Genomic DNA, 64,093 nt, shown 5'->3' on the forward strand with positions numbered 1-64,093 from the left:
TCCTGCAGGACGCCCAAAAGGAGGAGGAAGCAGAGGGGGAGGAGCAGAAAGCAGGATGAGGAAGGCAGATGCTCCACAGGCAAAGGGGGGCCGAGCAGGAGTCCCTGGCAAGCGGAGGAAAAGTGAAAACAAGAAGAAAGCCTGGGGCGCAGCGGCAGGGGCGGGGGGATGGCTGGAGGGGAGTCAAGCAGGCTGGGCTTAAGGGTCCAGCTCCGTGAATTTTTACCACCAGGATCAAGATGGAGATCGTTTCCAGCACCCCATAAGGGTCCCTCGCGTCGCTTCCCACTACACACCCTGGGTGTGGGGAGGTTGAAGGGGTGATGTATCATAAGCGGAACCCCGGCTGAGGGCTAAAAAAGCACATCTCACGACAGCCCCGTGCAATCTGGGTCAGTGCTGCAGCAAGCCCAGGTCTGCCTCCTTCTCCAAGTGGTAAGAATAGCAGACTTCATTCCCTGAGGAGCGGTGGGGGGACACGATTCCCATCGTGCACGTACATACTGGTAGCTCCCAAATAAGGAATGCAAGAAAGATCGCACTTATTTGACTTTCTTTCAATCAAGTTAAATCCTGTGCCAGTTATCCCACCAGCTGCCCAGAAATCTGACCTTGGATGTGACAGGGCCTCCAGTGATCCCCAGGATTCCCTCTAGGTCACGGGGTTCTCTGTAGCACCAGAGCTACAGGGAGGCTGCTTGGACCGGCTCAGCCATCTGCCTTGGTTACCATGGAGATGCCTATTTCCCCAGAGGATGTGATCTTTTCCTGGTGAGAGATTCTGCTGCTTCCATGCCAGGTTCAGAGCCCTGGGGAATCTTAATCAAGGCTGAAGGTCCTCAGGAGTCCCACACAGCCATGCCCTTGCCATGTCCCAAGCTCACCCTGGAGAGGTGCCCACCTCTGTCCTCCCATTCTCAGGGACTTGCTCCTGTCCCCTGCGGCTCTGAGCTCTCTCTCCTTCCCTTCTCCGCTGAGAATCTGGCATTATCTACTTAGTGATTTAATAACATTACATTTTTATCCTGTCACACTTATTTTTCTCTTTAAATCTCCTCAAAAGCTTAAGAGAGAAAGTATTCGTATCCCTTTGTGCAGATGAAAAATATGGAGGCTGGGAGACTAAGTCACCCAGGCAGGAAGAGGTGGAGGTGATACTCAGATTCAGGTACTCCAGAGCCCGTGCTCTGGGGTCAGTAGAGTGCGGTAACGAACAGGACAGTATTATCAGCAGGCACAGATGTCACTTTCAGACAAATTTGTCCTGACTCCATCATTACTCTACAAGCTCCCCGGGCTGGGACAACCTCTGCACTAGGTGGCGGACTCTTTTTTTTTTTTAAATAAGATTTTTTTTTTTTTTGACGTGGACCATTTTCAGTCTTTATTGAATTTGTTACAATACTGCTTCTGTTCTATGCTTTGGCTTTTTGGCCCCAAGGCGCGTGGGATCTTAGCTCCCCTACCAGGGATCCAACTCGCTCCCCCTGCGTTGGAAGGCGAAGTCTTAACCACTGGGCCACTAGGGAAGTCCCTGGATAGTGGACTCTTATAGACCCTCCTTGGAAATGTCCCCAACGGGAACACAGAGCTACAGACTTTAGGCCTGGAAAAGGCCTTAGAAATCACTGAGTCCTCCTTCTAGGGGATAAAATGGAAGCCCTGAGAGGCGAACAGGGTCCGCCCAGGAAGCTGGTGGTAACCAAGAACTGGGTGTCCCACTTTCCTAGCCACCTGTCCCCGGCCTGGCCTCTGAACAGCAGACTGGCCAAAGCAAAGCCTGTGTGTGTTTGTGGCAGTAACTGTTTACCGTGCACTGAGGTCAGGTCTGGCACCGGACACCAGGTCCCTGTAAGAGGAGCTGGGGAACATGCTTACCTAGGGCCGCCCTCCCTGCCCCGCACCAGGAAGCCAGGTCCAGGAGCTCCCTTTAGAGCCCAGAGTCGGACCTCTGCAAAGGACCTTTTCTCAGTGCTTCACCCCAGGGCTCTCAGGCAGAGGTTGCAGCCTGGAGCCAGGGGTTGGCCATTCCTAGTAACTGAGCAGCTATGAGACAAGTTGGGACATGGGACTCTTTGCTGCAGTGCTTGCACCTGAACAAACATCTCCTAGAGCAACAAAATGCAAAGAAAAGCTATAAGGGACTGAAAATAACCGTGTGCATGCACAGTTGGGGCAAATTACGGACAACAGGATACACAAAAAGACCAAAAACCCAACTGCCGCTTCTGAAGACCCAGGAGCAAAAGCAGGGTACTGCACATGCCCCCTGCACTCAATTCCACCAAAGCGGTGGGCAGACCTCCTGAGCCGCCCCTCTGGCCCGACCCCCGGACACACCCCTACCTCACCCCATATAGGGAACCAGCTCGCCCCTCCTCAGAAGCAATCAAGGGAACCGGTTGCTTGTGTTTGCTCCCCGCTGCTGCAGCAGGGCCCCCAGTGAAGCCTTGCCTCAATTTCTTGTCTGGCCTCTTAGCAATTTCTATCGATGAAGGAAGGCCAAGAACCCTAACCGGTAGCACCTACAATGCCTGTTCATTCCACAGGCGTTGAGCACCCACTGTGTGCAGGCACCTGCGTATACACAGCAGAGGAGAGAGGCACGTACCCTATTCTTTTGAGCTCACGGTCTAACAGGGAGATAAATAAGGGAACTGGCAGAGCCAGACCACAGGCATGCCACCTGTGCCATCACACAGGGCCCCACGCTTAGGAGGGCCCTGTGCTCGGCTTAATGTTCTGCTGTCGCTGTCTTCAAATTCTGAATCGTTTTTGAACAAAGAGCCTCACGCTGTCATCTTGTACCAGGCCCAGCAATTTATGTAGCCGGTTCAAGGAACAGGCAAGCAAAATGCAGTGTGATTAATGCCAGAGAGAGGAAGCGGGGGCACAGAGATGACTCCCAGCTGAGTCCTGGAGGATGAGTGGGAGATATCAAACAGGGAAGAGGAGGGAAGAAAAGGGACAGCACGTATGGACCCGGCAATGAGAGAGATCGGGTGCTTCATAGAACGTTGTAGAACGTGCGGAGCGGTGATACACCATGAGGTGAAGGGGAACTAAGACCAAGAAAAGCCAAGATAATCCTGAACAAAACAGAGGAGCTCACGCTATTGGGCACAGAGACTCTCTATAAAATTCCTATAATCGAGAGATTATGGCTCTGGAATAAATAGAGCAGTGGAACAGAACAGAGCGTCCGAAAACGAACCCACGCATAAATGGAAATACGATTATGATAGAGAAGGCAGGACAAATCAGGTACTAGTCAATAAATGGTGCTGGGACAACTGGCTATCCACATAGGAAAAAGAATTAGACCCCTCTCTCACATCTCACACACACACACACACACACACACACACACACAATTCCAGGTGGTTTAAAGACCTAAATGTGATTGGGAGATTGGGATTGACATATATACACTAATATGTACAAAATAGATAACTAATGAGAACCTGCTGTATAGCACAGGGAGCTCCACTTCGCTGTACAGGAGAAACTAACACAACATTGTAAAACAGCTATACCCCAATTTTTTAAAAAAGACCTAAATGTGAAAAAGCAAAGCTTTAAAACTTTCGGGAAAAAAACAGGGTATCTTTATAAACTGGAGGCAGAGAAAAGACTTCTTCAATATGACATAGAAAGGATCTTTTCCTAAAAGGAAAAGATAAGCTGGACCACATTGCTATTTTAAATTTTCTTATAACGAAATATGTGTGCACACTGGGGGAGCCAGCTCTGACTCATTCACTCTCTCTCCCCAAACCCCTTTCAAGCACAGCCATGTCTGTGAGTGTAGAGGTTTCCAGGTGGAGGAAGGTTGTGTCCTTAGCTTCTTCTGGGATGGGTGTGAGACTGGGACGCCCATGCCTTCTAGCCATGGTTCCCCAATTCCTGATATCAAGGAAGCCAAATGATTATTCAAAAGACTACTTAGTAAATACGGAATCAAAAAAACTATCAAGAAAAATGGTATAGATGATCTTACTTGCAAAACAGAAATAGAGAGACACAGACATAGAGAACAAACATAGGGAAACCAAGGGGAGAAGGGGGGGTGGGGGGATGAACTGGGAGACTGGGATTGACATATATACACTATTGATACTATGTATAACACTGGTAACTGGGCTTCCCTGGTGGCGCGGTGGTTGAGAGTCCGCCTGCCGATGCAGGGAACACGGGTTCGTGCCCTGGTCCGGGAAGATCCCACATGCCGCGGGATGGCTGGGCCCGTGAGCCATGGCCGCTGAGCCTGCGCGTCCGGAGCCTGTGCTCCGCAACGGGAGAGGCCACAACAGTGAGAGGCCCGCGTACCGCAAAAAAACACAAAAAAACAAAACTGATAACTAATGGGAACCCACTGTATAGCTCAGGGAACTCTACTCAGTGCTCTGTGGTGACCTAAATGGGAAGGAAATCCAAAAAAGAGGGGATATATGTATACATATAGCTGATTCACTTTGCTGTATAGTAGAAACAAACACAACATTGTAAAGCAACTATACTCCAATAAAACTTAATTTAAAAACTTAACTTAAATTTAAAAATAAATAAAATTTATACTCCAATAAAACTTAATTTAAAAAAAAAACTATCAAGTACACCCAGTTTTTCCTCCTTTGGGGTTTTCCATGTTACGGGCTCTTTCTCTTTAAGCATCAACTGGGAAGTCACCTCCTCAGAGACCTCCTGAAGCCCTTGTTGTGATGTGCTCCAAGGACAAAGAACAAGATAAACTCAAAGGGCCAACATCACCAGAACAGTTACCAGACCCTTATCACTCTGTCACAATGAGACCATTGCAACATCTCTGAGCTTTCCCAAGCAGCATGCCTTGCTCCTTCCCCATCCCATATAAAGGGAGGTATTCATCCCACTGGAAACATGTGGACCCTACCCAATTGGCAGGTAACTCACAAGTCCCTGGCTATAAAAACGGACAAGCAACCCACGCGCATCGTCGACTCTCCCTGGCTACCAGGAAATCGGCCCACTGTTCTTGCAGCGACCCTTCTCTTTAATCAGCTCTTCCTTACATTCTGCCTTGTGTCTGGAAATTCTTTTCCAACCCGTGCTCAGGCCATGACACTTGTCACTCTCTCGTGTCACCTTATTTACTTCTTTCTTGGCACCTGTCACAATCTGTCATCTTATTGTCTCTCCCTCCCATTAGACTCCACTGGTGCCAGTGACCCTGACCATCAAGATACATAAACCCACAGTCCTTGGGGCCAGCATACATTTTTCTGTTTGCCTCGCACAGTGTTTTTCCAAAATTAAATTTATTGGCAATGATTAGAAATCAAAAGATTTTATAGAAACATCTGAATTTCAGGGTTCTCTTGAAAAAGAAGATCCAGCACAATGGGCTGGAGCCGCTGCAGCCTCTGATTTTCACCCCGGCGCTCACCACACCCCGTTACACCACCCTTGGCTGTCTGCACTCCTTTACCTTACCTCTCTGGTCCCTGGAAGCCTTTGGAGTCTAAAACCACACTAGGTACCTCTGCAACTATGAGCATTTCAATTAATAAATTGAAAGTGCAAGAAAGGTTGACTGTTTTGAAGGAAATAGTTCAAACTGGGAAGGCTCAACCCCACACAATTTGTATGATAGAAGTGCAGGAATTCTTCTTGACCCCCAGAACAAGCGTTACTCTCCCTTGAACTTGTGCTAATGATCTGGGGATTCTTTCCTTAGACGATCTAAACGATACGTTTAAAGTAGATTAATACATTTTCAGATTAGATTCATCTAAATGATAAATTAATCTAAATGATAAAGTTAAGGTTTTGGTTCTACTATTGTACGTTGAAAAAGTGCCGCCCTAAATCTGTTACGGAGCAAATCTGTAAAGTAGGGAGTAAGTGGGTGGTTGGGTGGGTATGAGACAGTGGGAATTTGTCGTGTTTGGGCGGGTCAGCATCTAAATCCTCTCTAAGGAGTGCCAATCTACCCCAGGAAAAAACCCTTCCCTGCAACAGGGTCAAGAAGGCGGAACAAGCCAGACAACATAGGGTGCAGGCGCAGAAACCTCCGCCAGTTGTCTGCACCGGCCACCTTCCTCCAGCACTGCGCAAGCGCCTAGACGAACCAACCCTTCCCTCCCCCTTCCATCTCTCCCCTAGTCGAGAGGACGCCCTCCCGCAGCACACAGTTCCTGCGCAAGCGCCGTCCCGCGTCCCCGCCTCCGGACCAATTGGAAGCGGCGGCGCCCGAGCGCAGGGGGCACAACGCCGTGGGTGGGGCCTGGACGTGAGGGCAGCGCGCTGGCGTCACAGGGCGGCTACATAAGTGAATACAGGCACCGCCCCTCCGCCCCAGTCACTGAGCCGCCGCCGAGGACTCAGCAGCCTCCCCCTCGAGCCCCCTAGCTTCCCGACGCTCCGTCCCCCCCGCCCGCCTTCTCCAGCCGCCGCCTTCCGCAGGCCGTTTCCACCGAGGAAAAGGAATCGTATCGTATGTCCGCTATCCAGAACCTCCACTCTTTCGGTAAGTCCCGGAAAGGTCCCAAGAGGAGGAAGGCCCGGGCGGGGCGCTCCGGGTCCGCAGCTAGGGCCCGGAAAGCTGCTAAGCGTTCCGTACCTTAGTGAACTTGGGTACAGGAGAGATGTCTGGGCTCGCAGGCAGTGGGGCCGCGGCCTGGGCCCTGGGGTTGGCCCCTGAGCGCGACCGGAAGGAGCGGGCGGGAGGTCAGCCATTGGGCGGGTCCGGCGTCTCGGGTGGCGCATTTACTAATGGCTCCCTGGCCTTTCCGGCCCACACCCGCCCCTCCCGCCATCCTTTCGTCACATCCCGTACGTCACCGCCCTTGTCACAGAGCCGGGAGGGAGAGGCGGTGCCAGCCATAAGTGACAGCTGCGCGCGCCAATGGGGCGGGAAGCGGGGCCCCGCCTCGGATCTTGAGTTCCGGCCGGTTGCATCAGCTGGGTGGGGCGCCGCCGGCCAACCCTGGCTCCCCCGACATGTGATCGGCTTTCGAGGGCGGGCCTGGGGCAGGAAGCCCAGACTTTCTCCCGGACTGGGGAAGCCGGCCGTCCCGGACTGACCTGTTCGAGGAGAGCCAACAAAGAACATATCTGATCTGACCAGGCCCTGACGATTTCAGTATCAGTTTCTGCACACGGAAGAGATCCAGTGGGAGGGTGGCAGTGGGATCTGAGCACAATAGAACTAAACGAGCTTGACCTTTCTTCCCAGACCCCTTTGCTGATGCAAGTAAGGGTGATGATCTGCTTCCTGCTGGCACTGAGGATTATATCCATATAAGAATTCAACAGAGAAACGGCAGGAAGACCCTTACTACTGTCCAAGGGATCGCTGATGATTACGATAAAAAGAAACTAGTGAAGGCGTTTAAGAAGGTAGGTTTTCGATGAGATTGTAGGGAAATCGTATTTACCTTGCGTACATGGGGCTGCTGTCCTGTATTACTTTCTGGAAAGGGTTATTAGTGGCATTCAGGCCGTTCCGCTGCCTAACTTGTTTGCTTGCATTGTCCTTGCAGAAATTTGCCTGCAATGGAACTGTGATTGAGCATCCAGAATATGGAGAAGTAATCCAGCTACAGGGTGACCAGCGCAAGAACATATGCCAGTTCCTCGTAGAGGTGAGTTGTCACTTCCTGTTAGTGCATTTGTGCCTCTGCCCTGGCTAACTAATCTGAGATCTGCCTAGTCTAGTCCGTCTCTGCTGGGGACGTAGTTTGCTTTCTAAGGCTAAGCCAAACAGTTTCAGTTCTTGAAGTTCATAGACAAAATGTATTTCTGAAAGCAAGGGATTTGTCTGCCTTAAGTTTACTGTTTACATGGATCTGCTTTAAGGGTGCAGTTGCATGCAGACAGATACTAAAACAAACAGGATGTCTGGTTGGCTGTTCCTAAGTGCTAAAATCCTATTGCACCATTGGTGGTTAACTGAGTGTACCCTGAGTTGAGAGCATCTGGGCTCTGGGACTTCTCTTGACCAGTGTAGAAGCAGGAAGACAGGATTGTTGTCATCAGAAATGGAGACTTTAACTCTATTTCCTCTCTAAAACTGCCCTTTTTTCCTTTGCAGATTGGACTGGCTAAGGACGACCAGCTGAAGGTTCATGGGTTCTAAGTGCTCCTGGCTCACTGAAGCTTAAGTGAGGATTTCCTTGCAATGAGTAGAATGTTCCTCCTGTCCCTTGTCACAAGTTTAAAAACCTCACAGCTTGTGTAATGTAACCATTTGGGGTCTGCTTTTAACTTGGACTAGTGTAACTCCTTCATGCAATAAACTGAAAAGAGCCATGCTGTCTAGTCTTGAAGTCCCTCATTTAAACAGAGGTCAAGCAGTAGGCACCTGGCACTGTCCCGCCTGAAACAAAGCAATAACGGCGATGTTTCAGCCAAGTCCAGAGCCCCAAGATCACAGGCGGCTATGTCTGGCCAGAAGCTCCTCAGCAATCCCTCTACAGAGTTCCCTGCCCTAAGAGAATGTCGCCACCTGAACAGCCCTCGGTGAAGCTGAGAGTGGAGGATGGGGTGAGGCAGCGACGGCAGCTGTACCGCTAGAGGGAGTCTTTGATCATCAGGGGAAAGATCCTGTGGTATCTCCAACGTGACCAGGTGGGCAGAGCTTAGAGCAGCCACCTTCCTTCTATCGAGGTGACAGGACATCTGGCTTGCCACCAACGTCTTTTTGACCAGACATATCCTAGCTGATCGATGTCCAAACTAGAATGTGAGGCCAACCTTCTATCAGAGTTAAACTTTTGACAAGGGAACAAATTTCAAACCGATGTATCAGTCATGTAGCTGTAGAGCTCGCAACTTACTAGCAACAGCTGCCCAATGCCATGTGAAGTAACAAACTGGTTTTTGGTTTTTGGGGGGTTTTTTCCCCCTTCAGTTTTAATGTTATGTAATGTATTTAAACCCTTATTTAAATAAAACTTGTTTTCAGAAACATCTGACTTGCAGATTTCTGTTTAATATATAGTCACAGTCAATCTTGTATGTGTGGAGGAACCACAGAAATGGCAGTAGAGGTTACATCTGCAGCCGCAGCTCCTCAAATGGGGCCTCAACCTCTTAATGAAAAACTAGTGAGCTTGTCCCTCCAAGTGCCCCCCATGTCAGCTGTCCTGTAAGCATTCAGCCACAGCTGTGCTGTCCCATTGATCTGTCCTGAAAGAAGGTGCTGCTTGGCTGACAGACACCTGGTCAACGGCCTGAGTGGTTTAGTGGTTGTGGAGGGACTTGCCTTGTGAGATGACAGAGCAGGGTTGTTTGGAAATCCTTGACTTCCCTTGTTAACAGGTCTTAAGGACTGTGACAAAATGATAAATACGGTGTGCGGCTTGATGTAATCCACAAACCCTAGAAAAGGCACAACGAAAGTAATTTTTCTAGAGAATAGGTTTGTAGTATTAAAAACGTACTTACTAAAATGTTGGAGAAGCTGATACTTAATGTTGGGAGGCCATCCTTTGACAAAGGGCAATGAGTAGTGAAGTGTATCAAAGTCTGCTCTTAGGGCCATTCTGTTAAACACAAAATCTTCCGTTTGTGGATTATGAACTGGTCAGACTTCAAACTCAGAATGGTGGTTAGGAGTCAACCCTGCCCTTCTTGGTTGCCGGCCCATTTTGTAAATAAAGGTTAGCATCCCACATAGAGGCCAGCCTGGAGCCAGGGAGGTGTTTGTGGAAGAGGAGGACCAATGAGATGCAGGGCTGAGCCAGTGGTAATGGCCCTGAAAACAAAATTCTAACCCCAGAGGCAGAGGCTTGTAACCCAAGATCCTACAAAACTGATTGTGTTTAATAAACAACTTACCACTTGGCTCCAAATGTAGTGGCATTGTTCAAATTATTTGGATGATACTTCTAAAAATCAGAAAGATCTGACTGTTAACCAAAAGGGCTTATAGGGGCTTCTATTATAGAACAACCTAGAGGCCAAACCCACAGAAGACCACAATCAGAATATGGGATGAGGGGCTTCCCTGGTGGCACAGTGGTTACGAATCCACCTGCCAGTGCAGGGGACACAGGTTCGAGCCCTGGTCCGGGAAGATCCCACGTGCCTCGGAGTAAGTAAGCCCGTGTACCACAACTACTGAGCCTGCGTGCCTAGAGCCCATGCTCCTCAACAAGAGAAGCCACTGCAATGAGAAGCCCACGCACCACAATGAAGAGTAGCCCCCGCTCGCTGCAACTAGAAAAGCCCGCATGCAGCAGCAAAGATCCAATGTAGCCAAAAATAAATAAATTTTTTTTTTAATCTGTTTGAAAAAAAAGAAGGTGGGATGAAACAGTAAGAGAATCCTGTGCCGTTGATGTGCTGGTCCTGTGCTAGGTTGTTAACATCTCTTGTGGCTATTAAAGCCCTCCAGTTCTCCAGAATGGGACTATTCTTTGGAAAACTGGCAACATCAGTATTCAATCAGCTGTCTGGAACCAACCAAAACAAGTATCTGAACATAATGGCAAGAGGTTTGTGAACGTTATTTATTTTGGCCTCACCAAATGGCATGAGAGATCTTAGTTCCCCCCCGACCAGGGATCAAACCTGTACCCCCCTAGTGGAAGCTTGGAGTCTTAACCACTGGACCACCAGGGAAGTCCTGGTTTGTGAACATTCTAATCAAATTGATGTGACTTGGGTGTATCTCAGGGAATGAAATAATTAAGAAAGGCTAGGGACTTCCCTGGCAGTCCAGTGGTTAAAAATCCATGCTTCCACTGCGGAGGGCACAGGCTCAATTCCTGGTCGGGGAACTAGAATCCCACATGCCACGTGGTGTGGACAAAAAATAAATACACAGGCTTCCCTGGTGGCTCAGTGGTTGAGAGTCCGCCTGCCGATGCAGGGGACAGGGGTTCGTGCCCCAGTCCGGGAAGATCCCAGGTGCCGCGGAGTGGCTGGACCCATGAGCCATGGCCGCTGAGCCTGCGCATCCGGAGCCTGTGCTCTGCAACGGGAGAGGCCACAACAGTGAGAGGCCCACATACCAAATAAATAAACACAAATGGGCGTGCCCCCCCCCAAAAAAAGCCTAATTGTCTCCATTTGATAGTTAAAAAATATGAAATGTGGAAATTCCCAAGGCTAATAGGTGGTTGCACATTTTCTAGAACCCAGGACTCTCCACTGCTCTTCCCACCAGATGACCTAAATGCTTTATTTTACAGAGGTTGCATGCTTGGTATATGCAGTGCAGTATGCAAGGAATCGTGGGCCTCAAAAAGGCTAGTCAGATACCCTGTGCTTGGGATGCTGACCCCAGATAGGGGTGTGAGACTGGTACACAGCCGTGACACAAGGCAGAGAGGGGTCAAGGCCACCAGTGGCTTTACCAAAGAGCTGCAGGATCTCTGAGGATTAGGAAATGTTCCCCACTTCCATAGGACCTCCCATAGGACCAGGGAAGGCTTCATAAAGGAGGTGCCATCAGAAGCAGGGCATTCCAGGCAAAGAGAAGGAATCAAGACCCAGGGGTGGAAGCACCTAGTGTGTGTGAGGAAGCCATGGCTGGAACAAAGGCTCTGCATGGAGCAGAAATAATTCAGTACTGCCTCTCACTATATGCCAGGCCGGTGCCAAACGACTCATTTCACAGTACGGACTCAGTCCCATGGTAGACAGATTCAGAGGGAATATAACTTAACCAGCAAGTAGATGGGGAGGAGGGGGTGGAGGAGAATAAGGGCTGGGGGAAGATTGGTGTGAGGTCAGTGGGCTGAGCCACGCTAAGATGTTTTGATGTTAATATGCAAAAGAATCACAGTAGAGGATGTCCCCCAGGGACTTCCCTGGTGGTCCGGTGGTTAAGGGTCCCCGTTCCCACTGCAGGGGGCACAGATTGGCTCCCCGGTTGGGGAACTAAGATCCTGCATGCCGTGCAGCTCGGCCAAAAAAGTAAAGACTGATTAGGAAAATGATGAATAAAATTTACGGCCAAAAAAAAGGTCTCCCAGCTCTCTGCTCCTTAGTTCCTTTCTCCCACCCCCAGTTTTTTCTCTCTGCCTCATCCTTCCCCTCTCTTCCTTCAGTCTCCCTGCCCAGCCCAATGCTCACCCTCGGCAACGGGGACAAGCAGGACCAAAGGCAAAATGCAGACGGGTGAGCTAAAACTACTTTAAAACCTATTCAATTTTTAATCTATAAATAGGTCAAAGAAACCCAGTATATTCGTGAACGAGCATTGTACCAGGAGGCTCTAGAATTGACTCCCTTCCTCGTTTACCAGCCTGGGTGGTATGTGGCAGCAGTGTCAAAACACTTCACTATTAATCTGAAAAAGAATGAATATATGTATATGTATAACTGAATCACTATGCTGTACACTTGAAACTTAACAATGTAAATCAACTATACTCCAATAAAGTTTTTTAAAAAAAGAATTAAATTTTAAAATCTATATGGGAGGGACTTCCCTGGTGGTCTGGTGGGTAAGATTCTGCACTCCCAGTGCAGAGGGCCTGGGTTCGATCCCTGGTCAGGGAACTAGAGCCCACATGCATGCCGCAACTAAGAGTTCACCTGCCGCAACTAAGAGCCCACATGCCACAACTAACACCTGGAGCAGCCAAAATAAATAAATAAATATTTTTTTAATAAAAAGTAAAATGTATATGGGAAAAGAATCTAAAAAAGGTTGAATATATGTATATGTATAACTAACTGAATCACTATGCTGTACATCTGAAACTAACACAACATTGTAAATCAACTATACTCCAGTAAAATTTTTTAAAAAGAATTAAGAAAACAAAACAAAACAAAAAACTACTATTCACGGTCACAATTACTTTGAAATTAAGAGCTCCTTGACTAATTTTTAACTTTTAAGGAGATAAGACATTATTTCAAAATTAGCTCCTAATCTGAGGCTTTGGTAATTTCTTCTCTTGCACTCAACTCCAATTAAAATATTCATAAAATGCACTGTTCTTGGGGGAACCTGTTAAAAATTCAGATTCTAGGCCTCCCCCAGGACAGTTTGGCTGTACTGGGTATTAGCTAACCAGTGCCCGGGTCCCAGCTACTTTTCAAGGGCCTGCAAAAATGTCTAAGGACTGAAGAAAAATGCATCATTTCCAAAATCTGACTCAAACACTGCAAAATCAGCATAATTGTTCAACACTACAAAAGCTAACATTGTCCATAGCTGCAATATAATTCTTATATAACTATATGTAAACGTAATAAAGGTTCTGGAGAAAGAATAGTATTATTTTTAACAAAACTCAGATTTGTAAAATTTATCAATATGTTTTCAAAAATGTTACAGAATTGCTTCCTCCCTCCTCAAAAAAAAAAAAAAAAAGTTACAGAAAATGTATGTCTATATGGCCTGTGAGTACATTTTATTCATTTGGTATGAGGTGTGACGTAGCCTCGGAGGATATTACAGAGGCCTACAAACTCCAGGAAATGGCCCTGCCTTTGGGGCCAGAGATTCTGATCCAGAAGCTCTGAAATGGGACCCAGGAACCTGCCCTTTAACCAGCATCAGCCAGTTCCTATGGGAGGGCCACAAACCCCATGTGGGAAAACACTGCTGTGGCTAATGGGGAGATATTGAAGAAACTTGAGCAGGAGAGAAGCATCAGCAGAGCTAAACTTCAGGGCAGATAATCAAGAGTATTTTATCTAAGGGACTTCCCTGGTGGTCCAGTGGTTAAGACTTCGCCTCCCAAGGCAGGGGGTGCGGGTTCAATCCCTGGTCGGGGACCTAAGGTCCCACATTCCTTGCAGCCAAAAAAACAAAACATAAAACAGAAGCAATATTGTAACAAGTTCAGTAAAGACTTTAAAAATGGTCCACGTCAAAAAAAACTTTAAACAAACAGCATTTTATTTATTTAAGATGGTAGAAAAAGGGGTGACCGAGGGTTACCAGCATCTGAGAAACCAACCCCCGAGACTGTGAGAGTTCATGTATAACCTTCCATAGCTTTAATCAGATTCTTAAAGGAAGCCAGTACCCAAAACAGTTAAGAATCTCTGGCCCATGATTTCCTCCCAAGACTTGCGAAGCCCCGGGGATTATCCAAGGTTTTCCAGGCACATCACTACAAGCAGTAAAAGTGCCTATTTCAGTGTCGATTTTTCAAATTAATAGCTATTTAAAATATTTAAAAAGAACTCTGAAACAGAGTGTGTGTTGAGCAGAAGGCGCACACAGTGGCCAGACTCCAAGGCGCTCAGAAGCCCGCTCACTCGCTGCACGGCCACTATCGCCAACCGTCATCCAGCTGCAGCCATCCAGATCGTTGCGAGGTTCAAATTACCTTTAATCTTAGACCTTTATGGTTAATTTATACCCAGAATGGACAACTCGTTGAAAACAGGAAGCATAGGGAACGCAGAGGTTGGAAAATGTTAATGTGGAAGCATAAACATGACAGTCATTCTGTGCGTGTGTCAGGTCATTGATTCTCACTCCATTTCTGTGAAACAGTAGAAAACAAACACAGGACCAAATCAGGTAGGTGCAGGGAGATTGCGACTTACTTAGGTTCCATTGTCCCATCATGGAAACAGAGCTAAAGACCTGCTGCTCAGCAGCACCTGGGAGCTTGTTAGATGTGCAGAATTTCAAGCCCCACAGTAGACTTAGTAAATCAATCTCTTTTTTTTTTTTTTTTTTTTGGCCGCGCTGGGCTTTCATTGCTGCGCGCAGGCTCTCTCTAGTTGCGGCAAGCGGGGGGCTACTCTTTGTTTCGGTGCACGGGCTTCCCAGTGCAGTGGCTTCTCTTGTTGCAGAGCCCCGGCTCTAGGCGTGCAGGCTTCAGTAGTTGCAACGCGTGGGCTCAGTAGTTGTGGCGCACGGGCTTAGTTGTTCCAGGATATGTGGGATCTTGCTGGACCAGGGATCGAACCCGTGTCCCCTAGCATTGGCAGACGGATTCTTAACCACTGCGCCACCAGGGAAGTCCCTCAATCTTCACTTTAACAATCTTCATTAACAAAGTTTAAGAAGCACCAGCTTGGACCATAAAATTAGCAGACCTCATGGAGCGATCTGCAAGCTGGTTAAAGAAAGACAGTAACGTTATGAGTTTAAATTTTTTATAAATGCATTTCCCATTACAGTTTCAGATATGCATTGAAATGCACAAAAACAGACCGTTGAAGAATGGAAAGCAACAGTTATGAGCTAAATATGAACTGATTGGTTAGTACCATGCATCTCCAGATTATTCAAGCAGACAGCACCTGAAAATTATTTTTCTCCTAACATGCTGTTTTCATTTATGACACAGCAGCTCCTTTGTAAGTACCAGGTCACATCCATCCCTTGGTACATATCTCTATTTGCTTTTAGACCATTTATTTTGTTTAAAAATAATAATAATAAAGCTGATTCTATTGAAACGCAAAAAATAAATAAATAAATAACGTGGCAGCGGCTGAGAGGTGCAGAAACCTGGCTGTCACAGCAGTCAGCTGGGGTGCTTTTTACTGGTACCAAGCCTGAGCTCAGCCCTCAGAGCCTCAGGCCAGAACCCCTGGAGTGGCCCATGAGTGATCTCTCCATTCACCACTAGCGAACCCTACCAGATCTGCAGGTCCTGTTCATCTGATTAAGGATGTCAAAAACAATGTTGGAGGAGAAAATACAAGGATGGCTACATCAAATGTGGCTTTTCATTTACTGGGACCAAAGACAACGCCCGTCTCTCACGTGCTATCTGTAATGTGCTTGCATAAGTAGCCTGAAACTCTCTTATATCACCCTCCAGGAAAAATAATACAAAGTTTATTAAAAAATATAAGGGGATCCGTATGGACTACAGCTTTAAAAGAAATACATAATGAACTTTAAATCTGCATTTTAACATGTATTTGTTCTCAGAACCAAGCATGATGTAATATCACTTTTTAATTTGTCTAAAATCGTGCTTTTTCTTCTAATTAAATATAAACAAGGTTCTGTCACTGTTTAATGGGAAACTCAAATTTTATCTTCAAATGGTAGGATTATTACAGATATTTTATTTCATTTTTATTTTTTATTGAAGTATAGTTGATTTTCATCGTTGTGTAAATTTCTGCTGTAAGGCAAAGTGATTCAGTTTTACATATATAAATACATTCTTCTTTATATCCTTTTCCATTATGGTTTATCACAGGATATCGAATATAGTTCCCTGGGCTATACAGTAGGACCTTGTTGTTTATCTATTCTATATGTAATACTTTGCAACTGATAACCCCCAACTCCCACTCCATCCCTCCCCCATCCCCCATCCCCCTTGGCAACCACAATCCGTTTTCTACGTCTGTGAGTTACGGATTATATTTTAAGTTAAGCTTTAAAGAAGAACCTGTCATTACCAACCTCAAATAAATTATCTTTTACTTAAAATGCCTGGCGTATACCTGTCATATGATGAAAATGATCTAAAATTCCCAAGCTGGTGCTCTAGGTTCTTGTGGTGGCTTGTGGTGGCTTATGGAATCTTAGTTCCCCACACACTCAGCAGTGGAAGTGGGGAGTCCTAACCACTGGACCGCCAGGGAATTCCTCTCTAGATTCTTTTTTTTTTTTTAATTTATTTTTATTTATTTATTTTATTTATTTTTGGCTGCATTGGGTCTTAGTCGAGGCATGTGGGATCTTTTATTGTGGCGCGAGGGCTTCTCTCTAGTTGTGGCCTGCGGGTTTTCTCTCTCTAGTTGAGGCATGGGAGCTCAGTAGTTGTGGCACGTGGGCTTAGTTGCCCCGCAGCATGCGGGATCTTAGTTCCCTGACCAGGGATCAAACGCACATCCCTTGCATTGTAAGGCAAATTCTTTACCACTGGACCACCAGGAAAGTCCCTCTAGATTTTTCGTATGAGAGTATAAAGGATCATTGATACAAAAAATTGAGACTCACAGAGAGAGATCTCAGATGCTTTGCTGCTGGAGGCGGGACAGAAGACACGGTGTGGGTGACTCTGAAAAGCTTTCCCGGGTTTATGACAGTGCCCAGTGGGCTCATGTAACCCAGGGTTTCTCAGCCTCAGCACTATTGATATTTGGCGCCAGGTAGTTATTGAGGGGAGGGAGAGGAGGTGGTCTGTCCCGTGTATCATAGAACGTTTAGCAGTATCTCTGACCTCTACGAATTAGATGCCAATAGCACTCCTTCCCCTACCCCACCTCCCCAGACAACCAGAACTGTCTCTAGACATTGCCAAATTGCCCCTGGAGGCAAAATCATACCTCCCTTTTGAGACCCACTGATTTCTCCCATCCTTTCCCTCCTGCTCCACCAGATACGCTAACCCTGCTCACTCCAGTGGGGGAAGATGGACAAAACCAAACAAATGAATTAGATCCTTGTCCAGAAGGTGATAAGTGCTATGGAGAAAAAGAGAGCAGGAAAAGAGTGCCTCTCCCTGTCACACACTGAATGTGACCCCTTGCCTAAACACAGTGGGCAAACTTAGCTATTTGTACAGTGGTTGGCTTAGCATCTGACTCCCCAACTAGAATAGAAACTCCATGAGAAAAAGGTGTGGTTTGACTTGTTCGTTGCTGAACCCCCGCGTGGTACAGCACCTGCACCAAGTAAGTACTCCGTAAATGTGAATGAATGAGCGAATGAATGAATGAACACAGCCAAGAGTTGGCAATGGGGTCTGGACATGAAGAGAAGGTGTGTGTGGAAACAGCTTTAAGATCATGAGCCCTGAAGTCATGACAGGGTGAGACCATCAAGGGAGAGAGAGGAAGGGTCCATACGATCCCCTGTGGAACTCCTATATTTGGAAGGAATGGAAGGTTCAGGCAGGTAGAGAGGTTGAATGGTGCCTAGCAGGAGACCTTAAAGAAGCCCAGAGGGCTGGACTACAATGCCAAACGCTGCAGGAAACAATTGTAGGCAACTAGGAGACACCCAAGGCCAATGAGTTGGTGACCTTGAGAAGGGTCAGAAGCCCCTTTTCAAGGAGCAGTGTAGGGGGGTGGTGAAGAGGTGAGTGCATTGGATATACACTACTCCTCCTTAAAAATATATATTTTATTTGACTGTGAAAACGATATGCACTCACTGAAAAATTGGAAAACAGCAAAAAGTAGGAAAAAGAAAACAGAAATCTATGTAATCCACTATGTGAAAATCTCCCTGTGTCCTTAACTGTTTTTCAGAAACACCATTATTGGGCTTCCCTTGTGGCGCAGTGGTTGAGAGTCCGCCTGCCGATGCAGGGGACGCGGGTTCATGCCCCGGTCTGGGAAGATCCCACATGCCGCGGAGCGGCTGGGCCCGTGAGCCATGGCCGCTGAGCCTGCGCGTCCGGAGCCTGTGCTCCGCAACGGGAGAGGCCACAGCAGTGAGAGGCCCGCGTACCGCAAAAACAAAAACAAAAACCCAGTGAGATGACACTCTACTCAGTAGGATGGCTATAGTCAAAAAGACAAAAAATAACCATTTTTGGTGGAGGATGTGGAGAAATGGGAACCCTCATCCATTGTTGGTGGGAATGTAAAATGGTACAGCCTCTGAAGAAAACGGTCTGTCAGTTCCTCAAAAAGTTGAACATAGACTTACTCTGTGATCCAGCCCTTCCACTCCTAGGTTTATACCCAAGAGAGCTGAAGACATATGTTCACATAATACCTTGTACATAAATGTTCCTAGCAATCATTGTTCATAATAGCCAAAAAGTGGAAACAACCCAAATGTCCATCTGATCACGTTAATTGATGAATGATTAAATAAAATGTAGTATATCCATGCAATGCGATATAATTGGGCAAAAAAAGGAACGAGTACTGGTACATGCTGTAACATGAGTAAATCTTGAAAACAATGCTAAGTGAAAGAAGCCAGACACAGAAGGCCACGGTTTGTGTGATTCCATTTATGTGAAATGTCCAGACATATCCAGAGACAGAAAGTTGATGAGTGGTTGCCAGGGGAAAGGAGGAATGAGGAGGGACAGCAAAGGGGAACAGGGTTTCCTCTTGGGGTGATGAAAATGGTATTAAATAACGGTAATATTTGGGTAACTTTGTGAACATCCTGAAAGCCCCTGGATTGTATACTTTAAAAGAGTGAATGGTGTGATATGTGAAATATATCTCAAGAAACAGGTTATATGTATTTTTTTAATTGCATCCTTTCAAAGCTGGCTCAAATTATGAGCAGGGAGTTTTGCTCTTGCCACATGGCATCACTTTGGCTGGTGAACACAAATGTCCTCTACCCTCTGCCAGGGATAGTGTAGAATGAGATGGGTTTATAAATGCAGGAGAACTTCAGTAAAGCCTGGAGAAATACACTGCCCCCTCTCCCTTCCCTGAAATAGCTTTTCACAATAGCCAAGTGAGGTCGCAGGTACAACCAGCCATCAAAACCTCCTCCCATTTCTCCTGAGCCCCACTGTCCCTCCAACCAACCTCACTCAAAGACTGCCATACAGGGAGCAGGAAAGCAGCAAGGAAAGACTTTTATTTAATGCTTGTGAAATCAAACTGCCTAAGTTCAGATCTCAGTGGATGAGCCCTGTGTCCTGGGCAAATCACTGTGTTGACTCTGGGATTGATTTGATTGATTTGATTTGATCCTAGTTAGGAGCTGATAAGTTATTCTTTGATCGATGCCAGCAGAAGACAAAAGACTCCTGGGTCAGAGACAAATAACCTTATTACTTACAACCCAGCTAACAGCATGATTTGCATCGATTCCCCTCGCCCCTCAAACTCCACAGTTGGTGACACAATATGGACCCAGATGGATGCTTTGTGGGCAGTAGTTGCAGCTGAGGAACGCTGAGCTTGGGGAATCTCCCTACTCCCATCGGGAGATCAAGAACCTCATCCTTCAAGGTTACTCACTCCAAAGACATCTCCGAGACGTGGCCCAGGTGGAGAGTGGTCATAACCTTGCATTCTTGGCCTCCTCAGCAAGAACATTCAGGGATGCTCAAGGTCCATAGTGGACCTTCATTGCTTCATTGCTTCTCCCAACAATCACCAGCTCTTTCTGTGCGTTCGTTTCTTCAGCTATAAACTAGGGAGAAGAGTGTTACCCTCCTTGTGGGATTGTGGTAGGGATTAGAAGACATAATGCATGTAAAGTGCTTACCGTGGAGGTCTGGTCATAGAAATGCTCCCTAAATTTTAATCACCATCATTCTGGGAAGAGGGAGGGGAAACGTGTTATAGATGTCAGGAGGCTTTCATGGAGGAGAGCTTCGAGGTCCAGGGAAATAGACAAGGTTCCCCAGCTTACATCGCCCCCAACCACCTGTGGTACCTTAAGCTCGCATCATACTGTCTCTCCTTCAAGAGAAAAGGCATGAAGACCATCTTGATCAACACTGTGTCCCCAGGGTCAGCACAGTGCCTGGCACCAAGTGAGAACTTAGAGAATTTTTGTTGAAGAAACAGATGAATGCATGAATGAATGAGTGAATGAATGAAAAAGTGAAGGTACAAGGTCTCTAAGCAGGCAGGAGGGTCTGGGATGAAGGACCCTGGGAGGGGGGTTGATCTTGAACGGGGCTATGTCCCCTCTAGTAACGGCAGAAAGGAGAAAAGGATGGAAGGCAGGGATTTCCCTGGTGGTCCAGTGGTTAAGACTCCACACTTCCACTTTAGGGGCACAAGTTCGATCCCTGGTTGGGGAACTAAGATACCAAGGGGCCTAAAAAAAATAAAAAATAAAGGATGGAAGGCAGACTTGGACAACCTTGGTCATGGTGGAGAGATGGGGGCTGATGTCAGATGACTTTGAGAGTGAAGGGAGAGATGACTCACAAGGTTGCCAGGCAACAGCCCAGCTGCGGACTATTAATCTGTAATGGAATCAACTGGGCACTTTCAGGAACTTTCCTGTTTGCAGGGAGAGGAAGACAGAAACTAAGGGGTAGTGGCATCCTCTGCCAGGAACTGGGGACCCGCCCGGCAGGTTCTGAAACCGGACAAGGGCAGTAATCCAGATGCACCACACACGACTGAAATGACAAACCCTGTGACCCAGGCTGGGGAGGAAAGTGAAACCGGGAAGGGTAGGTGGGTTGTGAGGACCCAGACGGGGTTGGGGAACTGGAGGTCCCAGCAAAGGTAGATTCAGCAGGCGCTGGGCTTCAGAAGAAAGGGTAGAACAGGAGGCTGTGGGCGAGGAGAGGCTGCAGTAGCCGGAGACCAAGAAGACGGACCAGGTTCACAGCTCAGCCGCCTCGCCTCCTCCCCGTGGGGTCTGGGGTAAGCAACTCAACCTGGCCGACCACCCCTAAAATGTACCTGAGGAAAGAGTCCTCTCACATTAGTACTTTTAGAATTATTTTCCCATTTAAAAACACTATCGGTGGGACTTCCCTGGTGGTCCAGTGGTTAAGACTCCACACTCCTGATGCAGGGGGCCCGGGTTCGATCCCTGGTCAGGGAACAGATCCCGTGGGCCGCAACTGAGACCTGGCGCAGCCAAATAAATAGTTTTAAAATAAAAACACTGTCGAAGAAGTGGGGGGGGAAACTTCCCTGGCAGTCCAGTGTTTAAGACTCCGCGCTTCCACTGCAGGGGGCGCGGGTTCGGTCCCTGGTTGGGGAACTAAGATCCCGTAAGCCACGCAACACAGCCAAAAAAAAAAAAAAAGAGAGAGACAGAGAGAGAGAAAGAAGGTGAGAGGCAGGGCCAGGGAGAGAAGGCTGGGATGGGAGCACCTCTGCTCTCTCTCCTCTCTGCCGGGCCTGTCACCTGCCCTCTCCAGTTCAGCCTGAGGGCATCATACGGGCTGTCCTCTTGGTTCTGCTACCTTATGACCTTCGGACAGCAGGTGAGGCTAGAAGTCATGAACCCACCTCCCTCTCCCCAGCCCCAGCCCCAGCCCTGGGAGGAACCGTGGATGCCCATGTGGATATGAACGGCACCCAGGTGTCACTGTTTGTCCCAGCACCTTCACATCCTCCAAGGCCCCGTTGCCTGGGGCGGGGTGACTGAGTCACCGTCAACCTCTCCCTTTTTCCGTATCAATAACTGATTAGGGAGCCAAGGCACTGCCTTCCTGACAGCAGCTCATCAGAGGTTTCCCAAGGCCAGTCCTGACAGCAGGGAGCATAGCTGGGGCGAGGGGCGGGGGACGTGGTGGCAGCGGAGTCCAGAGAAGCTTTTCCCCTTGACAGGGAACCATCGCTTTTGTCTATTTTATGTGTCCCCCCTCCTCAAGAATCTAAACTCCACCAAAGCAATGAGAGGGCCGGTCACAGTCACCTCTTATCCCCAGGGCCTCATCCAGACTGTGGTTTACAGCACATGTTCGATAACTGGAACAAAAATGGACTAGATGGACAGTCAGATGTCCTGACAAACATCTCCCTTAATTGCACTGGAAAAATCACCCGCGAACTCACTCAGGGTCCGTTCTCACTGACAGAAGCCTTCAAAAGGCTGGAACTCCTTGGATTCATTTTCTAGTGTTGCCATAATAAATTACCACAAACTTAGAAGCTTAAAACGACGCAAATTCATTCCCTCACAGTTCTGTAGGTCAGGAGTCCAGGTATAGCATGGCCCACTGGGCTGACATCAAGGTGCTGCCAGGGCTGCATTCCTTTCTGGAGGTGCCAGGGACAAATCCAAGTTCAAATTCATCCAGGTTGTTGGCCGAATTCAGTTCTTTGCGGTCATGGGGCTGAAATCCCTGTTCCTTGCTGGTGGTCAGGGGGAACCACTTCACTCCTTAAGGTCACCTGCATCCCTCATCTCGCTGCCCCCCACCCGCCTTCAGACCAGCAAGGGCTGGTCCTTCTCATTCTTCAAATCTCTGTTTCATCCTTCAGCCACATCACTTCTGCCTCTGGCCGTGGAGCGCTGTTTTTAAGAACTCATCTGATTAAATTGGGCTCACTCAGACCATCCAGGGTAAACTTCCTATTTTAAAGTTTGTAACCTTAATCGCATGTGCAACATCTCTTTTGCCATGCACTGTCACATCTTCACAGGTCCCAGAGTTTCCGGCCCAGCTCTCCTTGGTCAGTCATGTAAACTCAGGACCGTGTATGCAAAACGTGTGCATAGATCTTGTCACATTCCCCCTTCACCACAGCCCTGTGAGGTAGGAATGAGTGATTCCCATTTCACAGATGAGGCTAACTGAGACCCAGAGAGGCTAAGGGGAGAAGATGCAAACAAATTAGATGCCCACGATATTCTGGGCAGCTTGCTTTATGTACATCATCTTCAAGACTCCTCTCCAAGTTACTTCCTTTGTTTCCTGGGGGGATAAAACAGCCATCTGCCCCAAACTGGAAAAGGACAAAGCCAGGAAACCCTTCCCTTTGCCATCGGACTAGCTCCCCTTGTGAGGAGAACATGCAGTTTCTGTGACTGTGAGCGCCCCCACCCCCACCCCCCGCAGGCCCGCCAACGCCCACCAGCAGCAGCCGTCTTCCAGTGGCCACCCCTCCAGCAGCCAGCCTGCAGAAGAACAGCCAAAGGAGCATAACCCCCTCCTCAGCAGAAATCAAGTCTTGGGCCCTATACAACCAGGGCTCTGCTGTAAGCTTATCATTTCCTGTTACCACAGCAACGCAAACGCCTCTATTCCCCTAGCACGTGAGCAGAGCTGCTCCCCACCCCACCTTTCCTCCCAAGCCCCCTCAAAGTCCCTTCCATCTCTGAGATTCTGTGATTCGATTAATTATCAACAATGCCTGCCCCGTTTTTGTCATTTTCAGTTATTTCATCTGCTGAGTCCCTGAGTCCTGCTCCGGATGTGAGCGGTTATTTATCAGAACGTTTGGCCACTGGTTGCCATGGACACTTCACAGCCTGCTTCTTTCATCGCCTGCTCATTTTCAGCAAGTCTGGCTGTGAGCGTGGGTACCACGGCCCCTTATGATACCCAGGGGCATCAAAACTCCCCCAGACAAGGAGGGGCCCTGACGACACATGAACAAGAGCTAAATCTCTAGCCCCAACCGTGGAAAAATCAAACACAGCCTAGAGCTAGTCATATCCACCCAAACCAGGTCGATGCAGCAGTTTATCAAATAAGTTGACCAAACGCACCCTTTGGTTTTCTGGTACATTCGGGCAAACGCTTTAGTCTCTTTGCTAACCATTTAAAGATGTATTTCGATATTGAAAAGTGCAGATTACTGTCTTGCTTTGCAAACAAAATGAGGGAGCCTGGAAGTGCAGGAACCTCAAAGAGCTGGCTTTGATGGGGGATGCAAGGGGTGGGGGAGGAGGGACAGACCCGAGAGATGATGGGGAACCCCAAGCTAAACCCAGCCCAGCGCAGAGGGCGTCAAAGGCATCAGAAGGGGGACGCTCAGGGTTTTCCAGGTAAGGGAGGTGAAGGGGCTTCAGAGGCAACCAGGACGCAGCCACTAGGCAGAGAGAGCGGGGCCATCAGCCCACGGCCCATTGCTCCTGATAACTATGACACGTCCTGTTTGCAGAGCCCAACAGAGGGGACAGCGGATCAATACATCACTCCACATTCACACACTCCCTGCTCTTCAAACATGAACATGTCGGGAAATATGCTTCCTCTGAATCTGAGGTTACTCGGTCCATCCAACTGGGATGTGGTCCAAGGAATGATCACCAGGCTGCTGACCCCAAGGACATGGCAGGGGGCTCTGTCCTGAGCCCAGGGAGCCTGTCTCCCGCCTGATATGCCCAGCTGAAGAATTGCCCCCACTCTGCTCCCGCCCCTCTCTGTGAAGTTCAACTCGCCTTCCCTTCCCCCACATCTGGACAGCTGACTAAATGACAGGGCGGGGCGGGGCTGAGGTACCTGTGCCCATCCTTATTCCTCTGCAGTGGGGAGCCCGGCCTCCTGGGGGAGGAGGGCTTGGGAGGGCCCTTGAGGGTTTATAAGTCAGGCTGGAGCGCCCAGCAGAGCAGAGAACTGAGGCGCCAGGCCAACAGCAGCGACACGCATCTCCCAACTCTGCAGGTGAGAGCACCCAGGAAGGGAGGGGAGAAGCTGGGAGGAGGGTTAATGGGACCCCTGCCCTCATCCAGTTAGCAGTCTCACACTTCAGTGTCTCCAGGGCTGGGAGCCTTCCCTTAGCCCTTAGCTGGGTTAGGTCTCAGCTCCAGGACCCACCCTGGCATCCCAGCCCTTGCCTTCGAGCTGCCCTGCTGCCTCAACCAGGGCCCTTCCCTGACCCCCTGACTCCATGCTCACCCCAGCCCTGCGGAGTGAGGATGAAGACTATTCTCCCATCTCTCAGGGGAGAAAACTGAGGCCCAGAGAGAGATGTGACTTGCCCAAAGTCACACAAATTGGGCAGGGTTGGAACTGGAACCTACAGCTCCTAGACCCATCTCAAGCTCTTTCCTAGACCAGCACTGTCTCATGGAACTTTCCATGTTGGTGGTAACATTCCACAGCCTCACTGTCCAATACGGTATCCGCCAGCCACATGTACACTAAAAATGTGGCCTGTGCAAGAGAGGAATTTGTGTGTATGTGTGTGTGTGTGTGTGTGTGTGTGTGTGTGCGGCCACCCAGCATGTGGGATCTTTGCTCCCCGACCAGGGATTGAACCCATGCCCCCTGCAGAGGAAGCACGGAGGCTTAACCACTGGACTGCCAGGGAAGTCCCAGGAATTTTTAACTTTTATTAATTTAAATGTGAAGAGCCGCATGTGGCTGGTGGCTACCATATTAGACAGCATCACTCTAGATCACTGGTTTTTCAGGTTTGTTTCTTTAGCAGCAGAACCCTTTCTCTTCCAAAAGAAATCTAACAGAGAAAACAGATGAAACCAGTAATTTATTAATACAAATGTGTTCTTCAAAGGCAACATGTTTATTATTTACTTCTGATAAATTTTAGATTTGTTTGAGGGTCCGGTTTATTTCTGTATTCTGGTTTCCCCAAACTTGGTTCACCTTGACACACAGCTGCAAATGGTGACAGTTTCAGTTTGTTTGTTTGTTTGTTAACTGCTAGATTATAATCAGAGGATAGTCCTCAGGTAAGTGAAAAGGGCAGGAGAACCTTTCCTCCGAAGGCTGCACAAAAACAGGGTGACCCCACTACACAGTGAATGTGCTGGTTGGCTGCATAGAGAGGCGTGAGCAGCTGAGTGTGTGTATCCCATTCCTATTACTATTTAAAAGTTCACTTTCAGGGCTTCCCTGGTGGCGCAGTGGTTGAGAGTCCGCCTGCCGATGCAGGGGACGTGGGTTCGTGCCCCGGTCCGGGAGGATCCCACATGCCGCGGAGCGGCTGGGCCCGTGGGCCATGGCCGCTGGGCCTGCGTGTCCGGAGCCTGTGCTCCACAACGGGAGAGGCCACAACAGTGAGAGGCCCGCGTACCGCAAAAAAAAAAAAAAAAAAAAGTTCACTTTCAGTTGCAAGACTTAAGCATTACAGAACCACTCACGTGGCCTCAAATTCTTCAGAACAGTTTAGAAACCATTGTTCTGGGTTTTAAATTCCCCCGAGAGAAACAGTCACCGTAACTAGGGTAGGTAAGGAGCAAAGGGGCAAGGCTTGAGGTTGGGAGTTAGGGGAGGATCTGGCAGGACCTGGAGGAACAGACCACAACCCCACGCAGAACTGCAGATCCATCGGCAGGGAGGGTCCTGGCCCTGCCTCTGGGTGCCTGGACAGCCCCACCTTTAAGCTCAACTCCTCTCTCCTTTGCAGACAAGATGCAGCGACTGTGTGTGTATGTGCTGATCTTGGTGCTGGCTCTGGCCACCTTCTCTGAAGCTACCTGGAAGCCCCGCTCCCACCTGCAAGATGCACCCTTGGGTCCAGGGGCCAATAGGGACCAGGAGCCACGTGGGCTGGACCGGCTGGGCCCAGCCTCTCACCACCGAAGGCAGCTGGGGCTCCAGGATCCCTCACACTTGGTAGCAGGTAGGAGCTGCTGATAACACTCCCCACTTGCCTCGCCCAGCCTGGTTTAGCCAAGGTCCCCCCAGGCTGGCCCTGGCTTCAGTTTCCAGAGGCTAGGCATCCTTCCCCCATCCTCACCTCCTCTCCCACCTCTGACCCTCAGACCTGTCCAAGAAGCAGGGACCATGGGTGGAAGAAGAAGAAGAAGCATATGGCTGGATGGACTTCGGCCGCCGCAGTGCCGAGGAAGGGGACCTAGGTCCCTAGAGCCAAGCTTGAGAGCCCAGCCACCTCCCAGCCCAGCCTAGCCCAGCCCCATGAAACATAAATCGAAATAAACTAGCTTCCAATGGATCACATTGTGTCAAGTGTCACGGGGCAGGGAATGGGGGTGGCTGCGGCAGAGTTGAAACAGGGAGGAGGGTTGAGCACGCCCCTAGGGGCAGGGATACTAGCTAAGTCTCCTGGGTGTCCCCAGAGCTTAACGTTGAACAAGACTCTATAGTGTGGATGGGAGAATAGATGGTGTTATCGCAACCAGAGTGAGCCCTCTAAAAGAGAAATCAATCATGCCACTCCAGAGTCAACCCCCCAGTGCTTTCCGTTGCACTTAGAATAAAACCTAAGCTCCTGGGGACTCCCCTGGCGGTCCAGTGGTTAAGACTCCACGCTTCCACTACAGGGAGCACGGGTTGGATCACTGATTGGGGAACTAAGATCCCCGCATGCCGCATGGCCCAGCCAGAAAAACAAAACAAAAACAAACAAAAAAACCAACGTGGGCTCCTTGCCATAGCCCTAAGACCTAGCCCTGCTGTCCTCTTCCACCTCATGGGTGCCAAATTCCTTCCTCCTTCCTCTTCCTTCCTGCTACTCAAGCGCACCATGCTCTTTCCTGCCTGAACCTTTGTCCTCGCTGTTCCCTGTGCATGGAATGCATTTCCTGGGCACAAACGTGGCCAGCTCCTCTTTTTCTCTTGGGTCTTGGTTGAAAGGCCTCTTCCTGAGAGACCTGCCCTTTCTGCTCCTCGCACGCAGCCCCCAATAGTTTTTCATCACAGCATAGCACCGTCTGCAGAGTGCATTTCACAATCTGTAGTTGTTTTGTTTGCCAGTTTATTGTCTGCCTGCCCAGGTAGAAGGGAAACTCTGTATGGGTGGGGACTACGTGTCCTTCTTCCCTGCTGTATCCCTAGTGCCAAGAACAGGAGATACCCCATAAATATTTATCAAATAGGGGACTTCCCTGGTGGTCCAGTGGTAAAGAATCTGCCTTATAATGCAGGGGATGCAGGTTTGATCCCCGGTCAGGAAACTAGGATCCCACATGCCGCGGGGCAACTAAGCCCGCATGCCTCAACTATTGAGCTCGTGTCTCTCAACGAGAGAGCCCGCGTGTCACAAACTACAGAGCCCACGCGCTCTGGAACCCACGCCACAACTAGAGAAGAGAAAAATCCACGCACCACAACCAGAGAAGAGAAAATCCACACGCCACAACTAGAGAGAGGCCCGAGCGCCACAACGAGGGGTCCCGTGTGCTGCAACTAAGACCCAACGCAACCAAAAATGAATTAAATAAATAAATAATTTTAAAAATCTTTATCAAACGGGTAGGCGCGTGGCCAGCACACACACTTGGCGTTTTGCTCGTATTCCTTTACTGTTCCTGTGCCTGTCACAGCATCCTACCCCAGGCACCTGCTACTCGCCACCTGAGGGCTTTCAGAACGCAAGGCAGGCTGGAATTTCTGGGGAGCTCGTACCTCCAGAAGCATCTGTCAGTCAATGACAGATTAGAGTTGGAGAATAACTACCCCAGCTCCCTCACCTGGGGCAGGGTAACACTGAGGTATATGCTACTCTGTCTCCCAGAGGTCCCCAGTAGCACTGAGCCCTAGTTACCCACAACGGTAACCTGCTCAACGATCTCCGTTATTGGCTCCCTTCCCTTCCCTGTCTCACATCCTTAGGCTGCTACAGGTATTTCTTGTGATCACCGCCCAGATAAACTACTTGCATTCAAATCCCTATCTCCAAGTCTGCACCTGGGGGAACGCATCCTAAGACAGAGGGTACTAGAAGCAGTTATAGGAAGTAAGACCCCCATGATGGGATTCTGAGATTTGGTCCTGCACCGGCCAGACCCCACTGCTGTGCTAAGAGGGGTGCTGATAACACCTGAAGCATCACAGTCACCTGTGGATTCTCTCATCTTACATCACAGTTCCATTCTAGCAATGGAATGGGTCTTCATTGCTGCCTCTCTGAGCCTGTTGTCTCCTTCCTCAAGACTCTGATGAGGCAATTCGGACATCTTCGATTCAATTGCTGTATGCTGTTGTTCTGTCTGTCAAGGAGTCATTGCCAGCGAGTCATTTGGCTTCAGGTGTCTTTGCCAGGAAGTTAAATCCTGAGTCATAGGAGGGTAGGCATCCTTGTCTCCCATATCAATAAACTCCTCTACCCTGGGAATTCCCTGGCCGTCCAGCGGTTAGGACTCCACATTTTCACTGCCGAGAGCCTGGGTTCAATCCCTGGTCGGGGAGCTAAGATCCCGCAAGCCGGGCGGTGTGGCCAAAATAAAATAAAATAAAATAAACTCTCCCCTAGCCAGTCATTCTCCAGCTCACCCTCCTGGGTCTACCAACCTCAAAAATCCACTCCTATATTTGTTGTCCTGGTCCCTGCTGGTACCAGGTCATTCGGCTCCTGCAGCGTTTGGCAGAGAATAATCCCTCTCTTCTCTTATCTGGAACAGTACTTCTCCACATGCTAAGACCTGGACGTTAGCTTGTGGTTTAGAAACGCCTAAGGGTGGCAGGGGCAAATCTTGAGAAGCATCATTTCAGGAGGCATCTGCCTCAAGGAGGTCTTTGCAGCCTCCAGGTAAAGGGAAGCTGCTCCCCTCTGGCAAAGTAGAGGCCCTTCTTCCAGCCCAGAGGATTCCCGGAAACCGGGAGTTCAAGATTCTTTTACTTTTTTTTTTTTTAATTGAAGTATAGTTGATTGACAACGTTGTGTTAGCTTCTGGTGTACAGCAAAATGATTCAGTTATACATATTCTTTTTCATATTCTTTCCCATTATGGTTTATTACAGGATATTGAATATAGTTCCCTGTGCTTTACAGTAGGCCCTTGTTGTTTATCTATTTTATATGTAATAGCGTGTACCTGCTAATCCCAAACTCCTAATTTATCCCACCCCCTTTCCCCTTTGATAACCATAAGTTTTTTTTTGTTTGTTTTTTTTGTTTTTTGCGGTACACGGGCCTCTCACGTGGGATCTTCCCGGATCAGGACATGAACCCGTGTCCCCTGTCTCGGCAGGTGGACTCTCAACCACTGCGCCACCAGGGAAGCCCTTCTTTTCTTTTTTAAATGGGGGAGGGGATTTATTTGTTTGTTTGTTTGTTTGTTTTGGCCTTGGGACGCAAGGCTTGCAGGATCCTAATTCCCCAGCCAGAGATCAAACCCGGGTCACGGCAGTGAAAGTGCCGAGTTTTAACCACTGGGAATTCCCCATAAATTTGTTTTCTATGTCTGTGAGTCTGTTTCTGTTTTGTAGACAGGTTGGTGTCATTTTTTTTCTTAATTAATTAATTTATTTTTGGCTGAGTTGGGTCTTCATTGCTGCGTGCGGGCTTTCTCTAGTTGCAGTGAGCGGGGGCTACTCTTCGTTGCAGTGGGTAGGCTTCTCATTGCGGTGGCTTCTCTTGTTGCGGAGCACGGGCTCTAGGCACACAGGCTTCAGTAGTTGTGGCTTGCAGGCTCTAGAGTGCAGGCTCAGTAGTTGTGGCTCACAGGCTTAGTTGCTCCGTGGCATGTGGGATCTTCCTGGACCAGGGCTCGAACCCATGTCCCCTACATTGGCAGGCAGATTCTTAACCACTGCGCCACCAGGGACGTCCCTGTGTCATATTTTAGATTCCACATGTAAGTGATATCTTTTGGTACTTGTCTTTCTCTGACGTCCTTCACTTAGTATGATAATCTCTAGGTCCATCCATGTTGCTACAAATGGCACTATTTCATTCTTTCTATGGCTGGGTAGTATTCCATTTTATATATGTACCACATCTTCTTTATCCATTCATCTGTCGATGGACATTTAGGTTGCTTCCATGTCTTGGCTATTGTAAATAGTTCTGGTATGAACATAGGGGTGCATGTATCTTTTCAAATTAGAGTTTTGCCCACATATATGCCCAGGAGTGGGATTGCTGGGTCATACGGCAACTCTATTTTTAGCTTTTTAAGGAACCTCCACACTGCTTTCCATAGTGGCTGTACCAATTTACATTCCCACCAACAGTGTAGGAGGGTTGGGAGTTCAAGATTCTTAAGGGCAGGGCTTCCCTGGTGGCGCAGTGGTTGAGAGTCCGCCTGCTGATGCAGGGGTCATGGGTTCGTGCCCTGGTCCGGGAAGACCCCACGTGCTGCGGAGCGGCTGGGCCCGTGAGCCATGGCCGCTGAGCCTGCACGTCCGGAGCCTGTGCTCCACAACGGCGTACCGCAAAAAAAAAAAAGATTTTTAAGGGCATCTCCTCAAATGTTCCACCCATGGGTGTCATTCTAGGACATCCTTTCATTCTAGGACTTCAGCAGAGGAGACTTTTGGGGTGCTGCTTTCAGCCTCCTTTGTTACTCTGCACTCTTACCATCAGGTCTTGGTCCTGATTTCCAATGCAATCTTCCCTTTGTTGCAGTGGAGGCCATTTGACTTTCATACCATATCCTGAGTGAATGGTCGGCTGACCTGAGCCTAACATTTTCCTCCTTTAGAGATTCTCTGATGATTAACAATAGCCAAGCCACTCCACAGTCATAATAATCATTGCTCTTATCTCTCAAGTGAAGCAATTGATAAGCCAATGGACCCTCATCCACCGGGATCCCATCCTAATTCACTACAGATAAGAATCTCAGTAATTGTGAAGGACCTACTGTATAGCACAAGGAACTCTGCTCAATTCTCTGCAATAAACGGGAAAAGAATTTGAAAAATAATAGATACACGTACATGTATAACTGAATCACTTCGCTGTACACCTGAAACTAACACAACATTGCTAATCAAATATACTCCAATATAAAATAAAAATTTTTTAAAAGGAATCTCAGTAATTGTGATGCTACAGGTCCCACAGTGCTAGAAATATCTGTGTTGGACAAGAATTTCATGTGAAGTCTCTGGGAAGTCCCAATAAGAGAAGTGCAGTGCAGACCCCTAGGGCTGGCAAACTTTTTTTAAAGGGCCAGATGGAAAATATTTTAGGCTTTGCAGGCCAAGAGGCAAAATCAAGGACATTGCATAGGCACTCAAATAACCATTTAAGGTGTACCCATTTAAACTATAAAAAACGTTCTTAGCTTGCAGGCCAAACAAAAACAGGTGACGGGCCAGATTTGGCCCATGGGTCATAGTTTGCTGACCCCTGTTCTAGAGTCAAGGGCATGCTATCTACAGAAGAGAATTATTTACTGTTGAAAAAGCCACTCCCAGCATGCTACCGGGCCCTAGTAGGGAGTGAGCACTTGACCACTGGACATTAAGTTACTATGCAATCAGAATTGCCCACCATGAGCTGGGTGTTTTCAGACTCACCACGTCATAAGGTTGGATGGGGCCAAGCAGTGATTCAGTTTAGGATGAAATGGTACACTTGAGACTGGGCCTGAGGAAGGCCAGAGGGCACAAACAAGTCAGTCACCCACACCCCCAGGCCACCTATGTCTACTGCACCAGTGCCTCTTCCTCGGCTTACCCCTATAGCCTCACTGGAGTTTCCCTATGGCCAGCTCATACAGGAGGAAAAATTCAGGCCTGGTTCACGAGGGGGTAGACTTGATAAGCTGGTAAAAACTGAAAATGAACTGCTGCTGAGCCACGGCTCACTCTGGGTGGCCCTGGAAGACGGTGGTGAAGGGCAGCCTTTCAGGTGGGTAGAGCTTCACGTTCTGGACCTGGGCATCCACTTGGCGTGGAGGAAGAAGCGGTTTGGGGGAAGAACACACACAGACCTCCGGGCAGCAGCAGATCGGTCAGGGGACATGCAAGAGAAAGACTAGAAATTCCGAGACGAAGACATCTGGGAAAGAGGCAAGTAGATAGATCCATGGAGGGTGGCACAGGGCCTGTGGACTTTCGTGTCTCACACCAGTGCCCGCCCGAGAGCATCCACTGAAACGACCAGGTGGTCAGGATGTCTCACCCAATGGAGGTCAGCTAGGTGCAGTCTTTGGCCACTCCCTACTTGCACTATGGGCCCATGAATAAAGTGACCATGGTGCCAGAGACAGAGGTCAGGCATGGAACCGATAGTCAATCCAGCTACTACCTCTGCTGCACTTCTGACTTGTGAGCAGCAGACGCCATTTCTGAGTCCTGGCTATGGGACCACGCCCTTAGGGGACCAGCAAGCCACTTGGTAAATTGATTCCATCAGACACCTTCCACCCTAGAAGGGGCATTGAACCATCCTGGTGGGGAGTGGTTCACGTTCTGAACGTAGGCTTTCCCTTCTGCCCGCAGTGCCTCCCCCAGCACTACAGGACGACAGAGCATCTAAGGACGTACAGTGTGTGACATGTCATCACAGGATCCCATAAAACATGACCTCATATCACCTCACACGGGTCAGAATGGCCGTCATCCAAAACTCTACAAACAAGAAATGCTGGAGAGGGTGTGGAGAAGAGGGAACCCTCTTGCACTGTTGGTGGGAATGTGAATTGGTACAGCCACTATGGAGAACAGTATGGAGGTTCCTTAAAAAACTAAAAATAGAACTACCATACGACCCAGCAATCCCACTACTGGGCATATACCCTAAAACAACCATAATTCAAAAAAAGTCATGTACCACAATGTTCATTGCAGCTCTATTTACAATAGCCAGGACATGGAAGCAACCTAAGTGTCCATCGACAGATGAATGGATAAAGAAGATGTGGCACATATATACACTGGAATATTACTCAGCCATAAAAAGAAATGAAACTGAGTTATTTGTAGTGAGGTGGATGGACCTAGAGTCTGTCATACAGAGCAAAGAAAGTCAGAAAGACAAAAACAAATACCGTATGCTAACACGTATATATGGAATCTAAAAAAAAAAAAGGTTCTACTGAACCTAGGGGCAGGACAGGAATAAAGACGCAGATGTAGAGAATGGACTTGAGGACACGGGGAGGGGGAAGGGTAAGCTGGGATGAAGTGAGAGAGTGGCATTGACATATATACAATAGCAAATGTAAAATAGCTAGTGGGAAGCAGCCACATAGCACAGGGAGATCAGCTCAGTGCTTTGTGTCCACCCAGAGGGGTGGGATAGGGAGGCTGGGAGGGAGATGCAAGATGGAAGGGATATGGGGATATATGCATATATATAGCTGATTCACTGTTATGCAGCAGAAACTAACACAACATTATAAAGCAATTATACTCCAATAAAGATCTTAAGTAAAAAAAAAATTAAAAAATAAAAAACCAGGACCTCAGACAAGGGACCTGCTTTATAGTGAAGGAGGTGCAGCAATGAACATATGACCATGGGATCCACTTGTCCTACCAGACACCACGTGACCCAGAGACCGCAGGCCTAAAAGAATGTCGGAATTAAAGGCGCAGCTAAGGCATTAACTTGGGGGGGGGGGGTGCACCCTGGAAGGTGGGGTGAAGGATATACTTTGAGCCAGAGGTTCTCAAACAATGCTTTGTCCCTGACAGCCAGAACACGTGGGTCCGGGAACCTAGGGGGAGAGTGGAAGTGGTCCCTATGACCAACATTGCCAGTGGCCCACCTCAGAAATTTGTACTTCCCATCCCCACAACTCTAGACACTCCTGGACTAGAAATCCTGGTTCCCGGGGAAAGATGCTTCCACCAGGCAGAACAGTAAAAGTTCTCCTAAATCTAAAGTTATAGGGGCTTGCGAATTCCCTGGTGGTCCGGTGGTTAGCACCCTGTGCTCCCACTACAGGGGGCCCAGTTTCGATCCCTAGTCAGGGAACTAAGGTCTTGCAAGCTACACAGTGCGGCCAAAAACAAAAAAAGCAAAAAAAAACAAAAAAAGAAAGAAAAAGAAAAAAATAAAGTTATAGAGGCTGCCTGGCCATTTTTGGTTCATGTCATTAGACCATCAGGCAAAGAAAGGCCAATTATTAGCAGGGGTTACTGATTCTGATTAACATGAGGGGTTAGGATCACTGCCTCATAGTGGGGACAGGAAGGAGTATTCAGCGTCTGGAACTCAGGGGGATTCACTGAGGAGTGTCTTGGGACTTCCTGCCTGGCAATAACCATAAACAGGCAGTTGCAGTAACAGTAGCCTGACCAGGGCCGACGACCAAGTGTTCAGACCTCTCAGGAATGATGATCTAGGTTACTTCACCAGTAACCAGAAAGCAACCTGGACCAGCTGAAGTGCTGACCAAGGAAGAGGAGAATATAGGATGGGTGGTAGAGGAAGGAGATGAGAAGTATCATCTAGGGATTCAGGAGCAATTGCAGCTGAGGACCACAGCTTATACCATTCATCCTCCAGGTGTAATTCTTCTTCCTAAGACACTGTGACCAGCCGCCATCTTAAAGAAGCAATGCCAGGCCAGAGTGAACTCCACATGGGGCTTGAGTGCATCTGAGTGGCACAAAGGGTGGACTGTAGCAGACTGTCAGTGACCTGCCCGTCTCCTCGGCACTCACCATTCTAGCACACACTGACCATGGTCCATGACAAGCACAGTTAGTCTCTGCCAGGGGGCTTTTCCCCAGCGTATGTGTGGAGAGGCCAGAGCACCAGTGAGTTCATAACCCCAGGAGCAGACCTCAGCCAATGACAAACGAAACTTGGAGGATGCCTGCCCCAGGTTCCTCGCCCCTTGGATGGGGTAACTGAAATGGGTTCTAGATTGGTGCATCTCCGACTTCAATATGCATTGAAGGTCAAGGTCCTGGGGACCTTGTCAACATGCAGATTCCGAGAATATAGGTGTTGGGTGAGACCTGAGATTCTGCATTTCTGATAAACTCCCAAGAGATGTTAATGATGCTGGTCCACAGACCACACTTTGAGTTGCAACGGGCTACGCTCCCTCCCAGGGTTCTCCGGTAGGACTGAGCCTCTGTTGCCTAAAACTCCCTTTCGTTAGCTTCCTTCTGTTCTCAATTCCCCACTCCCCCACCAAGAGTGCTTCCTGGGATCATCTTCTAAATAAACTACTTGGGTTTTTTCTTTTTTTCATGATTGAAATCTTTATTATCAATGCTCTGGAAACACCAAGAATTAGAAGGTGACTAAACCGCTCTGAGAATCGAGCTCTTATTTTCCAAAATGATAAACTCTAAACTGGAAATTGAACATATCAAGCCAGACTCATAACAAAAGTTCTGGGACCCTCTGATCTCATACTGTTTTCTGTCCCTCTCTGCCTGCGTGTTTGAGAATCCTGCCTTGGCAAGAGTCAGTCCAACAGCCTCATTTAACGGAATAAACGACTTGTTTTCACATGTTCTTCTGGGGGACCTCTGCCTAAGACAGTGGTGACTTCATTCCTGCTTTACCCTTTGCAGCTAGGCACTGAGTCAGGATCCCAGGAACAGAAAGGATCGGGGAAGGGGGCCTGCCCAAGCATGGGCTCTGGAGGCCTGAGGGCTTGGGTTCAAATCCCAGCTCCACAACCAGCTGTTCCACTCTTGGGAGGGTCACTTCACCTGCCTAGGTGTCAGTTTCATCACCTGACGACCATTTGTCAGATCACCCCCCCCTCAGGGGTTGCTGAAATGATTATGTGTTTAATCAAAGCCCCTAGCACATAATTCACGACTGGAGCCCATCCTCTCTCCACAGCTTTGCCCCACCAAAGTGCACACACACACACACACACACACACACACACACACACACACGTGCACTCCCTGAGAAAGACAGCAGAGGCTGGGCCAGGTAGCGCACAGGTCCTTTATTTCCTTCACCGGCACGTACACGGGCTGCCAAGCAACAGCAGCGTGAGAAGCACTGTGGCGAGGTGGGCAGATACTGACGGGGGCCTGAGCCCCCGACTCCAGGTGTTTATGGGTAAAGGGTGGGAAAGGGCGAAACACCTAGAACAAGGAAACAAGGGGCACTGAGGAGAGGACGTGGTGGGGAGTGACAGGGCCTTGGGAGGGAGCCTGGACACTCACAGGCCACAGGTGGGGAGATGGGGAGGGCAGGGGAGGGGAGGGAGCCCTGCACCCCCATCCCGGGCAGAGGGAGTCCTCGCCCACACAGACAGATGCTTCTGGTTACACACAGCAATTAGGGACTGAGAAGAAAGAGCTAAGAACCGGAAAAGACCACCAGGTCCCTAAAAGTCACCAAGGACTGGGAAGCCACCTTTGATTTAGGGGTCAAGGGGTGAGGGGCATGTAGTGAGCAAGGTGCTCAAAACAACTTCCTACACCCCGGGCCTGAGCCCCGCCCCAGCTCAGAGCCGAGTCTGGTAGCTGGTGGGCTTCCCCCTGGGCTTCTTACGCCCCTGGGGCCACCAAGTGATCCAGGCCCAGCAGCCACAGCTTTTGCACCAGCTGCAGAACGAGGGCCGGGATTCCTTCAGCCTGTCCCACAAGAGGGTCAAGGCTTGGGCCCTCAAGTTCCGGCCCAGGTTCATCAGGACAGCGGGTGGGCTGGTGACAGATCGGGGGTCCGGTTTCTGAGCAAGGGAAGGGAGGCCTGGGGAGGGTGGGGCTTGGCCAGGCAGCGGAAGGAGGAGCCTCAGGCTGTCTATGGGGCCTCTGCAGGCTGCTGGGAAACAGCAAAGCCTGGAAAAGAAGTGGGTGGACGTGAACTGGGGGCCTGAGGACCACAGGTCTGGCCTGGGCAGCAGGCAGGGGCTATGCCTGGTCAGCTATATCAGAAAGAGACAGCCACCATTGAGAGTTATGCAGGTTGTCCAGCCATAGAGGTCACCATTCAGTTTACAACCTGCACAACCTTACATGGCGACCCTGATGAGGCCACCCAGCAGTGACCAAACGGCCATCAGAGTCAGGGCAGATCAGATATAATGGTGAGGCTGCCAACAGGTTATAAACATCACAGCTCACCCAGAAGGCCAAGAAGGCACCAGGACAGGGTTAGAGGGGAGGGATGGGTCAGGGAAGTCGTTATGGCATAGCAGTGACGAAAACGGGTTCAGTGGCCTTGAACAAATTATTTTGCTCTCTGAACCTCCGTTTCCTCTCCAAATGGGGATAATACGTACCTACAGGGGTGTGAGGATTAGAGAAGATAATTCGCATCACTAAATCATCTTTGATATCTCCACGAACTCCTCGAGGCAGGGCTCTCACGGCCTAGCACAAGGCCTGTACTCAGCAGGTGTTACTCCCCAACCTTTGGGGCTTCCAGCTGGGGAGAGGAGATCTTAACCGCCCCCCATCACCCTGTAGGAGCCCCTAGCCCACCTTCAGACTCACCCAGGGGACTGGTCCGACTGTGGCCCTTGCTGGCAGAGGCTTTCGTCCCAATGGCCTGGGTGGCCCCAGGAGGCCCCTCTTCCTCCCAGGCCCTGGGAGGGTGATTGGCCCTTTCCTTCTCCAGCCTCCGAAAGTCCTGGGTTGGCTCCCCCAGCTGCTGCTCCTCGACCCCGCCCCCCCACGTTTGTTTTGGCTGCTGCCCCTGCTGCAGGGTTGGGGAGCCTTGGGGATGGGGGAGGTGGGGGTGGGGGACACGGGAAGGGGGCGGGCCGAGACAGGAAGCTGAGACGCAGTGAGGGGCTACAGTCCGCGCCCTGACCCCCAGCCCAGCCCCAGGAGCAAAAAGGGTGAAGATCTGGAATCCTATGCAAACTCCACGTAAATAAGCATTGGGGCCACAGTTCCCACTGAGGGGGACCTGAGGTGCCTATGTAAATGATATGCAAAATGCATGCAAATCAGCACGCTGGGTGGGGCCGGGCTGGGGTAAGTGAGCATTTGGGGGGCTCACCTACCCTCACCTTGCATTGGCTTGACGATCTGCAGCTTGTCCGGCTGGCCGGAGGGAGGCCCCCACGGGAGCACTCACCTTTCTGGAGTGTCTTCTGCCTCAGCTCTGCCTGTAATGGGCGTCCTGCCAGTTGGCCAGTTGCTGGAGGACATACTTCATGTCCAGGTGCGAGGGGCCCAAGCCGCTGGCATCCAGGGCTGACGTGACCACATTCATCCACGTTGCCTCATCCAGCTCGGGCTCCACCTCTTCCCAGGCCTCAGCCTCCTCAGACGCCAGCTCTGCCTCTTCCATCACCCCCTCGTCAGCTGGCAGGGCCTCTTCTGTGGCCCCCAGCTCCTCCTCAGGCACCAACTCCTCCGCAGGCATGAAATCCTCAGCCGACATCAGCCCCTCCTCTGCCTCGAGCCCCCGCTCCCGCTCTCGATCTTCACTGTAGTGCAGCTCATAGCTGGGCAGGGAGACAGGGAAGCCCTTCCCTAACCCCCCAAAGCCAGAGCCACCCCTCTTCACTCCCCCAGGGCATCTCCAGCCACTGGGGCTCCTGCTCTCTGCCCCGGTCTGCACACAGACCCTGATGGTTACTCCCCAGTTCTGTCCCAGCCAGGGGTGAGGGCAGCTGGGTACCAGCCTCAAGGCTTCAAACACCCAGCCCATGACCCTGGTAGAAAGAAGAATGGTCACCAACACTGCCTAGGCCCCGCCTTCCCCCAGTAACCCCACCCTGCTGCACGGAACAGACCAGCAGGAACAACATCCCCTCTGCCCCCCTCCTTCATTATTTAACATTCACAACCCATCCCACATCTAGTTGCCATAGGAACAAATCCATTTTAGTAAGGCCCAGACATGTCAAGTGACTTGCCCAAGGACACACAGCCAGTAAAGGGATCAAGCTGGGACTCAGTCCCAGTTGTTTCCAGCTCCTAGGCCAGTGCCCATTCGCCTCTCAGCCCCTGGTCAGGTGAAGGGAAGGCTTCAGCCCCTACTTGGAGAAGCCTCAAATCAGATGGCCACCCATGGGGCAAAATTTGAAGGCAAAGGGGGCAGCTCCTTCCCAGAACAACTCTTAGCCCAGCCGGCCCGAGAACAGGGGCTTCTCCAGGGCTGTAGGGCCACAGAATCAGCTGCAGGGGGTTGTCTGGCTGCTGAAAGGTGAGGGCAGGTGGGGACTTCCCTGGTGGCGTGGTGGTTAAGAATCTGCTTGCCAATGCATGGGACACGGGTTCAAGTCCTGGTTGGGGAACTAAGATCCCACATGCCGCAGAGCAACTAAGCCCATGTGCCACAACTACTGAGCCTGCGCTCTAGAGCCCGCGAGCCACAACTATTGAGCCCGTGCACCACAACTACTGAAGCCCATGCACCTAGAGCCCGTGCTCCTCAACAAGAGAAGCCACCGCAATGAGAAGCCCACACACCGCAACGAAGAGTAGCCCCCACTCGTCACAAGGAGAGAAAGCCTGTGCAGCAACAAAGACCCAACGCAGCCAAAAAAATAATAATATTTTTTTAAAAAGGTGAAGGGGGAGCCCCTGGTCGGCGTAGATCTGAGGTCTCCTCTGGAGTCACTTCATAATTCCTTCAACATAGAAAAGGGCCTTCACTGTCCTGAGGCAACGGGAAGCTGAAAGTGCGAAATCCCTGGGACCCCATCATGCAGAAAAATCCCAGGGAGAAATGATACACCCAGAACGTGTGCACAGAGGAAAGGTGTTGAGTGGAAGGGGCCAAGGACCAATGAGGCAGGAAGAGGGGCACCCCGGGGGGGAGGGGCGGGGGAGGGAGGTCAGAGCGGGGTGTGGGGTGAACCCCCTCCCACTACCAGAAAGGCCGCTGCCTACCAGGTAGGCAAGAGTGAGTGCAGGGCAGGCAAAGGTCTGGGGCCCAGAGTGCACCTTTCCATAAAAAACACAGGGTCTGAGATAATCCTCCTTATAGACGTTCTGAGCTCCTCAGCCAGGGTCTCCTGGAAATCAGGAAGTGCCTCCTACGATGCAGAGGGGGGACATCACCAGAAGATCCCCACAGAACCCCCCACCCGTACCCCCAGGCACAGGAAAGGACTGCGGATAGACACAGATCGCACAGAGGTAAAAAGGCAGGCAGCCAGGGGGCCTCACCAGAGGTACAGTGTACGTGTAGTGGGTGACAGAGCCCGTGGATGCCGGGGCTTGCTGGCGGAGGGTCTTCACCTCCTCCTGGTCCTCAATCAGCATGCTCCCACACTCAGAGTACTTCTCCCGTAGGTCCTGCAGCTGGGAACCCGCCCACAGGCTCTGCTGGGATGCAGGCACACCCAGCCCAGACGCCTTGCCCACTCTCTCCCCGAGGGGCGGGGAAGCCTGGGCAAAGAGGCAGGAGGCCCAGACTCTAGACCCCCATAATGATATGCAGGGTGATCCCCGGACTCCACTCCACTCAGACCCCAAATGAACTGCCACCTGCCAGGCCCTGTTCCAGAGGCTGAGGGTATGGAAAGGACAGACCCAGTCCCTGCTGCAAGGAGCTTGTCCAGCTGCCCAAGGGTCCCAGGTCCCCCAGGAGCCCAGGGTAGCCTCACCTCATCCTGGAGCTGCATCTGGATTTCTTTCTCCGAAGCCAGCTGCTGATGCAACTTCTCAGCCTCAGCCCCATACTGGAAGGACCCAAGACCAGTGAACTTCACCCCAGACCTCCCCGCTCCCGTGCACACCCTGCTTCTGGCAAGATCTTCCCAAGCTCATCAATGAGTCTCTGGCAGCTCTTCAAAAAATAAGCCACATGGAATAAGGCCAAAGAACGTGGGGAGTCACGTGGCCTGTTTCCTGGAACACCCTGTGTCTCTCTTTGGGCTCGGCCCCCAACTTGGGACGAGGGGACAGGATGAGGCGCTCTCTGATGTCTCCTCCAACACTGACTCTGACACAGAGAGGGGCCTTGGGCCTCTGAGCTCCATGGGGTGGGGGCAGGAAGAAGGAGGTGTGGGTCCCATGGGGCCATGACAGGAGCAAGGAGCCCCGCGCATACACCCTGACGCACCGCCTGGCAGCACTGCTGCAGCTTCATGACCTGGGCCCGCAGCTGGGCAGCCTCCCTCTGCTGCTGTTCATAGTTCTGCATCCTGAGTGCCAGCACCTCCGACAGCTCGGCCATCTGCTGGCTGGCCTCCGCTGGGGAGGAATGAGGAGAGGTCAGCCCTGGTTCTCTGGGTCCTCAGTCTCCCAGATGCCTCCGTCCACCTGCACCCCTCAGCTCGCGCCAAGTACCCGAGGTTCCACAGGGCTTAGCATCCCTCACTCGGGCCTTCTTTTCAATAAACATTTACTGACTGACACAGAGCAGGGTGTTGGACAAGCAGTCAGCAAGACCTGGCCCCAGCCCACACTGAGCTCAAGACTAGTGTGGAGACTGAGGGAAAAAGAAATCACAATAGTGCGTATTATGGACTGGGATGCGGCAAGCGTAAAGGGTGCGTCAGGGGTCACAGCTGCTGCACCCAGGCCAGCCTGGCAAGGTCTGAGATGCTAGGACCTCCCCAGGGAAATGGGGCTCGCCCAGCAGAAGGGAAGACAGGGCCCAGGCAGGGTGTGGAGAGGCCCAAAGGACACCAGGAGGGAGTGGCTGGGGCGGTGGGCAGGGCCCAGATCACTAGGGCTGAGGTAGGGAGGGTGGGGTTTATCCTTTGGCCAATGGGGAGTTATTTGGGTGTTTTAGGCAGGGGAGTGACATAGATTTGGTTTTAGAAAACTCCTTTGCGCTGTGTGCAGAAGGGCCTGGAAGGGTAGGAGTGGAGGCAGAGAGACCAGTTAAGAGTTGGCCTGGGCTAGAGGCAGCTGGGGTGGGAAAAGGAAAGAAACGTGAGCCTTTCCTAGCCTTTCCTGTTGTAGAAGCAACAGAATGTGGGGACTGGCTCCTACTCCGGGGGTCTGGGACCAGGGGGAGCCATTCAGGGAACCCAGGGGGAAGGAAGGCCAGATTTGGGGTGAGCGGAACAGCACGAGTTCATCTGTTGCCACCTTGAGTATGCATCTCCCCAGCTAGGCCTGAGCTCCTCAGGGACAAACGCTGTGCCTCACTCATCTTCAGGACCACACAGTGCCAGGCACAGCCTCTGCCTAATAATGCAGTGCCTGAGGAGGGAGGGGGGGCCTGGTCTCTGGCAGTTCAGGGCTCCCTCCATTCCTCGCTCCCAGCCCCCTCCCTCCCCCTTCTCAGATAACAAAAGGAGACAAGCTTAGAGGAGCCCCATAGCATCCGTACAGCTCTTTACAGTTTGCACAAAGCACTTCCTCAGCTGTAACCCCTGGAGAGGTCAGCAGGGCCAAGATTATGAACCCCCATTCTAAAGATGAAGTTTCAGAGAGGTTAAGGAACTTGTCCAAGGTAACACAGCTAGGAGGTGTCAGAGCTGCGACATGAACTCAAGTCTCCAGACTCCAAATCCCGGGTTCTTGTCTCTGCTCCTCTGGACAGCACCCCCTAACCCCAGTTACAAGTTCATGTACAAAACTGCTCCACACAATCCAGGATGAACCTCTGTCCCTCCTCCTCAAGGTCATCGAGTTGAGAGACCTGGAGAGCGGGAGAGAGGAAGGGGCAGGGGCGTCAGCACCCCCTGCCCATGGGCACGCCCTCCTCCCCCATCCTCACCTGCTCTCGCAGCTGCTCGTTCCCCTCCTCCAGCAGCCGCAGCCGCTCCTGCAGGGCCTCCAGCTGCGGGCAGTGGTGTGACGCTGACTCTGTCAGCGGAGTCCTAGGGGAGGGAGTGATGGGAGTCAGGGTGCAGGGGCTCGGGGGACCCAGTTCCCAGCCCACCCAGGGCTCCCCCACCCCAGGCTGGCTGCGGCGGTCTCAGCTCCAGCAACCCCAGTGGCAGGTACATGGTGTCCCTGTTTGCGAACAAGGAAACTGAGGCTCGGAGAAGGGGCCGCCCAGGTGCAAAGGCAGGACACTTGCGGGGAGTTCCCTGGCGGTCCAGTGGTTAGGATTGGCACTTTCACTGCCGTGGCCCCGGTTCAATCCCTGGTTGGAGAACTGAGATCTCGCAAGCCGCGTGGCGCAGCGAAAAATTAAAAAAAAAAAAAAAAAAAAAGGCAGGACACTGACGGATCTGAGGCTTCGTAGGGATGACCATGCCCCCGCTCTTCTTCTTCATCCTCCTCGTCCTCCTCCTCTTCATCATCAGAGTCTGAGTAAAGCTGAAGGAGTTCATCCCGCAGGCTCACCTGGTATCTGAGACGTAAAATCTGGCAGGAGGAAGAGAAGCCCTGGGGCGGGGTATGGGCAGGGGCAGGCACACGTCCCAGCACAGTGGGATGGAGGCCGGTGCCTCCTGCTGCCCTCCCCACCCAGGCACCTCCTCCCTGGCCGAGCCCAGCATGGCTTCCAGCTTGCTGTTCTCCGTCAGAACACTGTTCTGTTTCACCAGGGACTGGCCAATGTGAGCTGCCGTGTTCAGGTCCCACACTCTCTGCAGAGGGACCCCCATCCATGGGGAATATGTTCCTGGTTTCTGGGATCTCCCAGACAGACGGGAGGAGCTAGAGTCCAGAGGAAAACTAGGCCACTACTGGAGACCCTCTCCATCCCCTAGTTCTCCAAGGTACTAGACAAGAGCCTGCCATGAACCCACTGTGGGACCTGACTCGGTTTCCCCCTATGGAAAAAGAGATCAGACCGGATGGTGCTAAGAGCTCTTGCAGCCTGGACATCCCACATCCACCTGTCTTCCATAAGAGGGACCTCCAGCTTGGCCCCCAGAGAGGTAGCCAGGCAGGAGGAACACTCCTACCCCTACAGACATAATTAAAACGGGAGCCTGGCTAAAGCTGGGGCTGTCCCGGGTGGGGAAGGCAGCACACACCTCCTCTAGCAAACTTAACATCACTTTGACATTTTCTTGGGTGATTTTCTTGACTGGTGGGTGTAGGTCAGGACACAGCGCTGCAAGAGAAAGCGGGAAGCCGCATCAGGAAAAAGGGGGCACATGCTACCTGCCACCCTACTGTTTCCTGCCCTCAACAGCAAGGGTCAGCAACAAGGGAGAAGACTGAGTTCCCTTTCTGCCCCCAATATCCTCTCCATACCCCCAGTAATCAGCACTCCCTTCCCTGCTCCCAGGGCCAGCTGGACTCGTTTGTTTGTTTGATTGATTGTTTTTTCTGGAGGGGCCTGGGAGGGGTAAGGAGATCCCAGTCCTACAGCTCGGAGGGAAGAGGAGAGGCAGCTTCTGTCTGAGGCTCCGCCCACCCCCAAGATTGTTTGGGGGTAGTCGGGGAAGCCCGATCTTGACCCCAGCAGCCAGGAGGTTGGCAAAACCTCCCCTCTGCCCACCCACCTCCCCGTCGCTGGCGCGGCGGGCCAGCGCAGGCTCAGAGCGCACCGGGCAGCGCCCTCCCGCAGCCCCCCGCCCCTCTCCTGGCACTGCGGTAGCCTCGGGATGGGGGCACTGAGAGTGCGCAGATCTGCTGCAGCAACAGGCGTGAAGAGGAGGGCAGGGGAGCGCGAGCCCCGGGGATCTTACCCACCGACGGAAATAGGGAACGAGAGAAGGGGAGAAGGAGGTGGGGAAAAGGGGACCGGAGAGGCGCCGCAGACCATGACTTCGCAAGGGTGGGCGGAGGGGTGGGACTGAGTGCCAGAGGGGACCGGGCGCCCGGACCCGACGGGGCCCCCTCCTCCCTGCTGCTGCCCTAGTCCCACCTGCTCCGGGGGTCCGGAGACCCAGTTTACCTTCCTCCAGCTCCCGAATAAAGGAGGCGCGCTCGGGGCCCCCCAGGCCGCCGGCCGATGTAGGCAGCCGGCGTCTTCCAGATACCCGCTGCCTTTCCAGTCCCCAAGCCAGCGGCCCGGGGGCCAAATGGACCTTGGAATATGAAGCGAGTCCACGGCGCGTCCGAGTTGTCGGGCACGGACTGAGCATTCCCCTGGACTGCCGAGAATACGGACGCGCGCTGGACTCCTGCCTCCGATCCAGCCTTGGAGGGCGGGCGAGCTCCCGCTGAGGGTCCCGCAACGGTTGCGGATCCGGATCCTGCTGCCTGTCCTGCCGCCGGTACCTGCACAGGGGCGGATTCAGGCTCGGCGGAGAGCTCTGGAGCAGGATTGGCTGCGGGCGGAGGAGCTGGGGTGACTGCTGCCGGATCGCCGGGTCCCGGCCAGTCGCCGGCTGAACCCTGCCCCAACTCTTTCGGGCGCATCTTGAGTCCGCAGTCGGCTGCCGCAGCAGGGCCTTTATAACCTGTGCCTGGATGCGCGCCCGCCGGGCCGTACCACGCGCGGGAGGGGGCGGCCGAGGAGCAACTGGTGCTGCCCGGCACTGGCGGGCGCTCAGGAGGCGAGCTAATGAGGCGAAACAGAGCGCAAAGTAAGAGAAGAGCGAGAAGAAGAGGCGAGTGGAGTTCCAGCTGGTTCAGCGGACTTGGGCTCCGAGTGCTGGCCTTCTCTCCCCTCTCCACCTCCGGAGAATGGTTTTGCCCAAAGCCGCCGCTTCCCGGGATTTCGGTTACAGGGACTTGGAAGTCCCGAACTGGGGCCACCCCCTCGCTCCACTCCAGCCAGAGGCTTTTAGGCTGCCTTCCCTGGATCTGACCTGTAAGTTGGGGCCGTATTGTGTCTCTCCCGCGTGGGCTGGGAGATAAATCCAAACTCCAGTACGGCCTCCACGCGCTGCCCAGTCTGGGACATCATGATCCCGGCGCTCACACCCACGGTGTTCCAGCCGCTTGGCAGACCTCTTTCTTATTTCTTAAGTCGTTTTATTGCCTTTCCTAGTGCTTTACCTCCGCCCTTATTCACTTTGCCCACCTCATACCACGGTAGCAAACACCTGTTCTTCCGGGAGACCCCACTTAGGTGTCTCCGCGTAAAGACTCATCCGACCCCGTCCTTCTCGGCCCCAGAGCATCCTTTATGCGAGGGCCGCAGTGGTCACACTGTGTCTGTCTCCGAGACCAGACGTGCGCCCCTTCAACACAGGGAGCGTGTTCCTCAGAGCGCAGCACGTGACGGGATACCTGTGAGGGTCGCCGTAAGTCCTGAATGAACTGTGGAGCGACAGAGGAGTCCAGTGGCCATTTCTGTGCCTTTGGACCAGAGGAACCTACAGGCCAAAAAGAAATGGCTGCGGCACTGATTCTTTTAAAGCCTTGGGATTATTCCTGGTGCCCCAATTTCCTTCTCTTCAATACCGTCAATCACCAAATCCTGCTTAATTTACCTCCTAAATAGTTCTCAAATGTGCCACCTCCTTTTCAGCCCTTCTGCTCTTGAGGCCTCATTCTCTCTTCTAGATTGTTGTGAGTCTATCCTCCCACCCACCCGACCCCTATCCGCATGACTCCATCTCTAACCCATCTCTCTCACTCATACCCCTATCCTAGCTAAGGAATTCCAGGAGCCCTTTTCCTACCGCCACCACTCAAAACCTGAGCCCAGGACAGAGGCTGTGCCCAAGGTATGCCCCTGGGACAGAGGCTCTTCGTGCTGATAGCGTGCTTTGGGGGCCAGGTGTCCATGACACAGCCTGGAACAAGAGGCACAACCCAGGAAGGAGGATCAGAGTGCCCCATCCCCATCCATCCAGTGGAGAAGCAGTGTGGTTAGAGTATTTCCTTCTGTCTGGGTTCATTCATTCCTTTGACAAATATTTCTTGAGCACCTACTATATATACTAGGCACTGTGCTAGACTCTCAGACTAGATCAGGGAACAAGGGAAACTAGATCCCTGCTCTCCTGGAGTTTAGAGTCTAGAAGCGGAGGCAGATAAACAAGAGAACAAGTAAGGTAGTTACAGAGTGTGGGGAGTTCTCTGAAAGAAACAAACAGGGAGCTATGACTGAGAAAAATGGAAAGTGCTACTGACAGGGTGGTCCGGGCCGTGGGAGAGGAGAAATCATTAACTGCGTGTGTAGTATTTTGCATCTCAACCCACACCTCCAGCTTCACAGCCCATTCATACCCACCCCACTCCAGTGGCAGCCTCTCTCCCCAGGAGCCTGTGTTTCTTATTCCTGATTGGTGAGTGAACCCTGGAGCCAATTCACCTCCCCTTCCCCAAATCCCGCATACCCCCATGGGGATTCATCTGCCAGTTTATCAAAGGAGCAGTCTGCACTAGTTACGTTGTTTCTGAAACAGTGGCTCAAATGCAGCCCCCTCATTGGCTGGGAAGTAAGAAGTGGTTCCCCTGTGGAACCAGACCCCTCCCAACCCTTGCCCACCTGGCCCCTGCTCCCTCTTCCACTCCTCTCCTCCCATCCAGACTCCAGGGCACTTCTGCCAAGTTGTTAAAGGTGGCTCAGGCCAGAGGCTTTGGATAAAAAGATGGGGCATCTAAGATCCACGGCCATTTTTTATGGTCATAATCTTTAACAACCATAATATTTGTTGGCTTCATTTCTTCTTTCATCTCAGCTCTTCTCGTCCCCCTAACTTACCTTCTACTCCTTATTCATTCAACAAATATTTATTTATTTATTATTGAAGTATAGTTGATTGACAATGTTGTGTTAATTTCTGCTGTACAGCAAAGTAACTCAGTTATACACATATATACATTCTTTTCCATTATGATTTATCCCAAGATATTGGATGCAGTTCCCTGTGCTATACAGTGGGACCTTGCTGTTTATCCATTCTATATGAAATAGTTTGCATCTACTAACCCCAAACTCCCACTCCATCCCTCCTCCATTCCCTCTCCCCCTTGGCAACCACAAGTCTGTTCTCTGTTAGTCTGTTTCTGTTTTGTGGATAGATTAATTTGTGCCGTATTTTAGATTCCACATATAAGTGATGTCATAATATTTGTCTTTCTCTTTCTGACTTACTTCACTTAGTATGATAATCTCTAGTTGCATCCATGTTGCTGCAAATGGCATTATTTCGTTCTTTTTTATGGCTGAGTAGTATTCCATTGTATATATGGACCACATCTTCTTTATCCATTCATCTGTTGATGGACATTTAGGTTGTTTCCATGTCTTGGCTATTGTGAACAGTGCTGCTATGAACATAGGTGTGAATTCAACAAACATTTATCAAGCACCTGGTGCCAGGCATTGTGACAGGTGTTGGGGACACATCAGTGAAACAAAACAAAGATCTTTGCCCTCATAGGGCCCACATGCAATGCAGAGCTACAAATAATAAACGAAGAAGTAGAGCACATAGCATAAATGATGTGAAAAGTGCTGGGAGAAGAAAAGAAAGCAGGAGGAGGACCTGGGAGGGAGGGGTGGGTGGGCTGTGGGTTGCAAATTTAAATATTTGGGTGGTCAGGGAAGCTCTCACTGAAGAGTCACTTAAGTCCAGAGCTGAAGAAGGGAGGGAGCTGGGGAGAATATTCACCAACAGAGGGTGAGAAGCAGCAACAGCAAATGCAAAGCCTCGAGGCCAGAGAAGGAGGCCACAGTTGCTAAAATGACATGAACAAAGGGGACTATAGATGAGGGAGGTGGAGAGGTAACAGCAGGGCCCGATGGGCTAGACCTAGGTTGAGTCAGTGGAGGACTTTACATCAGAGGAGTGATGTCACCTGGTAAGCTTTAACAGGAAGGCGCTGGCTGTTTGGCTGAGAATAGACGGCCAGCAGGGGGTGTCTTAGTCCGTTCAGATTGCTCTAACAAAATACCATAGACTGGATGGCTTATAAACAACAGAAATTTATTCCTCAGAGTTCTGGAGGCTGGAAGTCCAAGATCCAGATGCCGGCATGTTCCGTGTCTGGTGAGAGTTCCAATTCCTTGTTCGTAGACAGCCCTCTTCCCTTCTCACTGTGTCCTCACCTGGTAAGGGAGCTCTCTGGGGTCTCTTTTATAAGGCTGCAATTCCCATTCAGGAGGGCTTCACTCTCATGGCATAATCACTTCCCCAAAGCCTCCTCCTCTTAATACTATCACATTGGCGCTGAAGTTTCAGCCTACGAATTGCAAAGGGAGGTGGAGGACAAAACAGTCTAACAGGGGCTTCCCTGGTGGCGCAGTGGTTGAGAGTCTGCCTGCCAATGCAGCGGACACGGGTTCGAGCCCTGGTCCGGGAAGATCCCACATGCCACAGAGCGGCTGGGCCCGTGAGCCACAGCTACTGAGCCTGTGTATCTGGAGCCTGTGCTCCACGGCAAGAGAGGCCGCGACGGTGAGAGGCCCGCGCACTGCGATGAGGAGTGGCCCCCGCTTGCCGCAACTGGAGAAAGCCCTCGCACAGAGACGAAGACCCAACACAGCCAAAAATAAATAAATAAATTTATAAAAAAAAAAAAACAAAAAAAAAAAAAACAGTCTAACAACCCTATCACTCTTTTAAAAAAAAATAAAAGCTTTTTTGAGATATAACTCACATGCCATAAAATTCACCATTTAAAAGTGTCCAGGGGCTTCCCTGGTGGCGCAGTGGTTGAGAGTCCGCCTGCCGATTCAGGGGACACGGGTTCGGGCCCCGGTCCGGGAAGATCCCACATGCCGCGGAGCGGCTGGGCCCGTGAGCCATGGCCGCTGAGCCTGCGCGTCCGGAGCCTGTGCTCCGCAACGGGAGAGGCCACAACAGTGAGAGGTCCGCGTACCGCAAAAAAAAAAAAAAGTGTCCAATCTGGACTTCCCTGGTGGCACAGTGGTTAGGAATCTGCTGCCAGTGCAGGGGACACAGGTTCAAGCCCTGGTCCGGGAAGATACCACATGCCGCGGGGCAACTAAGCCTGTGCGCCACAACTACTGAGCCTGCGCTCTAGAGCCCACGAGCCACAACTACTGAAGCCTGCACGCCTGGAGCCCGTGCTCCGCAACAAGAGAAGCCACCGCAGTGAGAAGCCTGCACACCAGACCGAAGAGCAGCCCCCGCTCGACACAACTAGAGAAAGCCCGCACGCAACAACGAAGACCCAACACAGCCAAAAGTAAATAAATAAATTTTTTAAATAAATAAATAAATAAATATTAAAAATAAATAATTTTAAAAATTAAAAGATGAAACAAAAAAAGAGAGAAAAAATGTTTAATCTCTGGTTTTAGTATATTCACAGAATTGTACAACCAACACCACTACCTAATTTCAGAACATTTTCATCAAACCAGAATGAAACCCCATACCCATTGGTAGTCATTCCCCATTCCCCTCCCCCACAAGCCCCAGCAACCACTAATCTACTTTCTATCTCTATGGATTGCCTATTCCGGACACTTCATGTAAATGGAATCATATAATATGTGGCCTTTGTGTCTGGCTTCTTTCACTTAGCATCATGTTTTTAAGGTCCATCTAAGGTGTAGAATATATCAATACCTCATTCCTTTTTTTGTAAACAGACTTATTGAGGTGTAATTGACAATTCTAACTGAACATACTTAAATAGGGTAAGTTTTGATATACTTATAATACTCATGAAACCATCATCACAGTCAAGATAATGAACATATCCATCACTCCATATTTTATCTTTCAAAAAAAATAAAGTTTATATTTTAGAGCAGTTTTACGTTCACAGCAAAATTGAGCTTAGAAAGTACAAAGAGTTCCCTATATATCCCCTCCCACAACACATGCATAGCTTTCCGCATTATCAGCATCTCCCCCCAGAGCGGGACATTTGTTACCACTGATGAGCCTAAACTGACACATCATAATCACCCAAAGTCTGTAGTTTACATTAGGGGTCACTCTTGGTGTTTTACATTCTATGGATCTGGACAAATGTATGACACGTAACCATCATTATGGTATCATACAGAACATTTTCCTTGCCCTAAGAATCCTCTGTAACATGGATAGGCTTAGAGATGATAGTACCAAGTGAAGTAAGTCAGAAAGAAAAAGACAAATACCATATGATATCACTTATACGTGGAATCTAAAAGATGACACACATGAACTTATTTACGAAACAGAAGTAGACTCACAGACGTAGAGAACAGATTTGTGGCTGACAAGGGGGGAGGAAGGATGGGGGAGGGATGGACTAGGAGTTTGGGATTAGATGGCACAAACTATTATATATAAAATGGATAACAACCTTGGATAACCTTGTTGTTTAACAAGGTCCTACTGTATAGCACAGGGAATTGCATTCAAATCCTGTGATAAACCATAATGGAAAAGAATATAAAAAAGAATGTATACATATATGTATAACTGAATCACTTTGCTGTACAGCAATGATTAACACATTATAAATCAACTATGCTTCGATTTAAAAAAAATCCCCTGGGCTCCACCTTTTCATCCCTCCCTCTACCTCAACCCTGGCAACCATAGATATTTTCACAATCTCATAGTTTGGCCTTTTCCAGAATGTCATACAGTCGGAATCACACAATATCTAGCCTTTTTGGATTGGCTTCTTTCACTTACTAATATGTATTTAAGGTTCTTCCATGTCTTTTCATGTCTTGATATCTCATTCTTTTTTTGCACTGAATAATATTTTATCATCTGGATGTACCATGGTTTATTAATCTATTCACCTACTGATGTCCTTTCATTTTTGTTTTATTATTTATTTATGTATTTTGGCTGTGCCAGATCTTAGTTGCAGCACACAGGATCTTCGTTGCGGCATGCAGTATATTTAGTTGAGGCATGTGGACTTCTTAGTTAGGGCATGTGGGCTTCTTAGTTGCAGGAATGCATGCAGGATCTAGTTTCACAACCAGGGATCAAACCCGGGCCCCCTGCATTGGGAGCGCGGAGTCTTACCCACTCGACCACCAGGGAAGTCCCCTTATGTTTTTGAAAAGAGCCTTTTTTTTTTTTTGGCGGTACGCGCGCCTCTCACTGTTGTGGCCTCTCCCGTTGCGGAGCACAGGCTCCGGACGCGCAGGCTCAGCGGCCATGGCTCATGGGCCCAGCCGCTCCACGGCATGTGGGATCTTCCCGGACCAGGGCACGAACCCGTGTCCCCTGAATCGGCAGGCGGACTCTCAACCACTGGGCCACCAGGGAAGCCTGAGCCTTTATTTTTTAAAGATAGATACCGAACTTTTTGTATATGAAACAATGTCTGGGATTTGCTTCAAAATAACACAGGAGGGGGAAGCCAATGGGGACATAGATGAAACAAGGTCGGCCATGAGTTGATAACTAGTGTCGTCATCGTGGGATGAACACAGGCGGATCATAATACTGTTCTCTCTCTCTCGTGTGTTTTTTGTTTTCCATAATAAAATCTTACATTTTAATTGAAGTATAGTTGATATACGATGTGTTAGTTTCTGGTGTACAGCAAATTGATTCAGTTATACATATATATACATATTCTTCTTCATATTCTTCTCCATCATGGTTTATCCCAGGATAGTGAATATAGTTCCCTGTGCTATACAGTAGGACATCGTTGTTTATCTATTTCATATATAGTAGTTTGTATCTGCTAATCCCAAACTCCTAATTTATCCCTCCCCCCTTTGGTAAATATAAATTTGTTTTCTATGTCTGTGAGTCTGTTTCTGTTTTGTGGATAGATTAATTTGTGCCATATTTTAGATTCCACATATAAGTGATATCATATGGTATTTGTCTTTCTCTGTCTGGCTTACTTCACTTAGTATGATAATCTCTCTAGGTCCATCCATGTTGCTGCAAATGGCATTATTTCATTCTTTTTTATGGCTGAGTAATATTCCATTGTATATATGGACCACATCTTCTTTATCCATTCATCTGTTGATGGACATTTAGGCTGTTTCCATGTCTTGGCTATTGTAAATAGCGCTGCTATGAACATTGGGGGGGGTGTGTCTTAATAAAATCTTACTTTTAGGAAATTCCCTTGTGGTCCAGTGGTTAGGACTCGGCGCCTTCAATGCCAGGGCCGGGGTTCAATCCCAGGTCAGGGAACTGATATCCCACAAGCTGCGCAGCACAGCCAATAAATTAATTAATTAATTAAATCTTACTTTTAAAGTAGTAACACACAGACACACATTACCCCTGATAACTCCCTATCCTCTACAAAGAGGGCTGAAAATCAGTTGTAAGCATCTCTCCTGCTTTGTCACCCAAAACATTCCAATCTTACATAGTTTTATTGCCTTCAAGGCCAACAAGAGTCCAACTTTTTGGCAGCACATTCATTCCTGTTTGGGGCTCCCATCTCAACCACCTGCACCTCTGCCATCCACTGACATCCCCCCGCTCCAGCCATGCAGGACTTCTCCCAACTCTTGGAACTTCTCACACTTTCATTCATTCACTCAACAAGTCTTCATTGAGCCCCTCCAAGAGCCTGGTACTCTTCTAGGAACTGGGGATACAGCAATGAACAGGACAAATCCCTACCGTCGGGAGCTTCCACTCTGGGGAAGTAGACACAGTAACACCACCTATAATGTCACATAGTGACACCATGTATAATATCCTATGGTGATAAGCACTGTGGGAGAGAAAGAGAGCCAAGTAAGGAGGAGGAGGAACAGATGTTACTGTTTCAGAAAGCGTGTTCTGGGAAGGCTTCCCTGAGGAGGCGACATTTGGGCACAGACCAAAGTGAATTAAGCAAGTGAGCCCTGCCTATATGAGGGAAGAGCTGTTCAGGCAGAGGAAAAGCAAGTACAAAGACCTGGAGACCCGTGCCTGCTTGGATGCTCGTGGGATGGGACACCCCCGAGGATTTTCCAGCTGGAGAGCAACATGGTCTAACCTACATTTATGAGAAGATCACTTTGGCTCCTGGGTAAAGAATGAATTCCAGAGCAACGCTGTCCAATAAGAATAGAATGGGAGTCACAAACACAAGTCACAGATGTAATTTTTTTCATATTCTTTTCCACTGTGATTTATCACAGGATATTGAACATAGTGCTATACAGTAGGACCTTGTTGTTTATCCATTCTATATATAATAGTTTGCATTTGCTAATCCCAAACTCCCAATCCATCCCTCCCCCACCCCCTTCTCCTTGGCAACCACAAGTCTGTTCTCTATGTCCATCTGTTTTTGTTTTGCCACACATGTGATTTTAAATGTTCTAGCAGCTGTATTTTTTTATAGCAGCTGTATTTTATTTTATTATTTTTTAATACATTTATTTATTTATTTTTATTATTTTTGAATGCATTGGGTCTTCGTTGCGGTGCACGGGCTTCACATTGCGGTAGCTTCTCTTGTTGCGGAGCACGAGCTCTAGGCGCACGGGCTTCAGTAGTTGCAGCACACAGGCTCATTAGTTGTGGCTCGTGGGCTCTAGAGCCCAGGCCCAGTAGTTGTGGTGCACGGGCTTAGTTGCCCTGTGGCACGTGGGATCTTCCCAGACCAGGGCTCGAACCCATGTCCCCTGCATTGGCAGGCGGATTCTCAACTACTGCATCACCAGGGAAGTCCCCCACTGATCTTTTTTTAAAAAAACAAAAAAAATTTCTTTCTTGTGATGAGAACTCTTAGGCTTTACTCTCTTAACGACTTTCACAGATAGCATAAAACAGTATTGGGCTTCCCTGGTGGCGCAGTGGTTGAGAGTCCGCCTGCCGATTCAGGGGACACGGGTTCGTGCCCCGGTCCGGGAAGATCCCACATGCCGCAGAGCGGCTGGGCCCGTGAGCCATGGCCGCTGAGCCTGCGCGTCCAGAGCCTGTGCTCCGCAACGCGAGAGGCCACACAGTGAGAGGCCCGCGTACCTCAAAAAAAAAAAAAAAACAAAACAGTGTTAATTCTATTTATCATGTTAGACATCACATCCCAGGAACTTCTTTATCTTGTAACTGGGAGTTTGTACCTTTTGACTGACTTCCCCTACTTCCCCCTTCCCCTACCCCCCATCTCTGTTACCCACAAATCTGATTTCTTTTTCTGTGTTTGCTTTTAAAGTTTAATTGACCTACGACGCTGTGTTAATTCCTGGTGCACAATACAGTCATTCAATATCTCTATGCATTTCAAAATGGTCACCGTGGGAGCTCCCTGGTGGCCTAGGGGTTAGGATTCCGGGTTTTCACTGCCGTGGCCCAGGTTCAGTCCCTCGTTGGGGAACTGAGATCCTGCAAGTCACGCAATGCGGCACCACCCCCCCAAAACAAAAAAAAACATATATGTATATATATCACCATGATAAGTCTAGTCACCATCTGTCACCATACAAAGATATTACATAGTTATTGACTAGCTCCCTCACTGTACATTTCATACCCACGACTCATTTATTTTGCAACTGAAAATTTGTACCTCTTAATCTCCCTCAACTTTTTGTTTCCTCCCCTCTGACAACCACTTGTTTGTATCTCTTATCTATAACCTTGTTTCTGTTTTGTTATGTTTGTTCATTTGTTTTTTTTTTTAGGATTCCACATATGGGTGAAATCATAGGTATTTGTCTTTCTGTCTGACTTATTTCACTTAGCATAATACCCTCTAAGTCCATCCATGTTGTTGTAAAGGGCAAGATTTCGTTCTCTTTTATGGCTGAGTAATATTTCATTACATATATATATATATATATGTATATATCACATCTTCTTTATACATTCATCTGTTGATGGACACTTTGCTTCCATATCTTGGCTATTGTAAATAATGCTGCTGTGAACATAGAGGTGCATAAAGTGTGCACGTCTTTCCTACAGTTTATTTGTCAGCAAAAAGTTTTTTATTATTTTTTTATTGAAGTATAGTTGATTTACAATGTTGCGTTAGATTCTGGTGTACAGCAAAATGGTTCAGTTATACATATATATATCCTTTTTCATTATGTTATTACAAGATATTGAATATATTTCCCTGTGCTATACAGTAGGACCTTGTTGTTTATCTGTTTTATATATAGTAGTTGGTGTCTGCTAATCCCAAACTCCTAATTTATCCCTCCGCCCCCCCTTTGGTAACCATAAGTTTGTTTTCTATGTCAGTGAGTCTGTTTCTGTTTTGTAAATAAGTCCATTTGTGGACTTATTTACATATAAGACTGTACATATAAGTGATATCATTTGATATCTGTCTTTCTCTGTCTGTCAACAAGAAGTTTTAAGAAGACACAACCCACCCCCAAGGGCTCGCTGTGGACAGGGAGGTTGGAGAATACCAGGAGGTGGCCATGACCGGGAATCAGCACAGCCCGGACTACATGAGCCTGCAGCTCTGCAGCTCTGTCGAGTGACTCCCCCACTAGCCGCTAGCTTCCTGGACAGTCTTACTAGAAACATCTCTGTAGCTCCAACACCAAGCACAGAACAGGACATAGAGTAGGGACCCATTCAATTTTTGCTGAATAGATGTTTGCTGAACTGAATTATCCCAGTCCTTGATAAAGTAGCCCTGAGACCCCTGGGAAGTGTGGGGTAAAGAAGAAGGAAGTGGGATGGAGAAGACAAGAGTTGAAGGGGACCCAAGAGGCTCCCAGGTAACAACACCCTCTAGGACCAGGCACTAGTGCCTTGCAACTCTCACTGTAGCCACCAGAGGGCAGTGCCAGCCCACATGTCCCCACCCCCAACCCCAACCGACCCCAGCTCCCTCGCCTGCAGGGTCATCACCCCACAGAAGAGGCAGTGCAGGGATGGTGACTCCATTTTTCAGATGGAAAAACCAGGGCTCAGACCCCCAGTCCGTCCACAATAAGCATTTCAGTCTGGCTGTTGGGTTTCTGCCACTTGCTGCCCAGGTCTGCCAGGCATACTCCTCACCGCAGCCATGAACTTGGGGCACAGACACTCTGATCCCCAGCCTTGGGTGACACACACCCAGCTCAGGCTACCTCCCCTGGCCTGAACCTGGAAAAAGCCACCTGGGACAGGGTTCCCCGTGGAAAGAGCCCCTGAGGTTGAATGCAGGGACCTGGGTAGGGCCAGGCAACAGGCCTACCTTCTGCATCAGACTTGGGGGCAGGACGGAGGGGTGCCCTGGACGTGGGACAGCACAGACCTCTCACCCCCACCCCCACTCCTGCTCGTCTCCCGCAGGCCTCCGGGGAGCCCTCCTCCCTCTCCTGGTCCCACTTCCCCAGCAGAACCAGGCAATGGCCACGACAGTGTAACCCCCGATCCCCCGGGTCCCTCCACCCCTCAGCGCCCCGTTTCCCTTACTCCGCTTCCCAGGATCCCAGCCAGACTCCTGGGGCACTGAGCCTTCCAAGCCCTCCCCTGAGCCGGGGTGAGGACGTGGGGATGCACTGGGGTCCTGAGCACCTCAGCCCACTGTCTTCTGGTTTCTAGGCCCTGCTGTTGGCCAGGACAGTGAAGAGAGCGAAGCAAGGAGAGAGGACAGAGGGGAAGTACCTGGGGCGATGGTCGGGGTGGGACGCAGGGGCTCCAGGGAGGATGGCCAGGACCTTGGGCAGAGTGCCATTTCCTCCTCTCCAAGCCCCACCAAGCTCTCTCCCACAGGGCCCTTGTTCCGTAGAACCCCTGCCACCCATACAGCCTGCAGGCTCACTCCTGCTCATCTGTCCTTCTGAGGTTGCCCTCCTCCTCTGAGAAGCCCTCCCTGCTCCGAGACCAGGGTGTCTCCTTGATCTGCCTTCTCCTGGCATCCTCACCTGCCTCTCACTGTTCACCATGTAAGATTGTTACCCATGAGCTGATTATTTTAAAAACAATGAGGAACTGATTCACTTTGTTATAAAGCAGAAACTAACACACCATTGTAAAGCAGTTATACTCCAATAAAGATGTTAAAAAAAAAAAAGGGGGGCTTCCCTGGTGGCACAGTGGTTGAGAGTCCGCCTGCCGATGCAGGGGACACGGGTTCGTGCCCCGGTCCGGGAAGATCCCACATGCCGCGGAGCGGCTGGGCCCGTGAGCCATGGCCGCTGAGCCTGCGCGTCCGGAGCCCGTGCTCCGCAACGGGAGAGGCCACAACAGTGAGAGGCCCGCGTACCGCAAAAAGAAAAAAAAAAAATGAGTGAAGAGGAGAATACAGCTCAGCGTACGGGAGACCATGTTTGCTGTCTATTGAAAAAAAATAATAAAATAAAAACAACGAGGGACTTCCCTGGCGGTCCAGTGGTTAGGACTTCTCGCTTCCAGAGCAGGGGGCACAGCTTCGATCCCTGGTCAGGGAACTAAGATCCTGCATGCCGCGTGGAGCAGCCTAAATTAATTAATTAATTAATTAAAATAGAAACAATGAGGGCAGTGTCTGCTTTGCTCACTTCTGTATCCTCAGGACTCCAATTAGAGTAGGCACTCTGTATTTGTTGAATGAACACACGATGGATTCTCTGGGTGAGTCTGTCTGTTGCGGGGGTGGGGGGGAGTGACCCCCAAAGGCTTCAGAGAGGGCTGACTTGCCCAGGCAAGGTGAGAGCCCAGGGCTCTGGACTCCCAGACCAGTGCTCCCCAATCCCCAGCAGAGGTGAGCCCCACTGGGAAACCTTCCAGGCAGCGCCTGTTGGGAGCAAGGGGATCCAAGGATGGGAGCCACAGACCCTCAGTGGGGGACCCCCAGCTCAGTCACCTCCCCCGAACTCTCACTTAGAGCCCCTCAGCCTGGCCCCCACTCACTTCCTCCAGGGACCAGAGCTGTGGGCCTAAGTGGGATATGGAGCTGGCAGGTCACAGGGCCGGCCCTGCCCTGGGAGGCTCTGTGGGGAACAGCTGGGAGAGGGGTGAGGGGAGCCACAGCACCCACTGTGAGGAGGGCAGTGCTGTCAGCCGGGTCTAGCCTGCCGGGCAGGCAGTGCTGGCGAGCCTGGGAGGATGTTCTGCTGCTCTCGGGCCTCTCTGAGCTCCCCCCAGCCCCAGGGAGGATACCAAAGAGCCCTTTGCTCCTTGACTTGTCCCCCTCTGATCCCTGGGTCTGTGTCCAGGCTCTGTGCCCTTCCAGGGGAATTTGTGGGGCTGGAGGGCAGGGAAGGAGGGAGAGGGGAGGGGCAGTGCTGCTGGGGTGGGGAGGAGAGAGAGGGCTGTGTTCTGGCCCCAGAGGAGGGGGGCTTAGCACCTCTGACCAAGGAGTGAGGATTCCCGGTGGAGGAGCAGGCCCTGAGGTCCCCTTATCAGGCAACCCCATTGCCACTCCCTCCCTTCCATGGAGACCTTTGTCAGTTGCTGCAGGACCCCTCCCATCACCGCCCCACCAGGTCATCCTCCAGCCTCTGCCTGGATATCTCCAGTAATGCGGAGCTCAGTAAAGTAGTCTGTGCACTTCCAGACAGCTCTCATTCTCGAAAAGTCTTCCTCAAGACTTCTGCTTAGAGCAAAGATCTTCTTCGTAATCCCACTCCCACACGCAATCCCACTTCTTGTTCCAGTTATGCCCTCTGGGGAACCCCAGAATGAGGCTGCACCCCCCAGTGCTCTGGCCCATCTGACAGGTCTTTTGCCAATGTGCTCTTCTCCAGGCCCCGCATCCTTTGGTCGGGCATGAACCCCATCCCTCCTGATCTCATCGGGGCGCCCCAGGCCAGCCAGGGGTTGCCAGTGGGGCCATGGCATCAACGCAGACCCAGGCTCAGGGTCCCAACCTTGGGGACGGGTTGTGGGTAAAGCGCCTTGGGATTAAGAGTCAGGTGTCCTGGGGACTTCCCTGGTCGTCCAGTGGTTGAGGATCCATCTTGCAGTGCAGGGGACGCCAGTTCCTTCCTTGGGGAACTAAGATCCCACGTGCCGCAGGGCAACTAAGCCTGCACACCACAACTAGAGAGAAGCCCGCGCACCGCAGCGAAGAACCACGCACCACCACAAAGAAAGATCCTGTATGACGCAACGAAGACCCGATGCAGCCAAAAATTAAATAAATATATATTTAAGAAAAGGGAAAGAAATAGAACAAAATTAAAGAAAGAAAGAGTCAGGTGCCCTGGATTCAGATCTCAGCCCAGGTGCTCACACAGCTGTTCTGCCTTCGGCACATTTTCTAACCTCTCTGAGCCTCGGGGGCTGCACCTTGTATAATTTACCTTCATTTTATACACCTCACAGGGATGTGGGGACTGAGATTATTCAGTAAAGTACTTTGCACCTGAGGGCTCATAACTGCTGTTGTTAGTATGAGTTAAAACTATAGAGTTATAGGCAGGTCACTGGAACGTCTTTAGCCTCAAAAGTGAAATGAGAGGAAATAATCCTCACCCTCAAAGTTGTGAGGAAATCACTTAGCATAGGGTCTGGTACTAAGAAAAAGGTAAATGAGTGATGATGGGTATGATCACCGACTGTTACTACGACCGGCCCTCCAAGAATGACCTCAAGACAGAACCTCGCCCTCCACGTGGGGTCACTGCTGCCTTCTGGTTAAAACCTCAGTGGTTTCCTCACACACACACCCCATCTTATCCAGGATCAAGTTCACACGCTTTGGCCAGATGCACAAGGCCTTCCGCCATCTGACTTTTGCCCCATTTTCCAGCCTGTTTCTCACTGTACCGCCCCCCTCCTCTTTAAGGGCCGGGCACACCAACCCACTGTTATTTCTTGAACTCCCCACCCAGATCCCCATGTCCATGCCTTTGCTGTTCCCACTGCCAGGAATGCCGGTGCCTCCCAGTGATGCCCAGCAAATACCTCCTCCTTATTCACAATGAGGCTCAATTGTCCCCCACTCCCTCTCGGACTTCCTGGACCCACCCAGACTCCTAAGCACATGCTCCCATCCATGCCGTCCTGCTGATCTTGGTTTACTGTCCATCCACCTTCCCCCTGGAAGACAAGAACATGGGCGTCTCTACCCACGGTGCCTTGAACAAAGCCTGGCAAACAGCAGGCCCTTAGGAAGCAGTTGATGAATGAATGAATGAATGAATGAACGATCCACAAATCTAGCCAACGCAGTTCCTCCAGAGACAGTTCTTTCCTTGGGGAACAAAGATCCCACATGCCACGGGGCAACTAATCTTTCCCACACGTTCTGGGTGTAGCTGAACTTCCCCATATTTCCTATATGTGCATAGATGTTTTTAGATTCAAGTATAGGATTTAGGATTCCATCAAATTATTTCCTACCTAGTTATTTTTATCTTATCGATTGTACCTTTTAAGCCAACTTATATGCTTTGGAGATGAGGTCACGCAGAAACGTTTTTTAAATGTTTAGTGCAAGACTCCCTTTAATAACTTATTTTTAGTAACTTATTTTTTTAATTGGCAGACGTTATTTTAAGCCATTTTAGGTCCACAGATGAGAACTTATTTTTAAGACTTTTTTTGGCTGCGCCATGCAGCATGTGGGATCTTAGTTCCCCGACCAGGAATCAAACCCATGGCCCCTGCACTGGAAGCGCAGAAGCTTAACCAGACCGCCAGGGAAGTCCTTTAAAGACGTATTTTAATAACTTGATATTAATCCCACCTTGTTGGATTCTGCCCCTCATTCTGGCCCATCGCCATTTCTGGGCGGGTGGGGGCTTGGTTCGGCCATCTAGCAAGTGCCCCTCGCTTGTCATAGGTGGGTGTCTGTCTGCATTGGTACTGTTGATACCAAGGTAGAGATGTTGATCATGTGGGTGGCAGAGACCTTCCTCCAGACCCTCTAGACGGACAGGGCCAGGGTCCTATTCCTTGGATGTGGCTCAGTCAGGTCTGCCCACCTCACCTCGGCCTGCATTTCCCTCTGGTCTGCTACCCTGTCAGTTCTTTTGCTGACATCCGCTCAGCTCTTCCGCGGGCTTCCCCAACAAACCTACCTAAAAAGGCAGCAGCTGGTCCCGGAACTCATTCCCAGTCGCGAACCCCAGGTCCTCTATGTCCCCTTTCTTTCTATCAGAAACCTGATTTTTATCAAGGAGGTAATGTGTGCAGCTGAAATACTGTTTCCCAGATTCCCTTGGAGCAAGGGATGGTCATGTGACCGTGTCCAGCCCATGTCCAGATACGTCCCTGGAGTGAATGTCCCTTCTGGAAAATGAAAAGGCAATGCCTCTCTAGAAAAAAGCCTCTCGCCCTTTCCCCTTCTTCTTGCTGGAATCGCTGTGCTTTCTCATTTCATCCTCATGTTCGGTACGCGGAGCAGGCATTACCCCCTTTTTACAGATGAGGATATCGAAGTTCAGAGAAGTGAACTGACTTTCTCAAGGTTGTGGGGCTCAGACAGCTCCTGCGTGAAAACTGAAGCAGCAGTCAACTCACTCCATTGAGTTTAACTTGCATTGTTTCCCCTTTTGACCAGGCTGCCAGGAAGCTCAGCATCAATGAGGAAGCTCAATCATGGCTAGTATGAACCCTTAATGTGGGTGCTTTGCTGCCCCTTGTTTTCCCTTGTCCTCATTGCCTGTTTTGAGACTTGAAAGAGCAATCCTTTCTTGTAAGCCATCTCCAATACTCTTTTGGAAAGATGGTGGGTGGGAGAGAGTTATATTCCACTGGCTTCCCCAGATCTACTCCCCACTCTGCTCTGGGCAGCAGGATACAACATGGATAGACCACATTGATGGGCTCTCTGGTTTCTGCTTGGGTTTGGCCAACAGGGAGCACCAGTAGGGAGTGAGGTCACAGCCTTCCCTTGTCAGGAAACTCATCCACAGGGCTCTGTCCCCAAGAAGCACTCCTTCCCTTCTTGCCTGAGGGTAGAGAAGGTGAGGCCACCATAATTAGTCCAGAGTACTACCCTCTCCCTTCCTGCTTCCTATACCTGCCCACACCTTTGTAAAACTGTCCCTTTAGCAAATTCTCAAATTACCCAAATTGATTGTTTCCTATCAGGACTCTCTTATGGGCTGAATGTCTGTGTCCCTCTGAATTCGTATGTTGAAGTTCTAGCCCCCAGTGTGATGGTATTTGGAGATAGGGCCTTTGGGAGATAATTTGGTTTAGATGAGGTCACAAGGGTGGGACTCTCATGATGGGATTCGTGCCCTTATAAGAAGAGGGAGAGAAATCTCTCTCTCTCTGAGCCAGCACCAAGGAAAGGTCATGTGAGCACATGGCAAGGAGGTGTTGTCTGCAAGCCAAGTAGGCTCTCACCAGACATGGAATCTACTGGCACCTTGATCTTGGACTTCCTGCCTCCAGAACTGTGAGAAGTAAATGGGGTTTGAGCCACCAGTCTATGGTGTTTTGTTATAGCAACCCGAGCAGACTAAGGCAGGCCCTGAACACAAGAGTACAGAAAGCGCATTGTTAAGAGACCTTCTCGTGGGAATTCCCTGGCAGTGCAGTGGTTAAGGCTGTGCACCTTCCCTGCCGAGGGCCGGGGTTCAATCCCTGGTCGGGGAACTAAGGTCCCACAAGCCGCGAGGCACAGCCAAAAAAAAGAAAAGACCTTCTCATGATCTCTGAAGATTCTGTTCTCCCCTCCCATTCCACGGCCCCTCTCAGCAGAGCTCGGCTCAGCATCTCATCACCTCTCCCCTGCACCTTTCAGCTGCCGTCTAACTGGGCTCCCTGCCCTGCCCCCAACACCAGACCTGTGCCACTGCTCCTCCAAGAACAAGGCCGTGACCTCCCTCCACGGCCGGAGCTCCAGGCAGGTATAGAGATGAGGCA

At 50.1% G+C, this 64,093-nt stretch overlaps 3 protein-coding genes across 4 annotated transcripts; 2 read left to right on the forward strand and 1 right to left on the reverse strand.

Annotated features, from left to right (window-relative positions):
* Positions 1–6,321: 6,321 nt before the first annotated feature.
* Positions 6,322–8,950, forward strand: EIF1 (eukaryotic translation initiation factor 1). 2 transcript variants are annotated; one of them, XM_032616560.1, is made up of 4 exons: positions 6,324–6,508; positions 7,217–7,380; positions 7,524–7,625; positions 8,075–8,950. In XM_032616560.1, the coding sequence occupies exons 1-4, from the start codon at positions 6,478–6,480 to the stop codon at positions 8,117–8,119; spliced, it is 342 nt and encodes a 113-aa protein (XP_032472451.1). In that variant the 5' UTR covers positions 6,324–6,477; the 3' UTR covers positions 8,120–8,950. The 2 variants fall into 2 exon arrangements, with proteins under 2 accessions (XP_032472450.1, XP_032472451.1); XM_032616559.1 differs by having other exon boundaries at positions 6,322–6,508; positions 7,524–8,950.
* Positions 8,951–26,615: 17,665 nt separating this feature from the next.
* GAST (gastrin) lies at positions 26,616–27,158 on the forward strand. The gene is made up of 2 exons (XM_032616561.1): positions 26,616–26,826; positions 26,969–27,158. Exons 1-2 carry the CDS (start codon positions 26,616–26,618, stop codon positions 27,070–27,072), a joined length of 315 nt encoding a protein of 104 aa, XP_032472452.1. The 3' UTR covers positions 27,073–27,158.
* Positions 27,159–36,750: 9,592 nt separating this feature from the next.
* On the reverse strand, positions 36,751–45,959 carry HAP1 (huntingtin associated protein 1). Its single transcript, XM_032616562.1, is given in 15 exon segments — positions 36,751–37,610; positions 38,054–38,144; positions 38,268–38,886; positions 38,889–39,230; positions 40,323–40,360; positions 40,677–40,768; positions 40,902–41,036; positions 41,342–41,416; positions 41,800–41,930; positions 43,266–43,332; positions 43,411–43,513; positions 43,867–44,006; positions 44,624–44,703; positions 45,493–45,533; positions 45,535–45,959. Coding segments are annotated over 13 exon segments (1,830 nt in total). The 3' UTR covers positions 36,751–37,610; positions 38,054–38,144; positions 38,268–38,725.
* Between the last annotated feature and the right edge of the window lie 18,134 nt (positions 45,960–64,093).

The sequence above is a fragment of the Phocoena sinus genome, chromosome 20 (genome assembly GCF_008692025.1).
Source record: "Phocoena sinus isolate mPhoSin1 chromosome 20, mPhoSin1.pri, whole genome shotgun sequence".
In the NCBI taxonomy this organism is placed as follows: Eukaryota; Metazoa; Chordata; class Mammalia; order Artiodactyla; family Phocoenidae; genus Phocoena; species Phocoena sinus.

Excerpts from the sequence above, each read along its gene's own strand:
- EIF1 (XM_032616559.1), top strand. The coding sequence starts at position 6,478 with ATGTCCGCTATCCAGAACCTCCACTCTTTCG. Across the intron at positions 6,509-7,216 it reads CCAGAACCTCCACTCTTTCG|ACCCCTTTGCTGATGCAAGT; the intron begins GTAAGTCCCGGA and ends CTTTCTTCCCAG. Across the intron at positions 7,381-7,523 it reads TAGTGAAGGCGTTTAAGAAG|AAATTTGCCTGCAATGGAAC; the intron begins GTAGGTTTTCGA and ends TTGTCCTTGCAG.
- GAST (XM_032616561.1), top strand. The coding sequence starts at position 26,616 with ATGCAGCGACTGTGTGTGTATGTGCTGATCTTGGTGCTGGCTCTGGCC. Across the intron at positions 26,827-26,968 it reads TCCCTCACACTTGGTAGCAG|ACCTGTCCAAGAAGCAGGGA; the intron begins GTAGGAGCTGCT and ends TCTGACCCTCAG.